The sequence below is a fragment of the Staurois parvus genome, unplaced genomic scaffold, assembly GCF_062004578.1.
Source record: "Staurois parvus isolate SC_StPar_1 unplaced genomic scaffold, SC_StPar_1.0 ptg000292l, whole genome shotgun sequence".
NCBI classification, from domain to species: domain Eukaryota; kingdom Metazoa; phylum Chordata; class Amphibia; order Anura; family Ranidae; genus Staurois; species Staurois parvus.
This window is the reverse complement of record NW_028318088.1, coordinates 1,124,191-1,196,279: the sequence shown is the minus strand read 5'-3', so window position 1 is coordinate 1,196,279 and position 72,089 is coordinate 1,124,191. Positions and strand designations below refer to the sequence as shown.

The following is a 72,089-nucleotide window of genomic DNA, read 5'->3' as shown; positions in this document are numbered from 1 at the left end:
CTATGTAGTCAGTTGGTCTCTGCCTTTGTGCGCCAACGTCCATCCTCAGACACTGTGGGCCCTGTGCGCTCGCGTTCCGCTGCCATGGCAGCAGGGGAGGGGTGGGGTGGTAGGAGCAGTGGCAGCTCCACCAGCAGCAGCTGCCTCAGTCTGCAGTCGATGATGAGTAGCTTTCTTCACCAGCGCAGTGAGGAAACTACTAACCAGCCGCAGCAGCAGCAGCAGCATCAGGTGGACCTGGAGCAGGACCTCAAACAACAGGCTTGGGCCTACTTGGACAGCACCCTGCCAACCGAGGTAGACAATCCCCTTGACTACTGGGCAACGAAACTTGACCTTTGGCCCCAACTAGCTGAATTTGCCCTTGAAAGGCTGTCATGCCCAGCCAGTAGCGTGGCATCGGAGCGCGTGTTTAGTGCGGCAGGAGGTATTGTAACTCCGCGGAGGACACGACTGTCCACCCAAAGTGTGGAGAGACTCACGTTTGTGAAAATGAATCAGGCGTGGATTAGTCTGGATTTCAAACCACCAGTTCCTGACACAACTGACTAAATCCGCCATGAATCATGCCTCAAACATGTGCCACTTTGAGGTCTCCTCACACACTGCTGGTGTGTAGAATTTTTTGACATAGGGTGCTGGCAGATTATGGGCCTCCTATAGCTGCTGCCAGGCCCCTAATCTGCCATAGGCCCCTATATACCGCCTCCTCATGCTGCTGCCAGGTCCAGAGTCTGTCATGGGTCCCTGTACGGCCTCCCATTGCTGCTGTCTCCATCGCCACACTCTGCCATGTGCCACTTTCAGGTCTCCTCACACTGCTGGTGTGTTGAATTTTTTGACATAGGGTGCTGGCAGATTATGGGCCTCCTATAGCTGCTGCCAGGCCCCTAATCTGCCATAGGCCCCTATATACCGCTTCCTCATGCTGCTGCCAGGTCCAGAGTCTCTCATGCCATGTGCCACTTTCAGGTCTCCTCACACTGCTGGTGTGTAGAATTTTTTTGACATAGGGTGCTGGCAGATTAAGGGCCTCCCATAGCTGCTGCCAGGCCCCTAATCTGCCATGGGCCCCTATATACCGCCTCCTCATGCTGCTGCCAGGTCCAGAGTCTGTCATGGGTCCCTGTACGGCCTCCCATTGCTGCTGTCTCCATCGCCACACTCTGCCATGTGCCACTTTCAGGTCTCCTCACACACTGCTGGTGTGTAGAATTTTTTGACATAGGGTGCTGGCAGATTATGGGCCTCCCATTGCTGCTGCCAGGCCCCTAATCTGCCATAGGCCCCTATATACCGCTTCCTCATGCTGCTGCCAGGTCCAGAGTCTCTCATGCCATGTGCCACTTTCAGGTCTCCTCACACTGCTGGTGTGTAGAATTTTTTGACATAGGGTGCTGGCAGATTAAGGGCCTCCCATAGCTGCTGCCAGGCCCCTAATCTGCCATAGGCCCCTATATACCGCCTCCTCATGCTGCTGCCAGGTCCAGAGTCTGTCATGGGTCCCTGTACGGCCTCCCATTGCTGCTGTCTCCATCGCCACACTCTGCCATGTGCCACTTTCAGGTCTCCTCACACTGCTGGTGTGTTGAATTTTTTGACATAGGGTGCTGGCAGATTATGGGCCTCCTATAGCTGCTGCCAGGCCCCTAATCTGCCATAGGCCCCTATATACCGCTTCCTCATGCTGCTGCCAGGTCCAGAGTCTCTCATGCCATGTGCCACTTTCAGGTCTCCTCACACTGCTGGTGTGTAGAATTTTTTTGACATAGGGTGCTGGCAGATTAAGGGCCTCCCATAGCTGCTGCCAGGCCCCTAATCTGCCATGGGCCCCTATATACCGCCTCCTCATGCTGCTGCCAGGTCCAGAGTCTGTCATGGGTCCCTGTACGGCCTCCCATTGCTGCTGTCTCCATCGCCACACTCTGCCATGTGCCACTTTCAGGTCTCCTCACACACTGCTGGTGTGTAGAATTTTTTGACATAGGGTGCTGGCAGATTATGGGCCTCCCATTGCTGCTGCCAGGCCCCTAATCTGCCATAGGCCCCTATATACCGCTTCCTCATGCTGCTGCCAGGTCCAGAGTCTCTCATGCCATGTGCCACTTTCAGGTCTCCTCACACTGCTGGTGTGTAGAATTTTTTGACATAGGGTGCTGGCAGATTAAGGGCCTCCCATAGCTGCTGCCAGGCCCCTAATCTGCCATAGGCCCCTATATACCGCCTCCTCATGCTGCTGCCAGGTCCAGAGTCTGTCATGGGTCCCTGTACGGCCTCCCATTGCTGCTGTCTCCATCGCCACACTCTGCCATGTGCCACTTTCAGGTCTCCTCACACTGCTGGTGTGTTGAATTTTTTGACATAGGGTGCTGGCAGATTATGGGCCTCCTATAGCTGCTGCCAGGCCCCTAATCTGCCATAGGCCCCTATATACCGCTTCCTCATGCTGCTGCCAGGTCCAGAGTCTCTCATGCCATGTGCCACTTTCAGGTCTCCTCACACTGCTGGTGTGTAGAATTTTTTTGACATAGGGTGCTGGCAGATTAAGGGCCTCCCATAGCTGCTGCCAGGCCCCTAATCTGCCATGGGCCCCTATATACCGCCTCCTCATGCTGCTGCCAGGTCCAGAGTCTGTCATGGGTCCCTGTACGGCCTCCCATTGCTGCTGTCTCCATCGCCACACTCTGCCATGTGCCACTTTCAGGTCTCCTCACACACTGCTGGTGTGTAGAATTTTTTGACATAGGGTGCTGGCAGATTATGGGCCTCCCATTGCTGCTGCCAGGCCCCTAATCTGCCATAGGCCCCTATATACCGCTTCCTCATGCTGCTGCCAGGTCCAGAGTCTCTCATGCCATGTGCCACTTTCAGGTCTCCTCACACTGCTGGTGTGTAGAATTTTTTGACATAGGGTGCTGGCAGATTAAGGGCCTCCCATAGCTGCTGCCAGGCCCCTAATCTGCCATAGGCCCCTATATACCGCCTCCTCATGCTGCTGCCAGGTCCAGAGTCTGTCATGGGTCCCTGTACGGCCTCCCATTGCTGCTGTCTCCATCGCCACACTCTGCCATGTGCCACTTTCAGGTCTCCTCACACACTGCTGGTGTGTAGAATTTTTTGACATAGGGTGCTGGCAGATTATGGGCCTCCCATTGCTGCTGCCAGGCCCCTAATCTGCCATAGGCCCCTATATACCGCTTCCTCATGCTGCTGCCAGGTCCAGAGTCTCTCATGCCATGTGCCACTTTCAGGTCTCCTCACACTGCTGGTGTGTAGAATTTTTTGACATAGGGTGCTGGCAGATTAAGGGCCTCCCATAGCTGCTGCCAGGCCCCTAATCTGCCATAGGCCCCTATATACCGCCTCCTCATGCTGCTGCCAGGTCCAGAGTCTGTCATGGGTCCCTGTACGGCCTCCCATTGCTGCTGTCTCCATCGCCACACTCTGCCATGTGCCACTTTCAGGTCTCCTCACACTGCTGGTGTGTTGAATTTTTTGACATAGGGTGCTGGCAGATTATGGGCCTCCTATAGCTGCTGCCAGGCCCCTAATCTGCCATAGGCCCCTATATACCGCTTCCTCATGCTGCTGCCAGGTCCAGAGTCTCTCATGCCATGTGCCACTTTCAGGTCTCCTCACACTGCTGGTGTGTAGAATTTTTTGACATAGGGTGCTGGCAGATTAAGGGCCTCCCATAGCTGCTGCCAGGCCCCTAATCTGCCATAGGCCCCTATATACCGCCTCCTCATGCTGCTGCCAGGTCCAGAGTCTGTCATGGGTCCCTGTACGGCCTCCCATTGCTGCTGTCTCCATCGCCACACTCTGCCATGTGCCACTTTCAGGTCTCCTCACACACTGCTGGTGTGTAGAATTTTTTGACATAGGGTGCTGGCAGATTATGGGCCTCCCATTGCTGCTGCCAGGCCCCTAATCTGCCATAGGCCCCTATATACCGCTTCCTCATGCTGCTGCCAGGTCCAGAGTCTCTCATGCCATGTGCCACTTTCAGGTCTCCTCACACTGCTGGTGTGTAGAATTTTTTGACATAGGGTGCTGGCAGATTAAGGGCCTCCCATAGCTGCTGCCAGGCCCCTAATCTGCCATAGGCCCCTATATACCGCCTCCTCATGCTGCTGCCAGGTCCAGAGTCTGTCATGGGTCCCTGTACGGCCTCCCATTGCTGCTGTCTCCATCGCCACACTCTGCCATGTGCCACTTTCAGGTCTCCTCACACACTGCTGGTGTGTAGAATTTTTTGACATAGGGTGCTGGCAGATTATGGGCCTCCCATTGCTGCTGCCAGGCCCCTAATCTGCCATAGGCCCCTATATACCGCTTCCTCATGCTGCTGCCAGGTCCAGAGTCTCTCATGCCATGTGCCACTTTCAGGTCTCCTCACACTGCTGGTGTGTTGAATTTTTTGACATAGGGTGCTGGCAGATTAAGGGCCTCCCATAGCTGCTGCCAGGCCCCTAATCTGCCATAGGCCCCTATATACCGCCTCCTCATGCTGCTGCCAGGTCCAGAGTCTGTCATGGGTCCCTGTACGGCCTCCCATTGCTGCTGTCTCCATCGCCACACTCTGCCATGTGCCACTTTCAGGTCTCCTCACACTGCTGGTGTGTTGAATTTTTTGACATAGGGTGCTGGCAGATTATGGGCCTCCTATAGCTGCTGCCAGGCCCCTAATCTGCCATGGGCCCCTATATACCGCCTCCTCATGCTGCTGCCAGGTCCAGAGTCTGTCATGGGTCCCTGTACGGCCTCCCATTGCTGCTGTCTCCATCGCCACACTCTGCCATGTGCCACTTTCAGGTCTCCTCACACACTGCTGGTGTGTAGAATTTTTTGACATAGGGTGCTGGCAGATTAAGGGCCTCCCATAGCTGCTGCCAGGCCCCTAATCTGCCATAGGCCCCTATATACCGCCTCCTCATGCTGCTGCCAGGTCCAGAGTCTGTCATGGGTCCCTGTACGGCCTCCCATTGCTGCTGTCTCCATCGCCACACTCTGCCATGTGCCACTTTCAGGTCTCCTCACACACTGCTGGTGTGTAGAATTTTTTGACATAGGGTGCTGGCAGATTATGGGCCTCCCATTGCTGCTGCCAGGCCCCTAATCTGCCATAGGCCCCTATATACCACTTCCTCATGCTGCTGCCAGGTCCAGAGTCTCTCATGCCATGTGCCACTTTCAGGTCTCCTCACACTGCTGGTGTGTAGAATTTTTTGACATAGGGTGCTGGCAGATTAAGGGCCTCCCATAGCTGCTGCCAGGCCCCTAATCTGCCATAGGCCCCTATATACCGCCTCCTCATGCTGCTGCCAGGTCCAGAGTCTGTCATGGGTCCCTGTACGGCCTCCCATTGCTGCTGTCTCCATCGCCACACTCTGCCATGTGCCACTTTCAGGTCTCCTCACACTGCTGGTGTGTTGAATTTTTTGACATAGGGTGCTGGCAGATTATGGGCCTCCTATAGCTGCTGCCAGGCCCCTAATCTGCCATAGGCCCCTATATACCGCTTCCTCATGCTGCTGCCAGGTCCAGAGTCTCTCATGCCATGTGCCACTTTCAGGTCTCCTCACACTGCTGGTGTGTAGAATTTTTTTGACATAGGGTGCTGGCAGATTAAGGGCCTCCCATAGCTGCTGCCAGGCCCCTAATCTGCCATGGGCCCCTATATACCGCCTCCTCATGCTGCTGCCAGGTCCAGAGTCTGTCATGGGTCCCTGTACGGCCTCCCATTGCTGCTGTCTCCATCGCCACACTCTGCCATGTGCCACTTTCAGGTCTCCTCACACACTGCTGGTGTGTAGAATTTTTTGACATAGGGTGCTGGCAGATTATGGGCCTCCCATTGCTGCTGCCAGGCCCCTAATCTGCCATAGGCCCCTATATACCGCTTCCTCATGCTGCTGCCAGGTCCAGAGTCTCTCATGCCATGTGCCACTTTCAGGTCTCCTCACACTGCTGGTGTGTAGAATTTTTTGACATAGGGTGCTGGCAGATTAAGGGCCTCCCATAGCTGCTGCCAGGCCCCTAATCTGCCATAGGCCCCTATATACCGCCTCCTCATGCTGCTGCCAGGTCCAGAGTCTGTCATGGGTCCCTGTACGGCCTCCCATTGCTGCTGTCTCCATCGCCACACTCTGCCATGTGCCACTTTCAGGTCTCCTCACACACTGCTGGTGTGTAGAATTTTTTGACATAGGTTGCTGGCAGATTATGGGCCTCCCATTGCTGCTGCCAGGCCCCTAATCTGCCATAGGCCCCTATATACCCCTTCCTCATGCTGCTGCCAGGTCCAGAGTCTCTCATGCCATGTGCCACTTTCAGGTCTCCTCACACTGCTGGTGTGTAGAATTTTTTGACATAGGGTGCTGGCAGATTAAGGGCCTCCCATAGCTGCTGCCAGGCCCCTAATCTGCCATAGGCCCCTATATACCGCCTCCTCATGCTGCTGCCAGGTCCAGAGTCTGTCATGGGTCCCTGTACGGCCTCCCATTGCTGCTGTCTCCATCGCCACACTCTGCCATGTGCCACTTTCAGGTCTCCTCACACACTGCTGGTGTGTAGAATTTTTTGACATAGGGTGCTGGCAGATTATGGGCCTCCCATTGCTGCTCCCAGGCCCCTAATCTGCCATAGGCCCCTATATACCGCTTCCTCATGCTGCTGCCAGGTCCAGAGTCTCTCATGCCATGTGCCACTTTCAGGTCTCCTCACACTGCTGGTGTGTAGAATTTTTTGACATAGGGTGCTGGCAGATTAAGGGCCTCCCATAGCTGCTGCCAGGCCCCTAATCTGCCATAGGCCCCTATATACCGCCTCCTCATGCTGCTGCCAGGTCCAGAGTCTGTCATGGGTCCCTGTACGGCCTCCCATTGCTGCTGTCTCCATCGCCACACTCTGCCATGTGCCACTTTCAGGTCTCCTCACACTGCTTTTGTGTTGAATTTTTTGACATAGGGTGCTGGCAGATTATGGGCCTCCTATAGCTGCTGCCAGGCCCCTAATCTGCCATGGGCCCCTATATACCGCCTCCTCATGCTGCTGCCAGGTCCAGAGTCTGTCATGGGTCCCTGTACGGCCTCCCATTGCTGCTGTCTCCATCGCCACACTCTGCCATGTGCCACTTTCAGGTCTCCTCACACACTGCTGGTGTGTAGAATTTTTTGACATAGGGTGCTGGCAGATTAAGGGCCTCCCATAGCTGCTGCCAGGCCCCTAATCTGCCATAGGCCCCTATATACCGCCTCCTCATGCTGCTGCCAGGTCCAGAGTCTGTCATGGGTCCCTGTACGGCCTCCCATTGCTGCTGTCTCCATCGCCACACTCTGCCATGTGCCACTTTCAGGTCTCCTCACACACTGCTGGTGTGTTGAATTTTTTGACATAGGGTGCTGGCAGATTATGGGCCTCCTATAGCTGCTGCCAGGCCCCTAATCTGCCATAGGCCCCTATATACCGCTTCCTCATGCTGCTGCCAGGTCCAGAGTCTCTCATGCCATGTGCCACTTTCAGGTCTCCTCACACTGCTGGTGTGTAGAATTTTTTTGACATAGGGTGCTGGCAGATTATGGGCCTCCTATAGCTGCTGCCAGGCCCCTAATCTGCCATAGGCCCCTATATACCGCCTCCTCATGCTGCTGCCAGGTCCAGAGTCTGTCATGGGTCCCTGTACGGCCTCCCATTGCTGCTGTCTCCATCGCCACACTCTGCCATGTGCCACTTTCAGGTCTCCTCACACACTGCTGGTGTGTAGAATTTTTTGACATAGGGTGCTGGCAGATTACGGGCCTCCCATAGCTGCTGCCAGGCCCCTAATCTGCCATGGGCCCCTATACCGACTCCTCATGCTGTGACGTTGCAACAAGGTGGAATTCAACCCTACATATGTTAGACCGCCTTTACGAACAGCAAAAGGCCATCACAGATTTCCTGATGTTAAAAGCGGATAAAGGTATTCCCTGTGTAACTTAGATGTCAGCCATTGGCAGCTCATGCGTGACACCTGCGCTTGCTCAGGCCCTTTGAGGAGGCCACGCTATTCGTGAGTCGGCAGGACTATGGGATGAACGACGTCATTCCTCTGTTGCACGTCCTGGAACAAATGCTGTTAACAATGGCTGGTCAGGGTGCGGTAGACGTGGCGCACAGATCTCAACGCCACATGACCCCTGTGGGGGCAGGACAGGAAGAAGATTAGGAGGTAGAGGAGGACATTGGTGCTCAGGAATTATTGAGTGAAATGGGTGGTTTTTCCACTCAGCGGACAGGAGTGGAGGAGCAGGAGCATCTGGTAGAGGAGGAGGAGGAGGAGGAGACAGAGGACCCAGACGCACCGTGGCAGTATGCTGTGGAGATGGAGGCAGGGAGTCCCTCGCATTCCTTGGCACAAATGGCCCATAGCATGCTCGGTTGCTTGCGTAGCGACAGCCGAATAATAACCATCAGACAGAGGGATGACTTTTGGCTGTCCACCTTGTTGGACCCTCGCTACCGTTCCAAAATGGTGGCCTTTTTCACACCTGCTGAGAGGGAGGCCAAAATAACGTACTATAAAAACCACCTATGTAGTCAGCTGGTCTCTGCCTGTCTGCGCCAACGTCCATCCTCAGACACTGTGGGCCCTGTGCGCTCGCGTTCCGCTGCCATGGCAGCAGGGGAGGGGTGGGGTGGTAGGAGCAGTGGCAGCTCCACCAGCAGCGGCTGCCTCAGTCTGCAGTCGATGATGAGTAGCTTTCTTCACCAGCGCAGTGAGGAAACTACTAACCAGCCGCAGCAGCAGCAGCAGCAGCAGCATCAGGTGGACCTGGAGCAGGACCTCAAACAACAGGCTTAGGCCTACTTGGACAGCACCCTGCCAACCGAGGTAGACAATCCCCTTGACTACTGGTCAACGAAACTTGACCTTTGGCCCCAACTAGCTGAATTTGCCCTTGAAAGGCTGTCATGCCCGGCCAGTAGCGTGGCATCGGAGCGCGTGTTTAGTGCGGCAGGAGGTATTGCAACTCCGCGGAGGACACGACTGTCCACCCAAAGTGTGGAGAGACTGACGTTTGTAAAAATGAATCAGGCGTGGATTAGTCTGGATTTCAAACCACCAGTTCCTGACACAACTGACTAAATCCGCCATGAATCATGCCCCAAACATGTGCCACTTTCAGGTCTCCTCACACTGCTGGTGTGTTCCATTTTTTGTCATAGGGTGCTGGCAGATTACGGGCCTCCCATAGCTGCTGCCAGGCCCCTAATCTGCCATGGGCCCCTATACCGCCTCCTCATGCTGCTGCCAAGTCCAGAGTCTCTCATGGGTCCCTGTACGGCCTCCCATTGCTGCTGTCTCCATCGCCACACTCTGCCATGTGCCACTTTCAGGTCTCCTCACACTGCTGGTGTATTCCATTTTTTGTCATAGGGTGCTGGCAGATTACGGGCCTCCCATAGCTGCTGCCAGGCCCCTAATCTGCCATGGGCCCCTATACCGCCTCCTCATGCTGCTGCCAAGTCCAGAGTCTCTCATGGGTCCCTGTACGGCCTCCCATTGCTGCTGTCTCCATCGCCACACTCTGCCATGTGCCACTTTCAGGTCTCCTCACACTGCTGGTGGTTTCCATTTTTGTCATAGGGTGCTGTATGGCCTCCCATTGCTGCTGCCTCCACCGCCACACTGTGGCTCCACACTCTGGTTTTGGCCCCGTGACTGGCCAAATGAGTGAAGTGTGCGATGATTCTAAGATCGACGGCACTCATCTGCATGTCATACTGCCTGACAGTATTATTTCTCTTCCCCAGCAGACTCCAAGGGCATTTAAATTAAAGGTACAGTGTTCAGCACTAATATTAAGTCTCTCTGAAGCCTAGAAACACCCTTTTTTAAGTTAAATTCACAGCGAATATATTCGACTCGAATCGAATTTTTTCTACGAATTCGCCGAATCAGTCGAATCGAATTTTTGAATACTTCGCTCATCTCTAGTCTAAGCAGTACTAATCACAAAGTTTTAGCAGAATGTTAGAAGAGAAGAAAAAAAAAAAGAGGCTAGAGATAAGTGCAAATGCTTATAAATGCGGTTAACCGCGTTTACAAGAGTTTGGTGTTTGAAACGCCAATAAAATCTACTCCTGAACGCAAGTTTGGTTCGTTCAAAAAAACAACTGTAAACTCAACTGCCTGTAAACGACTGTAAATGACGATGTGTACATGGACACATAGGAAAACATTAGAGAGAGTTCAGGGGCTGCTGAAAAAAAATGCAGAAAAGCTCCTAAACGTGAGTTTATCAGCTGCAGTGTACATGAGCCCTAAAATCTACTCCTAAACGCAAGTTTGGTGCATTCAAAAAAACGACACTAAACTTAACTGGCTGTAAATGACTGTAAACGACATAGTGTGCATGGACACATAAGAAAACATTAGGGAGAGTTCAGGGGCTGCTGAAAAAAATGCAGAAAAACTCCTGAATTTATCAGCTGCAGTGTACATGAACCCTAACAATGCTAATATCAAAAGGGTACAATTGAAAATGGCATTGTAATCTGAAAAATGTTGCATGTATTTTATACTGCATGCACTTACAGGCTAAAGATTAAATGTGATAGTTTACCATTTGCTAAGCAACTGAGATGCAAACAGAATACAAAACTCAACAGAAGATACAAAGGTAATAAGATATCTTGTAAATTAGACGAAGAATGATTCAAAATGAATGTACTCATGTGTTTTCTCTATGTGTATGTATTATTCCCAAGCACTAACTGCTACAAAAATCTGGCGTTAGAAATCTGATCTGTCTCTGTTTTGAATAAAGATAATCTGATTGGAGACTCTATTTTAATGGACATTTTGTAGTAATTATGGTCATATGTTAACAGATGGGCATGTACTTGTGTCATGTTGTTAATTAAAAGGTAGGCAAACAGTACTCAAACTGAACCCATTTGCAGATTTAACGTTGCCTTCAACTAGTAAGTTACACAATATAATGTTTCTGAAAAGTATCTGAGCTTAATCTAAAAAAAAGTAGCTGTGGACTTCATGAATAAAGAGGAATATTGTAAAAAGAGTTGTAAATACCTAATTGTAGTTCAACAAATAAACTTGATTGCATATATTGTGTTCTAATAATAGTTTAATCAATTGTGAGCCCAGTGGTGTATCTAGGTTTTATACTGCCCTAGGCAACACAAAAATCAGCTGTCCCAACCTTTCCCGTGGAGAAAGCCTGACACCGACCAACACGCCCCCCCCCTCTCTGCAGAGAGCATAACACTGGCCAACAACCCCCCAAAGGAGAGAGCTTGACAATGACCAACACCCCCTCAACCGCGGAGAGAGCATAACCCCCAACCAGCAACCCACCCCCCCAAAGCCTGACATCAACCAACACCACCTCTCCCCCCCCCCCCCGGCCGTGAGAGCCTTCCACTACCACCACCTCATCATACACCCGCCGCCACCCCCCTCCCGTCCCTGGCAAGGGAGAGAGAGAAACTCACAGACACTCACCTTCACAGCTCCAGACATCCCTGGGAACGAGAGTCGGGCTCTGCATACACCGTCAAGCATCCCGCAGACTCTTTTGGATCCCACCTGGTCCCCATGCGGCTTGTGTTCCTTCTTCCGGGGGGCAATGCTGCCCCCCTAAAAAAAGGCCGCCCTAGGCAAATGCCATGTTTGTCTTGTGGTAAATACGCACCTGGGTGGGCCTGACCTATACAGAGTAACACTAAGACTCAGTTCACACAGGAATGGAGAAGTGGCATGGTGCTTTACTGCTCCTGCAGCTGTCTGTTGCTGGCTGTGGTAGAGGGCGGTGTGGTGCGCGATTCAATGCATCACAATGCTCCTTTTTTTTGTTTTGTTTAGTACAAACAAACTTTATTCAAAGTGTACAAAATGTATACTTCATTCATGGCACTGTACAGCAGCATGATGCTGTGTGCTGATATACAGTGCCAAGCGATTCTGCACACTGCAGTACAGCTCTAGACTTCAGTGCAGTGTAAATGGGATACATGGGAAATCTGGCTGCGTGCTGCCCCTGGCATCTTTGCTACCTTAGACAGTGGCCTATATTGTCATTTTTCAGAATGTAGGTGAAAAACTGCAAATAAAAGATGAAATGTCAAACTGACAGAAAACAGAGCACCATCATGTTCTATCAACATCTTCTTTCCACTGAAAATAATGGATTATGCCTGGTCTATGTTGGTATATTATTAACAAACTTTTCAGCAAAAAAATAAAATAAATTAATGCCAATAGAGTCTGCATAATTACTTAAAAATATATGTTTTTTTTAGCTTGAAAAATGAAAAAAAGTTTGGAGAAATATGATAAAGTACTTTTGTATATAGGAAACTTAATCAGATACAGTCTTACAGGGGAAATAGCAATTCCACATTTAAAAGGTTCTATAAAACTAACAATATAAATAAAATGGTGGTATCCAATTAATAATAAAATAATAATAATCCACCTATTAACCACTTGATTCCCAGACCAATTGTGACACTTCTCACATAGTTAGAAAATTACTTGGAACCCATAACCATTATATATTTTTTTTAAGCAAAGGCCTAGAGAATAAAATGGGGGGTGTTGCAATTTTTGCATATCACACGGTATTTTCGCAGCCATTTATCAACTTTACACAGGAGGTCTGGAGCAAGAGCACAGGGGATGGTGGGTGTTTTAAAAAAATTTAAAATGATTATTTCTGTTATTTAAAACATTTCTATACAATGTCCCTTTTTTATTTTATTGCTGTCACAAAGGATGAACATCTTTATAGTTTATGTTTATCCTCTATGAAGAGATCTGAGGTCTATTAGACCACAAATGTCTACTCTGGCCTCCAAGATTGGTTTGATAAGATGCTTGAACAAGCCGGTAACGACTCGTAAACAAAGAACTGAAACCAGAAGTGACAAAATCCTTGTCACTTCCAGTTTCTGATCTCACAGAGAGGGAGAAACAACGTAATTTATTTTCTCTATGGCCTAGTTCACACTGGCATTGAAAGTAGGTTTTAAGGGGCATTTTTAACGTTCGTCAAATGCCTATACAAATGATACTATGGACAGCACACAGTGCTATTGGCATTATCAAAACATGAAGCGTTGGCATCGCGTCACTTCAAAATTAAAGCCTCATGTTGAGTCTGGAAGAGTTTGAAGCCTTTCATCGCCTCCCATTCAAGTCTATAGTGACTCTCCATAAATAGGCTGGTAGGCGTTTGCAGTGTGGTTGTGGTGCGTTAATATCATTAGAGTTTATTATAGGCACTTGTGATGCAATTTTAACGCTTGTAAAACACTTATAAAATGCCCCAGACCCCTGCTCAGGGTGTTTGGGGAGCATTTTCAATGCTTGTAAAATGCCAATACTAAAGCTCGTTAATAAAAGAGAACACAAAAGGCGCACTCTCCTCTTGCACGAGGAGAGTGCGCCCTTTGTGTTCTCTTTTATCAGCATCAAGATTCCCCAATCTTTTAGAAGGCTGCACCTTAGTGAGTGTCAGTTATCGTGTTCCTGTGGTGCATGAAGACTTGAGCACTGGTTTTGCTTTTTCTTTACGTAAAGCTCATTAATGCCTGTCTAACGCCCATACAAACACTATAGGGGCGTTTTTGAAGAGTTAGAAATTAATCAAGTGTGAACAAGTCCTATGTGTGTTGCAGCTGATGCCACCAGCTGCAGTGGTCCCAGGCTCCCTGATGGCATAGGAGAGCCCGGGAAAGGCAGCGGGGAGGAGCACCCCATTCAGCTGCCTGTACAAGTGATTGTGTGGCTGTGTAGCCACTTGAATCACTTCTACATGAAGGAGCATCACTGGCTGAACATTTTGATACTGGGACAATGCCTGTAGTTGCAGGCATCATCTCAGCCTAACCTCTTCAATCCAAGTATGTCAAATGATGTCCACCCGAGGAGAATTGGTTAAAAGAGAATATATTGAATGTTATAAATAACCACATAAGAATATAATGAAGTCTTTCTTTAGTAAAAGTAGAATAATTATTCATCAAAATTTGTTGGACTTGAAGATTAAAGTGGAACTAAACCACTCATAAACTACCTCCCCCCACTCCTCTTTCACACAACCAACTTAGAAACCAGCGTGTGCACAGATGTGCTGCTGGTTTTCTTGCAGGCACTTGAGAGCTGGAAGATATCAGTGGTGCAGTGGATTTTCATGCATGCACACAAATGCCGCCAGATTTTGGTGAATGGGCAATATAACACCCAGTGGCATTTGTAGGCATGCACAGAACTCCACAGTGTGTTTGTAGTTGCCCCACTTAGTAGCCAACTGTCTTTAGGGATGGCTGAGACATAAAAATCCCAGGAGGCAAGGGACTGCGGCCCTGGCAGGAAACCCAGAAATGTTGCCTTGCAACATAAAAAGAAGAAAAAAGGTAAAATGTAAAAAAATATTTCCAGCATTTGTGTAAGAGGGAGGGAGGAGGGACAGAACAAGAACATGTTGTTTGAGGTTAGTTCTGCCTTAAGATATCATATAAGTAATATAAAGATAAGCAAAAAATATATAGATATAGTAAGTGACAATCACTTCATTATCATGGTGTAAATAAATACAGTAACAACATAAATTAAAAGCGGTTGTAAAGGTTCTTATAAACATGTTATACTTACATGCTTTTATATTGCAAAGAGTGGCCCAAAGACTACTCTTCTGGGGTATCCTGCTGGTGCTCTGGCTCCTTCTCTTCTGTGTGCGCCACCATAGCAAGCCATTTGCTATGGGACACATGTGTGGACCCACTCCATTGCTGTGTTGTTTGCATCCATAGACACACACACAGTGTGGCTTAGACCCATCCCATTCTCCCTTTGATTTGATTGATAGCAGCAGTAACCAATGGCTGCCTCTGTTGCCTCTGAGTCCTGTGAGGAGGGATAGAGCAATGATGCCGCTCTTAGGCACAGCACTGGATCGAAAGAGAAGCCAGGTAAGTATTTGGGTATTTGGGCGGGGGGGGGGAGTGGAGGTTGCTGGGGTGAGCTGATCATGGAAGGTTTTTTTATCTTATAGTAGAGAATTGATTAAGGTAAAAAAAATGAAGCTTTTACCACCTCTTAGGCTATGTTCACACTAGCCTTGTTAGCAAGTGGCAGACAGGCGTTTGGGAAGCGTTTTTACCGTTTTCCAAATGCCTCGGAAAATTCTGCACATTGCAGCACATAGTGCTGTTCAAACGGGAGCGTTAGCTTTGCGGCAAAACGGACACCTCTGGTTGAGTCAGGAGGAGTTGAAGCCTCCTATTCAAGTCTATGGTGCTGCTCCGCAAACACCCGGTCAGCGTTTGTGATGCGTTTGCGAGGCATTTACGGAGCGTTAACACCATTCAAACTTCATTATAGGCATTTGTGGGGCGTTTTTAAGGCTTGGCAGATGCCTAGCAACTACTGCTAAACCGCGCATGCGGTGTTTTTGGAGCATTTGCGGAGCGTTAAAAACACTCCGCAAACGCCGGACCAACGCTTGTCAAACGCTATAGGGGCGTTTGGCAAGAGTTGGAAAAGTGTGAACAAGCCCTTATAGTCTGCTACTTAGTAAATGTTCTTCAGCCCAGAAGACACATGCTCACAACAAACAACTCTAGCTAAAAGTCTAATAGCAATTATTCACTAATTCAGTTACTTAAATGCAGCATATTTTCCAGCATTAGTAAACTAAGGAATATCCCAGAGTGCATAAAACAGAGAACCTGATAGCAGCAAAGGGGCTTCAACCTGTTATAATATATCAATCATAGTTATTTTCAGCCCAAAGCAATCTGTTTAATTAATTTCATTTGCAGTTAGCAGCAAGCCTTTCTGTTAGGGTTCAGGAAAAATATAGCTGTATAGATGGGGTAGGGGCAGGAAAAACGTTTTTCACACACCTCACAAAAATCCCATAGGGTACCCCCGTGGTTTTTTTTACCACAAGAAATTTCATCCATTTATGAATTGCTTTAAAAGTTAATTTACTAAAAGGGTTTATTAAAATCTCCCACCAGGTGGTGTTCATGGAATACCCAGTGGAAAATATGGAAAGAGAGGGAAAAAAGGCAGAAAAACAGGGAAAATTATATAAATATATTAATATATTTACATTTCAAGATCTTTATTTTGCATAAACTACATATATTGCCATTAAAAAGAATACAATAAAACAAAAAGTAAGAGAATATGTTCTGATTCATTGCAATTCACATACACCAAAAACTTGAATGAGCTTAACCACACCATTCTTAAAAATATTAGTATATGTAGTAAGACTATTAAAATCCCTTAAAACAAAATAGAAAAAAACACTAATTCATCAAAGGTAATAAAATGTTACCGAACACATAGTATCTAAAATGGTACAAAATACCAAAACAAACAAACGAGTAAACAAATAAAAAACAACAAAGGAGAAAGCTAATCATAGCGAGTTGTTAATTTAGATGTTCCTATTTTAATTGTATTGACATTCAAATTTGAATAACATTTAATAGCAGATCTATTGGTTTAAAGCAAGGTGCTCTTGGCAATTTCGTACACTTTGTTCAAATTACTGCAACCCGTGTAGAATGACATTTTCTAAGTAGGATGCTTTATTACTCCCAAAGAAAGCTTGTGAACATTTCCTATCATTCTAAGCAGAATGGAATATCCTGGGGCTGTTGTTAAGAACAAGACACTTACTATTTAATGACGTTTAACCTGCTGCTTTTATTTTCTTAACACTTTGTAGGCATTAATCACATACAATTGCCTTATTCACTTTGCAATGGCTATGACAACACCTTGTATTCCTGTAAACCCAAAACTCACAAAGGAAACAAAGTTCAAAGAGAGCATTGACTCAAAGATGTGTTTTCAATTAATGCATAAAGAGGAGCCAATCTTCTTCTCATAGTTTTTTCATAGGTTTTTTTTCTCACAAAGGTCTTTTTTTAATTGGAGCCCCTCCTTTATGCAGCAGTCTATATATTTTAGGTTAGGTTCACATACTGTATGTGCGGGTGGTGCCGCTGCAAATCTGCACAAAATCCGAGTGGTGCCGTGCAGACCCGCGGGCGGTTGTCATTAATTCTAATGGCATGCCGCCCGCACTGGAAATCGCAACCATACTGGGAACTGAGGTTCCCGTGTGGGCTTCGTTTTCAGAAGTGCAGGGACTTCTTCCCTGCGTGTCCCGGGGCATGGGAGTCCATTCAAATGAATGGGCTCTCGTGCCCGCTCAAAACGTGGACCGCAGATGCGGATATGTGAACCAGGGATTAGAGTGTGGTGTCCAAACAGACTCCAATAGATTCAATGCTAGCTTGAATGAATAGTTTTCCCTGTATTTTATCTAGGGGTCACAAAGAAACCTTATAATTGACTCATTTTACATGTTAATAAATACGATTAAAGGTTAGGTCACTTTTGGAGCATATTTAGTGTGTAACATGTAATATGCTCCAGCACCTCTCCCCGAACCCCCTGTCCCCCTCCCTCATGAGTAAAAGGCAGGAGTTCCTCTCCCCCACACCTGCTGTCACATTCAAGATCAGTGTGTGGGCACAGTCATTCATTCACAGGAATCTGTGAATGAAGAAACTACAAGTGCCCTTTTCAACTGCGGCAGATGACTTGTAGTTCTCAATGGACTATGAGGGTACTTATGAGCACACTCATGACACTTCCCCCAGCTTTCAAACAGAAGGTCCATACAGAGTTAAGGCAAGAAAGCTGGAGGACATGTCTGCAGGAGCCTTACATTACACCCATGATCCACTGCAATGTTTTGTAGGCTCCTTGGGAAAAAAAAAATGTGTAATAAATGCTTATTTCTTTCTGCAAAAATATGTGCATTTAATATTTTACCCCAAAGATGAACTTCTTAAAATGAGACTCCAGTTCCACAACAAATTATTTAAAAAAGTACGGTTTCAACTGCAATATTCACCTTCAATCCAACACTGTCACCTGCAGAAGGTCAACGTCATCCTGCTGGCAATTCCAATATTCAATAGTAATGCCAATAGTAGAACTAAAGGCTAAACTTTTTTCACTTTGAATAGAGTAAGGGCGGGTTATAACCCCTGACACATTTATTTTCGCTTTGTCCCAATGGGGCAGATTTCACTTCCTGTCTATAGCCCCAAAGGAAGTGAGAGAAAATTCCTCCAAAGTGAGGGAATCCCTTGTTGTTACCAGAACTAAGGTCACCTTTGGAAAGATTTCCTCTCTATTACTGTCCTGGGGATAACTCAAAATTTGGGATATTTCTTTTACTTCCACTTATAATAATGATGAACAAGACAAATAGAGAGGGTGATTTTCCCTAACGGACACCGACGACAATAAAAACCCGACAGCATTTCTAATCCCTCTCCACTCTTTCCAAAGCAAAAGAAGAAAAAGTTTGCCTGTAGTTACACTTTAATCATGGCAGGCATCATCCAACTTAATTTCTGTGGGCCCAGACTGCCATGGACCTGCCTGCTGGGACACATCTTCAAACAGCCTGGGCTCACAGTACTCCTAGACAGAGCAGCACTCACACATCATTATTTGAGTGCCGTTCCACACGGAAGAAGGGACCAGCCACCAACGTTGCTTAGGAAAAAAAAAGGGAGGACCTATTATATCACTGGCCTTGTTACATGGTATCAGTAAAGATCTAACACACATTAGATGATCTTAACCACTTTAGGACTGCCTGCCCACATTGTACTGTGGACGGGTGGCTTCTATAGGCACTGCGACGTACCTGTATGTCGCTGCCTTCTTCTGGGTTCAGGGTAAGTATGTGCACCTTCCCCTGTTAACTCCCGCTGTGATTAGACACAGAAGGATTTTGTCAGCTGGTCTCGGCTGATGATTCAAGGCTGGGACCTGCTGATCAACTGTGTCCAATCACAGCACAGAGCCCTGTGTTGGTAAACAACACAGGGCTCTTTACAGAGTGAACAATCTCTTTGTTTCTTCTCTCTGCAAAACAGGCAAAAGGAACAAATAGATTTTTAGTAAAAAGCAGCACATAATACACACATTAACACTTGTTAGCCACATACTTAACCCGTTGATTACCCCAAGATAATAACCCCTTCCCAACCAGTACAGTGACAGTTTATAATATTATTACAGATCACTGTATTAGTGTCACTGGTGATGTCAGCATCAGTTAGTCAGTTCCCACCCAGTGTCAGATAGCCTGCCGCACTATCAGTCCCACCATAAGTCACCAATCACCACCATTACTAGTGTGAAAAAAAAAATTCCAGCATATACTGTATCTAGGGCTTAAAATTTCAAGTCCTGAGCTACTGGCCAGGCCTTAAGAGTTACTCGCCACCAACAAGAGACACCTGTACACACACACACATACATGTACATACACGTACACACATACACACACAGAAACGTACACACGCACAGAGACACATGTACCCACACATGTACTGTATACACACACAGGCACGTGCTTACACACATATACATGTACATACACAGAAATACACACGCACAGACACATGTACATACACACAAACACATGTACATACATACACAGACATATGTACACACAGACACATGTACGTACATACACACAAACACACACACACACACGTACATGCACACACACATACACATGTACACACACACACAAACATGTACATACACGCAGACACATGCACAGATACACACATGTACATAAATACACAAACACACACATGTGCACACACACACATACAGACACATGTATACACACACAAGCACGTACAGACACGCATACACACAGATACATGTACATACACAGAAATACACACGCATAGACACATGTACATACACACAGACACATGTACATACATACACAGACACATGTACGTACGTACATACAAACACACACACATGTACATGCACGTACACACATACATGTACATACACGCAGACACATGTGCAGATACACACATGTACATACACACAGACACATGTACATGCATACACAGACACACACAAACACACACACATGTACACACACACATGCACGCACACACTGTTAAGTGCTCTCTCCTCTCCCCTGAAGCCACCACTGGCTGACATAGAGGATCATGTGACCAGAGTGAGCTGAAATTAGGTAGACACACACACACATCCCTATAAAAAGTTACAGTACTTTGTTGTTCACTCACAGAGCCGGGTACTGCACTCTAGGGGGAGGCAGAGAGCACAGCACACACTCCTTCCTTTGCTTTCACTGCACTCAGCTATTCAGCAGTCTGATGGCTCCCAGTGCGAGTGACAGATCTGGCCCTGAGTTCCGAGCCTGCTCAGCAAGATGGCCCTGGAGGATGCACTCGCCCCCACCATAATTTCCTCTCGCCATTGGCGAGCAAGTGAGTGGAAATTTCAAGGCCTGCTGTATAACATAGTTTGTAGACGCTATAACTTTAATAAAAACCAATCAGTATACACTTATTGTGATTTTCTTTTTACCAAAGACATTTAGCAGAATACATTTTGACCTAAATTTATAAAGAAATTTGATTTTTAAATTTTTTTTATTGGTATGTTTTATTACAGAAAGTTAAAAAAAATATTTTTCAAAAATGTCAGTCTATTGTTTATATAATAAAAAAAAATAGTGGTGATCAATATACATATATAAATAAAAATGTTATTTGGGTACAGCATTGCATGGCCATGCAACTACAATTTAAAGTAGTGCAGTGCTAAGTAGCAAAAAATTGCCTGGTCATAAAAGGGATAAAACCTTCCAGTGATAAAGTGGTTAAATAAAGCTAGGTTGAATGCACACTGGCTTAAAAATCGTTGCTTCGACAGTGAAGGAAATAAGTATTTGATCCCCTGCTGATTTTGAATGTTTGCCCACTCACAAAGAAATGATCAGTCTAAAAATCGAATGGTAGGTGTATTGTAACAGAGACCGAATAGCAACAAAAAATTCAAAAGAAATGCATGTCGAACAAATTATGCACTGATTTGCATGTTCATGGGGGAAATACGTATTTGATCCCCTATCATTCAGCAGGATTTCTGGCTACCAGGTGTCTTTCATACAGGTAACAAGCTGAGATTAGAAGCAGTCTCTTAAACTGAATGCTGCTAATCTCATTTTGTTACCTGTATAAAAGACACCTGTCCACAGGAGCAATCAATCAGATTCCAAACTTTCCACCATGGCAAAGACCAAAGAACTGTCCAAGGATGTCAGGGACAAGATTGTAGACCTACACAAGGCTGCACTGGGATACCAAACTATCGCCAAGCAGCTTGGTGTGAAAGTGACAGCAGTTGGTGCAATCATTCACAAATGGAAGAAACACAAAACAAGCATCAGTCTCCCTAGGTCTGGTGCACCATGCAAGATCTCACCTCGTGGAGTGTCAATGATCATGAGAACAGTGAGGAATCATCCCAGAACTACACATGAGGCTCTTGTCAATGATCTCCAGGCAGCTGGGACCACAGTCACCAAGAAAACAATTGGTAACACACTATGCCGACAAGGATTGAAATCCTGAATTTTATTACAGATTATATATATATATATATATATATGTATATATATATATATATTTTTTTTTTTTGATACTTTGATACTTTGATATAGGTATACCTTTTACAATGGATGGCAAAAGTGTTATACTTCATGGTCCTAATTTACAGAAGTGTGATGTTATAGATTAACTCTATACAGATATAAACCTCTCAAAATAATGCTGCTCTATATTTAGTTATTGCAAGCAGTGTAAGTACCTGCATTTGACCTGGTATCAGCCTCCTGCAGTCCCTGTATAGGAGAGTTCAGAAAGAGGAGACAAAAAAGACAGTACAAGGAGCTAGTCAGTTAATGTTATGACAGGAAGCATTGTAAGAGAAAGAGAAAGCAGCAGGTTGAAAGAGCTGTCCAAAAAAGCTCTGTCCATCACTGTGCAGTGTTCTCCTTTCACTGTCCATAATTGATAAGTGAACTGAACAAAGTTTAGTTTGCTGGGCAATTGCTGAACACTTTAAAGAACTTGAAAAATTTGGAACATAGTATCCAAACCCAACTAAAGACTATTGGAGCTTAATCTTGTAGATTTTTCTGGTCTCTTTCAAGGTCAGTTTCCAAGCTTTTGTGGACAGCTGGGTGCTGCCTTGGTAAAGCCAAAAAAAGTTTTTTTCAACAATACTGCTTTTTAAAATTACACATTTTTTTTAAATAACATGCTTGGGTGATGCCCTAACCTTGAAGTGGCACATACGTAGAATGTACTGAAGCAAAAGTGACATTTAGAAAATATGCTGCTAAATGACAATTCTGATCTTTGGCCTGCTTTTCTTTGTGGGAATCCCCAAATTTAAGTATGACAAACATGACAACTCGCACCAATGATCCTCTCCTGCTCGAATCTTGCCACAAAATGTCAGCTCCCAGGGTGGCAGGTGAGTGGTTATGATCATATTTTGTCAATTATGTCCCCACCGCTGGTTTACAATTTGAAATAGGCTGATGATAGAGCATCTAGAAGCTTCATTTAATGGCAGTAGTAATGCCTCCACCAAATGAATGTTTTCTGGTTGTAGCAGATGGAAATTTAGATGGGCAAATGGGACAACTCTGGCCATTTGGTTCCCCCATTGAACTCCAAACTGCTTGGGTTCAGAATGAGCTCATGGTTGACCCAAACCCAAAGCTCATCCCCACTGTCCAGTCACAGGCTGGGGCGGGTCTAGAACAACCTGGGCTCAGAGCAAGTGAGTCGAATGAATCTGGACATCAGACTGAGGACATCTAGTGGCAGAAGAAAAGTTCTGTGGGGGGTAAATCTCTGGATTTAAAGGGAATGTTGCAGAAAAAAATTGGTTTTGGTATTTTTATTTTTTATTGGGCTATTCACTTTTATCTTGTTATTTTGCTTTAACTAGTTCCAATCTGGGCCAATTCTGAGATTTTTCTTATATGTGTAAAAATCAGCATTTTTTGGCTAGAAAATTAGTTGTAACCACCAAACATTATATATTTTTAGACAGAGACCCTGGAGAATGAAATGGTGGTTGTTGCCATTTTTTATGTAGCACGATATTTGCGCAGCAGTTTATCAAATGCAGTTTTTCAGAAAAACATACACTTCAATGAGTTTTAGTAAACACAAACACAATATAATACCCTTTTTTTTGGTAAAACATAAAGAGTGATGCTATATCAAGTAAATAGATACCTAACATGTCACACTTAAAGCGAGGGGGGAACCCCCTGCTGACGCCTGTAAAAGAGATCTAGTGGCTGTATAGAAACTCAGATCACTTTTACATAAAAGAGAATTGCCAGCTGAAAAGAACAATACCAGGATCATGACTGTAGCTGTAGGGGAATGGACGGGAAGTGGTTAAAAGAACTGAACCTGTGTTCTCTTTAAACATGCTGTAGAAGAAAAAAAAATACTTTTTCATGAAAGACCTTTCTTCTTGATGAAAGACTTTGACTATCAAGGGCCCCAGTGTAAGATAGGTGCTGGTATGCTTGTTCCTGTGACCTGTGAATCTTATTTTTTCCTATTTTGTAACACCTCACCTCCAGTTACACCTTCATCTTACTCTTCCTTATGTGATCCTGTGCTGAAAAACTACATGATGCATAGCTCAGGAGACGTTGGTTCCTATTACCAAAAAATTAACAGTAGGTCCTGCAGTGACATGTATGGTTGTTCCAATTTAGGGAGCCTCTCTATCTGATATTACAACTGTGTGCAGTGCCTGCAGGGTTGCAGGCAGTAAAACCCATTGTACTGATGTGACCAGGTATAGCAGCAATCTTGGCACTATAGTAAACTATCTTATGGGGCAAAAGAATACCACACCGTCCCCAAGGGGCAGGAACCAAGTTTCAGTTGTGATCTCTTTGCTACTGTCCCTGCATAAGTAGTACAACAAGTAATAACATCTGGAATCACACTCAAGACAAAAAATAATAATAACCCTAACTTAGCAAATGTATCCCCAAATAAAAATAGTCTAACCCAGGCATAGACTAGGACGAAAAATAGGCCCGGGCATTTTAGACTGAGCAGCAAATTTTTCCGGGGGAGGAAGGGGAAGGAGGTTGGTGGTGACTGGATATTCACGGAATAGGTCCTTAGGTCCTCTGTACTGTAATGTACAGGGGCTCTGAAATTATTACAGTGTAGTCCCTTTTATATTTACACTGCCCCATGACAGTGCCCCTTGCAGTCATGACCCTGCCTCTTTTCTCTCTAATCACATTCCTGGTGGGGTGGGAGACCCTAGAGAGGACACACAGGCATGGCTACTTAGCACCCCCCTCTCTTGAGCACTCTGTATATCAGATCTATCTAAGTAGATCACTCTCTCTTTATATATGGGATTCCTCTCTATATATCCGATCTCTCTCCCTCTCTCTCTCTCTCTCTCTCTACTTCTCTCTCTCTCTCTCTCTCTCTCTCTCTCTCTCTCTCTCTCTCTCCCCCTTCTCTCTCTCTCCTTTTCACTCTCCTTCTCCCCCCCTCCCCTTCTCCCCCCCTCTCCTTATCTCTCTCCCCCCTTCTCTCTCTCCTTCTCTTTCTCCTCTCTCTTCTTCTTTCTCTCTCCCCTTCTCTCTCTCTCTATTTCGCTCTCCTTCTCTCCCCCTCCCTCTCCCCCCTCTCCTCTCTCCTTCTCTCTCTCCCCTTCTCTCTTCTTCTCTCTCTCTCCTCTTTCTCCTCCCCCTCCTTCTCTCTCTCTCTCTCCTTTTTGCTCTCTCTCTCTCTCTCTCTCTCCCCCTCCTTCTCTCTCTCTCTTCTTCTCTTTCTCTCTCTCCCTATCTATATCTCTCCTTTTCACTCTCCTTCTCTCTCCCCTTCTCTCTCTCCTTCTCTTCCTCTCTCTCCTTCTCTCTCTCTTTCTCCTTCTCTTCCTCTCTCTCCTTCTCTCTCTCTTTCTCCCTCTCCTTTTCACTGCCCCCCCTCTCTCGCTCTCTCTCTCTCGTGACCTCTCTTCTTCTCTCATTCCTTCTCTCTCCTTCTCTCACTCCTTTTCTCTCTCTCTCCTTCTCTTTCTCTCTCTCTCACTCTCTCCTTCTCTCTCTCTCTCCTTCTCTCTCTCCTTCTCTCCTTCTCACCCTCTCATTCTATTTCTCTCCCTCTCCTCTCTCTCTCCTTCTCTCCTTCTCTCCTTCTCTCTCTCACCTTCTATTTCTCGCTCTTCTATCTCTCCCTCTCTCTGGGAACACTATTTCTCTTTGTAGTAGATTTCTCTCTCACACACTTTTGGGGCCACCGGGGCTCTCTCTGTACTTCTACTGCTTCTGGCTCTCCACAGGTCACTTGTCAACTCTCTGCAGCCAATGACCGAGTGTGGTCCCTAAATGCTCCTCCCCGAGTGTCAGTCTGGGTCCCGCCCCCTCCTCACTCCTCTATCTTCTGTATTTGATCTGAGCACTGCTCCAAGGGGATCAGGGCTGAATCTCCAGCACCTCTCGCAGTGGAACAGGCGAATGTTTACTTTACATTTTGTGGGATTTTAAAGGCAACCTTGAAACATACACAAAGAAGTCACTTGTTAAAAAGATCAACATTTTATTGGAGCAAAAAATTGTTTTTGTTTTGACACTTTTAAATATATCAGATAGGTAGTGCATACTTGACCAATATCAGAAGCAATGGTTTATAACAAAGCATTTACTACATACATTTGTGGTTTTTACAATACAGTATGTATCCAGTGGTACCCTTTAAAAGCTGATTCCATCTTGCAACCTCAAGTTTGACTGCAGATATATATTCAGCCTGGGATGAAAAAAAAATAAACAAAAATGGACTATACATGGCCCCATAGTAGATGTTATATAGTCTATAACAGCAGTAAGAAATGTATATTTAGATGTATCGGCTATATATTTGGAAAATATTTTCCCAATGAATGAATATCAAAGTAATTACTAACATTAACTCACCATAAACTATGTGGCAATGTAATAGTGTTCAAGTTGAGCTTGGTTTTGTTGTTCAGACCACAACCTTCCAGGGGGTCAACGCCAGGCACAATAAATGTGATTCCTCCCAGAGTAAGGTTAGATAGCAAGGGCTGTATATAATAGTGCCAAAATTGGTCTTTTATAGGGTCCAAAGTGAGTGTAATGCATGGACTTCCTCCCATATGCGGAGTAAATTCGCTAGAGAAGAAAATGGCACCCATCATGTGGTCCCTGGTGTTCATCTCAACTGAGCAGGCACAAAAGTGCCATGCGCATTGACGTCATATCCGACTCTGGAATTACATATTTCCGGAGACTGGACAAGGCGCCATGTTGGAGACCGCCGCTGACACGGAAAGAATGCAGACTACACAGAAGTGCAAGAGAAACAGGGGAAAGTGTACCTTACCTCACTGCTTTATGTGACCACAAATACAGGTCCCCCAAAAATTTAGGGGACCCTTTCCGTGCTGGGCACATCAGTATAAGACCGCCCTGCCAGGAGAAAAAAGAGCCAACCTTCACAGCGAAAGCATATACATTACATTTGAAAAATTTGATACATAATCTGGCAAATTATGATTAACCTCCCTGGCGGTATTCCCGAGTGTAACTCGGGGTAAAGTTTCAGTACCACAAGCGGTAACCCCGAGCTACACTCAATAATACCCTGCAGCGTTGCTCCGGGATCTCTTCTGCACTTACCTTGTCCTTAGCTCCCGCGATGTCCCCCCTGCAGTGTCCCTGGCAATGTCCTCCAGCCGATGCCGCCACCTGTCTTCCGGGTTCCGTTCCCTGCGACATCGGTACGTACGGGGACGGAACTGGCGGGAAATTTGAACATTTTAAAAGTGACATTCACTAAATTCACTAAAATCACATAGTAAAACATTACTGTATCAAACCATTTCACATACATTTTGTCCCGAGTGCTTTGTCCTGTGCCCTGAATGCATTTTTACTGTTCTTTCTGCCTAGAAACTGAGAAACATCCATGGTGTCCAAAAAGCGTCCCTTTAGGTCAAAAGCGGTTTTAGACCAGCTAGAGAACAGCGATAGTAAATTAGAAACCACTTGCAGAATCGAGTGATAATGATTCGTGGGGAACGTTCGGCATCAGACACTGAAAACAATTTTGTGACTTTGCTCAGTGATGTGCGAACTTGGCACTATATTTCAAATTTCAGTGTTTTTGGTTTGATTATATTATTGAATTAAATTTATTATTATTTTATTATTTTTTATGATTATTTATTAAATTATAATTTATGATTTCGTGTTTCAAATTTTAACACACCCGGGATGTTTACTAGACTCTTGTTCGGACAGATTTCAGTGAGTTATTCCTAAAAATTACAGGCCTACAATAAAAAAACGACATATTTCCATGCAAAAAAAACGCTTTGAGCATAGAAATATGGACATAATCAGACCGCTAGGGAGGCTACCTGTTCTGAATAACTATTATTGGGGCAGCACAGTGGCTAAATGGTTAGCACTTCCGCCTGGCAGTACTGGGGTTGCTGGTTCAAATCCCAACCGTGGCACCACCTGCCTGAAGTTTGCATGTTCTCCCTGTGACTGCGTGGGTTTTCTCCGGGTACTCCGGTTTCCTCCCACACTCCAAAGACATGCTGGTAGGTTAATTGGCTCCTGTCTAAATTGGCGCTAGTATGTATATGTATGAATGTGAGTTAGGGACCTTCGATCGTACGCCCCTTGAGGGTTAGGGACTGATGTGAATGTACAATATATATGTAAAGCACTGTGTAAATTGACAGTGCTATATAAGTACCTGAAATAAATAAATACATTAATAAAATAAATTAACTGATTGCCCTAGCAGTACACATAATCTGGAAGTATAGGCTTTATTTATATGCGTTAAGACCTTATTTATTAAAGTGTAAAGTGATATAAAATGCAGTGAAAAGAACATGTATTAATGTCAAAAACCCAGTAATAGGCAAGATCAGTTGTGTTTTATAAAATTCCCCTGTACATGACTGGATGTTTTTGTCCACTTCATTTCATTGCACTTCCGTTCCTTAAGGTCCATGCACACTAGCAAAAATAAATCCACTTCTGCAGGAGTTTTGCATTTTGCATTTAGAAGCAGCTCATTGTCAATCTATGTGTCCATGCACATTAGAAGGTTCAGAGGCATATTTTAGGCTCAGTGTTTAGAGGCAGAAAAAAAACCTTCCTGGTTTGCATTTTTGAGAGGCGTTTTCTAGAAAAAAAAATGCTAAATATGCCTAGTCACTCCTATATGTGCCTAAACATACAAAAATGCATGAGTGTTTTTTCTGCCAAGGGAGCTGGCGCATTTTTTAAGCCCAGTGTGCATGGACCCATAAGGGTTTATTTACTAAAACCAGAGGGTGCAAAATCTGGTGCAACTCTGCATGGAAACCAATCGGCTTCCAGGTATTATTGCCAAAGCTTATCCAATTAAGCTGGAACTGGAAATTGATGCAGAGCTGCACCAGGTTTTGCACTCTCCAGTTTTGTAAATCAACCCAGCTGTATATTGACCATTTCCTGTCCTCCCTATAGCAGAAGTATTGCTACATGGCGGCACGGGTGTGTAAAATCACGTATATAATTATACGTGATTTTGCATTTGCGGGTAGGGGGCACACGTCCTACCCATGCCACCACAGCTGTCAATCACCGGGTCCCAGCTGGTGATTATTCGCCGGCACCCGGTGATTTCCAAGCATCTCCGACGAGGGGGAGAATTGTTTATAAACAAAACAGTTCTCTCCCCTGTCAGCTCCTGCACACTGCTTTGCATGGTTGTGCAAAGCAGTGTGCTTACAGTGAAGCACAAATACAGCCCATAGTAAAACAGCACACTGTTAACCCTTTGATTGCTGCACATGTTAACCCTGCCTGCCCAGTGCCATTAGCACAGTGTCAGTGCTTTTATTAGCACTGATCACTATATTTGTCAGACACCACCTGACGGGATCTCTAGTGATCCACAGAACGGGATTCCCCAGGACGTGGAGTCTAAGTCCCAGTCTGCCTTTTCACCAGAGCCCCTGATGGTGGGGATGGACTTGATGCAAGACTGAAACCAGATCGCGATCCCTGAGTGCACCCAACTGTGGTAGAGGGGTCCTGCTGAGGGTATGTGCCAGGGGTGAGCCTGATGTGAAGAGGCTGACAAGTCCAGGTCCCGAGCGGGATGGATGGATGACAGTCAGGAGTGAGCGTGGTCAGACTAGCCGGGTCGGTAACGGTGGAGGCGGGTAGGTACCAAGCAGTAGACAGAGAGTAGCCGGGTCTCAAGCCAAGGTTCAGCAACGGGAGGTCCAATAGTAACATTAACGACAGGCAGAGGAATAGTCAGGGACGAGCCGGGGGTCAGAGCAGGAGAAGGTCAACACAATTCAGGACAAGCAGGATCGGCAACAGGTACACACTTCAGAAACACAGGTACAGGAACTAGACCTTGCGGGAACTTGATCACTGCCTGGCCAGTTTAAATAGTGCGCCCTGCACCGTCATTGGCGCCAGGCGCGCGCCCGCGTGCGCGAGTGCGCATGCACGGCCACAACTGCTGCCGTAGATGCTTAGGTCCTAGTGCCTGCACATTGGTGCACCTAGGCAATCTGCGCATTCGCAGACCTGTGCGCCTCGGCGAGACCCGCAGTCCCTGACAGTATTGGTGTCACTGGGGATGTCAGTGACACCAAGTGAGTTCCTCCCAGTGTCAGAATGCCCATTGCAGTCCCACTATATGTCGTTGATCACAGCCATTACTAGTAAAAATAAAAAAAAATCCCAATATCTATACCGCCATTTGTAGACGCTATAACTTTCACGTAAACCAATTAATTTACAAGTATTGGGATTTTTTTTTAGCTGCACTCCAAACATTTAATACACCATGGAACGTGGTTATGTACTTAAAACTAACTGTAAAAGTGAGTACCTTAAATTACTCTTGTAATCCCATCTGTAGCAGTGATCAGTCAGGAAAAGGAAAGAGCAGTGTTAGGTGTGCTGTGTGCATATGTGCTGACAAAGAATGTTCTTACAGGAAGAGAGAGCAGAGGGAGGACATTTCAGTATTCTGCTCCTCCTTCACTTTCCAATCTGAAGCTGGAGGCAGGGAGGGGGCCTAGCTTCTTTAACCTTCCTGGCGGTATTCCCGAGTGTAGCTCGGGGTAAAATTTCTATACCAAAAGCGGTAACCCCGAGCTACACTCGGGCTTACCATGCAGCACTGCATAGGGATTCCCTGCAGCACTTACCTTGTCCTTCGCTCCCACGATGTGTCCCCTGCAGCGTTCCCGGCCATCTCCTCCGTCTGATGTCGGCATCCGGCTCCTGTGTTCCGGTTCCCGTGACGTCGGGACGTACGGGCGCCGCCGGCGGCGGGAAATTTGAAAATTTTAAAAAAATGTCATTTTTTTCAAAATGATTCTAAATAGTAAAACATTGCTGTTTCAACCTATTTCACATACATTTTATCCCTAGTGCTTTGTCCTGTCCCCTGTCTGCATTTTGATTGTTCTTTCTGCCTGGAAACGTAGAAAAGTCCATGGCGTCCAAAAAGCGTCCCTTTAGGTCAAAAGCGGTTTTAGATCAGCTAGAGAACAGCGATAGTAAATCAGGACCACTTGCAGAATTGAGTGATAATGATTCGTGGGGAAATTCGTCATCAGACATTGAAAACAATTTTGCGACTTTGCTCAGTGATGTGCGAACTTGGCACTCTATTTCAAATTTCAGTGTTTTTGGTTTGATTATATTATTGAATTAAATGTATGATTTAGAATCTTGTTCAGACAGATTTCAGTGAGTTATTCCTAAAAATTACAGCCTACAATAAAAAAACTACATATTTCCATGCAAAATAATGGTACCGCTTTCAGCACCAAAAATCGGAAAGAATCATACCGCCAGGGAGGTTAAAAGTTCCCGCCAACCTGGCACATAGATGTGGCCTCCCAGAGGCTTTAACCCACCCACGTCTATTGGTAAACGCTTTACGAGGACCGTAAAGCTCACTATACATATTTGCGATCGTGAGCATTCAAACCATGTGACTGCTGTGACTGCCAATTACAACGGTCATGTGCTTGGAATGTCTGCCTCCACCTCTTGGCATTTAGATCCATTTAAAAGGCCTGAAGGAGGAGCCAGGAAGGAGTTAACAGTGTATTAAAATCAGGTAATCAGGCTGGATATGTCTAGCAGGACTGTGTAAATCTCAGGACTGGACAGGCATAAACCTTTGACAGATAAAGCAGCTCTCCTGTATGCAGGGGCGGACTGACCATTTGGAAACTCGGGCACTGCCCGAGGGTCCGGGGTCAGTAGGGGGCCCCATGAGATGCCCCTGGTACCTTTTTCATAGACTTTTTTGAGTTTGGGCAAGGACACAGGGGCCCCATGATCCCCTATTGCCCAGGGGCCCCATGAGTTGTCAGTCCGCCCCTGCATGTATGTATCTAAGATTTGTGTATATTGGTGTCCTTTTATGAAACAGAGATCAGTGGTGATCCTAAGGACCTTCACTGATCTCCGATCATTAGTGGTTTAGGAAACAGAGATGATCAGCAGAGAACATATCCTCCGCTGATCATCTCAGCACACAGATGGCCAGTATATGAAGGAGTGATGTCAGCCCTTCACTGGCAATCTGTGTTCTCCCTCCAGATTCTCCAGCACAGAGCTGGAGAATCGGGGGAACTGCAAACAAAGCAGCAATAATTTAGCGCTGCTTAGTAAACGGTGTTTGACTGATCTCTTACTGTAATCTCGCGAGATTACAGTAACAGCAGCCGTTTTCTAGCAATCAAAGCGTTTGTAGATCGCTTCTCTCCTCATTAGGAGAAGCAGTCCACACCACTTAATAAAAAGGCATTCAGGGGAAAACTCTCTCCTATGAGAACGCCGGAGAACTGAGCCGCGGTCATTTACCGCTGCATGATAAAAGGACACCATAGCTTTTTACTTTGCATTTAGCTTTGAATTCCTGTCGTCTTTGCCAAATAAGTAGCAGTGGAAAAATCATGTATTTTTTTCTTTAACACTGTTGCAAAAAGGTACATAGAAGCTGCTCTTTTCTTGATTTCCTTTAGTACTTCATAGGTTAAGACTATTTACATTAAAAAAAACAGATCGTAAAGGGGAATTTCTACTTCACTTACAAGATAAATAAACTCTTAGGTCCACACAAAATTTGCTAGTGTTGGTCTGCCTGAATGACAGTGGTAAAGGTATACAGCTGAATGTCCCTTTAGGGATGGATGTGAATACATCATTCTGCTCTGTAAATTAAATTAAAATATGCTGATGCTACAGAAATGCCTAAAAATATTTGTTAGCCTATGTACTGCATGTAAACTTACCATTGCTTTTCTCTACAGTCAGTGACTATGTTTATAGTGTACTTTAGTTAAAAAGGACATGCACAGTATATTAGAGTACTACAAAATAAATTAGACAATATATACCCCATTGTACTTATACTATTATTATTATATTATACAGGATGTATATAGTGCCGACAGTTTGTTCAGTGCTTTACAATATAAAACTACACCTTTATAAAAGTTTTTAGAAATGTTCATTTTTTACATACATTTATGTATTGATTTATTTACATGCATAGGTGTCATATTTTCCAGTTTTACTCCTCTGTCAGCAACTACCTAATACATATGGCACCTCACATTTTATTTTTTTTATTTAAATCAAAATTATTATTATTATTATACAGTATTTATAAAGCGCCAATAGTTCGCTCAGCGCTGTACATTACAAAGGAGGACAGAACATGTGACAGAACAATACCAATACAATGTAAAACATGAGGGGATTGAGGGCCCTGCTCTTTCGAGTTTACAATCTAAATCTTGAAACATTAAGACTTTGATAATCACCTTTAACTTTTTTTTAATTCTATAACTAAAACACTCTTGATCTCCAAAAATATTTGATGTTGACTATGCTGTGGTTTTGTTAAACAATAATTTATTTGTGGGCACTTACTGTGTCATCTATTGTTTATAAAAAATACATTGTTGTTTTTTTTATTATGTTTTTGCATTTTAAATATGTTTGCATTATGAAGCTGGTTAATTGTATGCTCATAGTGTCTTGGAATATTAATTAAAATTAGTGTTAAATTCTAAATGCAATATCTCTTCTCACTAGGGTCTCTGTTCTTCAGTGTTATTTATCTCTTGTGATCATTTTCGTGTAATGAATAGCAAACCCTCTGCAAGAAATGTCTCTGCCTGTGAAATCTCTTTACATGTTGAGCTACGCCTCCATTTAAAGTTTTTTTAATGCCCTCCCCTATTGACAAACCTGAAATCACACTGCACATCTGTTTTTCTAAGGAGGAGACTGAGGGAAGGCTTTTCAGTCACACATATCAGTTTAACAGTGTTTGACACATAGCACAGCTCAGATTATCACAGGGAGGCATCCAAGGCTGAGCTAAAATCTTACTCCAATTGCCAAACAGCAATGGACTGCAACAACTCCGGAGGAAACCTAAGCTCTAGATCCCTGTTGCCTCCTGCTTTGCTTCCTCCAGTGCCTCCTCCACCTCTTTCATGTTCATCAGCCATGCCAGTGCCACCATCAGTACCAATGCCTGCCTCATTCCTTAGACCCCCAACTCTCCTGCTGCGAGCTGCCGCTGCAGCTGCTGCAGCAGCCTGTACTCCCAGGATGACTTTAGACAGAGGAACAGGTGGAGCAGTCATGTACCCAAGAACACCAAAATGCGCACGGTGCCGCAATCATGGAGTGGTATCAGCACTTAAAGGGCACAAACGTTTTTGCCGCTGGAGGGATTGTGCATGTGCCAAATGCACCTTGATTGCAGAACGCCAACGAGTCATGGCTGCACAGGTGGCCCTCAGAAGACAACAAGCCCAAGAAGAATGTGAAGCCCGAGGTGTGCAACATTTCATGTACTCAGGACCAGGAACAAATGGAGGAGAAACCATAGGACACAAAGCACCAGTAGCACAAGTTCCCAGTCAGCTGGAGAATAAAGGTAAGCAAAATATATATTTGCAACAACAACAAAAAAAAAACTTTATTTTTGATCTAGAGAATATCGCTGAGTGTATATTCACTTTAAATTTCTGGTCCAGCAGAGAAAAAAAAATTATATAATTGACGTATTATTTGTAAACATAAATTATATTAATATATAATAAATGGCTTTAGAATGAAAATTAAATTTGATAATATTTACTATATTATAAAGTTATTAAATTCTGTTCAAGATTATTTAAACTTTGGCATAATTATGAAATTCACCACTTTACATTTTTCTATGTTATGTAACAAGAAAATGATAGGCAAGCTAATTAATTAAAATTCACCATTTTTAATTAACATGACAAGTAACAAAATATATATGAACAGAAGTTGTGTATGAAAAAATCTAATACTATTATTATAATACAGGATTTATATAGCGCCAACAGTTTGCGCAGCACTTTACAAAATGAAGGCAGACATTACAGTTACAATACAATTTGGTACAAGAGGAAACAGAGGGACCTGCTTGTTAGAGCTTAATACCAGGGGCGGACTGACAACTCATGGGGCCCACGGGGAATAGGGGATCATGGGGCCCCAGTGTCCTTGCCCAAATTCAAAAAAGCCTATGAAAAAGGTACCAGGGGCATCTCATGGGGCCCCCTACTGACCCCGGGCCCTCGGGCAGTGCCCGAGTTTCCAAATGGTCAGTCCGCCCCTGCGTAATACTATGTATTAAAATCTAATATACCTTACATAGATATATCCAAAATTTGTGAACCTCTCATAGTAAACCAAATGTTACATTATTTTATCTCTGTTACACTTACATTGCACTATTTTATCTCTGTTCAACAATTCAACAAGTCTATATTGTCTTAAACCCGACAGTCAAGTTTTTTTTTGTTCAGATGTCTTAATACCATGCTGAATATTTCATAGCACGCATAACACAGAACACATTCAATAAACTGACAAATTTATAGTAAATCAGCTTCTCAGAATTTCACTCATTTGTATAGTATAATCATTATTATTTATATTGATTATTATATGTATTACTATGCATCATTGTGAAGGTATCTACTTTATAGCAATTTGAAGATCGTATTTGTTAGAAAAAGTTAGTCCCTGTAAGGAAAAATAGTTTTGTGACATTACCAAATACATTCCAGTTGTACCAGATATACTTTTTTATTTTCCTTTTTTATTTTAAATGGCAAAGGATAAAAAAATTTAAACAGTTTTACACAATAATAATACAGCTGTACATTTGTATAACAGTTTATACCTAATTATAAAGTTGTTGATTTTTGAAGTATGTTAATTATCACTATTCTTTGACAATTCTATTTGTTTTATACATTTTAACAAATTTATAATTAGAATTTTACACACACTTTGGAGGGTTACCAAAGCAAATATATCATACCAGTAAATAATGTGTTTGCAATTCAAGGTGAGTGTTTTAAACAAGTTTATACACATCTACATGTTACAAATTTTGCCCCAAAATCACAGTGTGGTCAACACATTTTTCTATTTCTCTTTCAATCAATAAGATATTTGCAGTACTTGCTGTAGTCTAGTGGCAGTATTGAGAAAATAGGAGTTACTAGGGGCAATACATTTTGGCAATCAATGTGTGCACTTTTCAAGGTGTAGGTGTTTTAAACATGTTTAGAAATGTATACAAGTAATAAATGTCACCTAGAAAATCACATCAACCTTACAGCAATAAATAAGACATGCATAAATAAGAGATGCAAAGCACTTGCTTTAGTCTAGTGGAAGATTTTTGCCCCTTAGCAAAGTTCCCACCAAACAAATGATAATAATTTCAAATGTTCTTTGAGCCACATTCTTGTTCTTTAATTTGAATTGCAAAAACAAAAATAGTTATTTTTTCCTACTTCTGATTGTAAAAAGTCTGGAAATGGTAAATAGTAAACACTTTTTAAAAAAGCAATTAAATTTACAGCAATGACATTTACCATATAAATTGCTACAACAATAATTAGCATATGATGCAACCACCTATTAGGACTATATTTTATTATTAATACTACACAATTCTATATAAATTGACTGTTGTAAGTAAGGCTCTAAATAAATGTAGATAATCTGTGACTTCAATTACTAAGCTAAAAAAAGAAATGGCAACCTTAATACAAATGCATATGAACCTAAATAATTCTATTTAAAACAGAGAAATGTATTTACTAAAGCTGGTTCACTCAGAATCTTGTGCACCTGTGCATGGTAGCCAATCAGCTTCTAACCTCAGCTTGTTCAATTAAGCTTTGGCAATAAGGCTAGGTTCACATATGTGCGGGTGGTGCCACTGCGGATCCGCACAAAAATCTGTGCAGCTGCACCATCCACACAAAAGAATGCGGACCCGCGGGCGGGTGTCCCGGGGCACGGGAGACCATTCAAATTAATAGGCTCTTGTGCCTGCGCAAAACACGGCCCGCAGGAACGCAGATATGTGAACCAGGGGTAAAACCTGGAAGCTGATTGATTTCTGTGCACATGATTCTGAGTGAACCAGCTTTAGTAAATAAACCTCATAATATTTATTACACTTTTAAACTAAAAGAAAGTTGCAGAGGGGTTCAGACTTCTCCTGACTTGTAGAAATCATTTCTGCAGAACATCCGGTAAGGAGAACCGTAGAGCTTTTGTTATAAATAGGAACAATATTAAAACAGAATAAATGAAGGAATTAGAATGTTAATGTGTTAATGATATGCATACTATTATTTTTATTTCAGTTCGAAAACACATCTGCACAGGCATTAAAAAGCTACTATGGGATTATTCACACTTGCTTGTTTTCCTGTATAGTTTGAATTTCAAGTAGAATTTGCATTTCTGTTTATTTTAATGCATATGCATCAGGAAAAATCTTTTTACTAGATGCTTCACATTGTGTAATGGCAATGGTACATAAAAAAATACACATAAATTCACAAAAGCATGGATACATTCTTGCAGTTATGGACGTCAAAACCTGTTGTGGTATAGAAGGCCTTATAGCAAATATGGATTATATGTGACAAGCAGGGGCGGACTGAACGCAGCAAAAGTATTGGATGCACTACTTTACAAAATGCACAGCACCCAGATTGCATTGCACTCAGGGGCGGACTGACCATTTGGAAACTCGGGCACTGCCCGAGGGCCTGGGGTCAGTAGGGGGCCCCATGAGATGCCCCTGGTACCTTTTTCATAGGCTTTTTTGAGTTTGGGCAAGGACACTGGGGCCCCATGATCCCCTATTAACCGGGGCCCATGAGTTGTCAGTCCACCCCTGGTGACAAGATCACAGTGTTACAAAGCTGGCTGAAACATTGCAGAAATCCCTTTACCCTTTAAATAATCTATGCCACTGCCAAGTAATCAGCAATCAAGGACCTTTCATTTAAAGGGCACTCTGGCAAACAGTAACTGCTGCATTGAGGATGGCAGACTCTTTCACACTGCTGTTTATGTGTACACTACACATAATTATTTAGAATCACAGTACAAAGTTTCTATTATAATACAATACACAAACTGAACTAAAATGTTACTTGATGTTTAAATAGAAAATCAGTGCATGTCCAGTGGTTTTGTCATGGGCAATAAACTATATAATTGTTAGAAATCGAGATTTACTAAAATTATACTGTATATATATTTACATATGTAACTATGTAAATGTATGTATATATATATAAGGGAAAAAATTATATATATATATATATATATATATATATACTGTATGTGAAGGGAGTGCCAAGACAAACACAGAGCAATTATATGATCTATTTTTTTCATGTATGCAGAGTGCCAGGTATTCTGAATGTTTTAGTGAATGACTCCCATCTTTAAACTCAGCAAAAAAAAGAAGAGTACAGACACACAATCTCCCTATGGGAAACCTGCAGTGAGAGAATATAGAGGCTGCATCTATTGACCTCTTGCCTGGTTGTCATGCTGTTCCAGTGGCTTTGGCACTTTTTAAACCACTGTCCTGGAATGCAAGTGTTGTTAAGAGTTTCTGACTTTACTTGATCATTGAAATATGAATCCTTATTCCAGGCCAGTGAAATCGGAGACAGCCAGGCAACTAGTATTCTTAAGTGTAAGCCTACATATTTCTCTCACGATGGGTTTTCTCTAATGTACTGGCTTTAAAAAAATATTATTTTTAGTTTTTATTCAAACACACATACAAGTCTCCTAATTATATGCATGATGAAGTGTTTCAAACTGAAACATAGCATTAGGCATCTTTATTTTTAAATGTATGTTGCTGTTACTGGCAGTGGTGGCAACACAAAAATTGGCTCCCCTCCCCACGGGGAGACCTGACACTGACCAACACCCCCCTCCCCCACGAAGAAAGCCTGACGTTAGCCAACAACACCCCAGCCCCACCCCTACCCAAGAGAGCCTTCCACTACCACTGCCCCCCATACACTGGCATACACTGGCAACCTCCCCCCACCCCAGCAATAGATAAGACACTCACCTTTACAGCTCTGGACATCCCCAGGAACAAGAGTCAGGCTCTGCATACACCATCAAGCAGCCCACAGCCTCTCTCAGATCCCACCTAGTCTCCATGCTGCCTGTGTCCCTTCTTCCTTTCCTTCTTTTGGGGGGGGCGCTGCCCCCCTGAAAAATGCTGCTGCCCCCCCTGAAAAATGCCACCCTAGGCAAATGCCTTGTTTGCCTTGTGGTAAATACACCCCTGGTTACTGGGTAAGCAGAGGTTTAATGACCTTTTATTTATTTCCCCAACATTTTGCCAGAAAATTGCATTAAATCAGAACAGTTTGTACCTTGCTCTGGGTCTGGACATTGCAGATCATGATTTAACATGTGTGTGTCTAGCAAAAATGTTGTATTATGTTTTTTCTAAATATTGAACTGTTGAATATCTATGTACTCCTTTGATGATGATTTACCTTTAATATTTTTTCCAATTACTTGCTAACTGGTAAAATATATAATAGCAATACTTACTATCATATTAATAAATACTATTGTTCTTATACATTTTCCAAAAGACTATTTTTAAACTAACCAATAGTGGAAATATTAGAGAAACTGTTACATATTAGTAAAATATTCCATACTGAAGGTTAAAACAGACATATCAGAATCAGAAAAAATGTGTGTCACACAAGAATCCAAATGTAAGCCAAAGAGGTATTTTAAAAAATTTTATTTCATTTTTTCTAATATTTTGAAAATATAAATACAATAATGGTATTTTATACCTAAAGTTTACAATGGGGTTGATTTACTAAAGGCAAGTGCACTGCAAGTGCAGTTGCTCTAGATTTCAGGAGAAGCTCTGAAATGAAGGGAAACTCTGCTGATTTCTATCATCCAATCACGTGCAAGCAAAAATGCAGTTTTTTTTTCTTGCATGTAATTGGGTATTCTAAGTGAAGATTTACCTCATTTACTAAGCTCTGGAGCAGGTGCGCTTGCAGTGCACACTACATTTGCCATTAGTAAATCAACCCCAAACTCTATAAATAAACAGTAAATAAACATTGCTCAAATTTTTCACAAATATTATCACTGAATGTTAATGTATAATCAGGGGTAAAACCTCATTTTTTGACGCCTTTCATTTTTGCAGAATGCTCATCCAATAATATTGATCAAAACTAAGCCAAGCAATAGATGAATTTATATGTAGACATCGTTGTCAGAGAGTAGATGTGGTCCTACAGTTAGTATGAAGAATCCCTAGAAAGGCAATACAAGTTATGGGATGGGCACACACAATTGTGCTTCTACTGTTTGTCTTCCATTCCATCTTGATGCAGTGGATACAAATGTAAAGCTTGTTTAGAGATCATTGATCACTATATAATAATATACAGTAGTGAGCCTGTGCAGGGGCATCCCTAGGGTTGGTGCCTCGGGACGCCACTGAGCCTGTGATTGCTTCAGTTTTATTAACAGTATCACTATATTAAAAAAGTAGTATAAAGTAATAATGTCCATTACAAAAAAATCTTCTGTGGATGGGATGGGAACTTCTCGTCCTGCTCCCAAAATAAAATCAAGTTGGGCTGAGTGGCACTCACAAAGGGAGCTTTGTATTCTATGAATGAATGCAAAGCTTTCTCTGATTGGCTGAGATTGAGAAGTTGAGACAACGTCATGATCTCAGACTCCTTTTGGAAACTCCTTTGGAATGGCTGAGCAGTGCCCAGTCTGAGCTGATTTTGTTTCGGAGTGGAGGCGGATGGGAAGTTTACATCCACTGCTGGAACACAGCGCTGTATACTGTATGTATCTGAGACTACATACAGTTCATTCAGTGCACACAGCTGCTACATATGTTAGTGAAGGTAATAGTTCATTTGGACCAACTTGGTGTAAACACATTATTTAAACTTCACTAAAAGCTGGAGATCAGCTTTAAGTGCACTTTCAGGGTACAGCAATCCTGTATAACCAAATAAAAAAAATGTACACAGCTTTGATGCAAACAATTCAGAGTTCTGATATAACTGGTCTGCCAAAGATAGTGTTTAAATACTCTAGCACATTGTTTCTTAATTTAATTGAATTATATGTTCATAATAATCATTGCTCAATTTGTACCACTCCCCCATCTTTCATGATCAGTTTAACACTGAGTTCATTCTTGAGATAGCTGCATTTTGTTTTAACTAGGATGATATAATGGTTTGGTATTTTTTTTAAATTCTTCAGAAGTTACCCACATGGAAGAGAAATATATTTCCAATCAGGGGCGGACTGATCATTTGGAAACTCGGGCACTGCCTAAGGGCCCGGGGTCAGTAGGGGGCCCCATGAGATGCCCCTGGTACCTTTTTCATAGGCTTTTTTGAGTTTGGGCAAGGACACAGGTGCCCCATGATCCCCAACTGCCCGGGGGCCCCATGAGTTGTCAGTCCACCCCTGTTTCCAATATATTTAGAAATTATTTAGCAAAAAAATTATATATGTAACATATATTTACAATATATTGGCCTACGCTAATATATTTTAACATGTATTTTAAAAAATGTAAATTTGAATATATTTTCTAAAGGCATATATTTAAAAATATATTTTTTTTAAATATATTCTTCAGATTTTTTTTTAGCATATAAAAAAAGTCATTTTAACATATATTTGTACATATATTTGTAAATGCAGTCCTCCAAAAATGTAGATTAAATGTATTTTCAAAGACATATATTTGAAAATGTATTTTTAAAAATATTTTTCATATATCTTTTAATGTATAAATGCATTTCAACATACAGTATATATATATATATATATATATATATATATATATATATATTTTTTTTAACTATATTGCATACGGCCAAAATTGTAGTAATTCAAATATATGTCAATATATTTGGGATGAATATTTGTTAAATGTATTTAAAATATATCTTTCTTCCATGTGGGTAAGAAGTTTGTTAATTCTAATGAAACAATAGTTTGGCAAATTACAGATAGAAGGACCTGAGCTGGCCATAGATGTTAGCTTTTTTCATTCAGCCAGTGTTTCTCCATCCACACAAACAAAATGAGAGGGGGATTCCACCACCAGGACGTTGTATTCGCACAACAGAACCCAATGCTGTCAGAATACACTGATGATAGAATGCACTGATTGGTTGCAACATCTGATGGACAATCATTTTCCAGTATGTTACTTCGACAGAAGTTAATCAAACAGTCAACTTCTGTCAAGTGGAGGCAGTCATATTGTTTCCTGCTGAATTGGCCAAACTCCAATCAATGATTAACCAGCGACAGGAAAGAATAATGTTGAGCATGGTTTCCAAAGGTCCCATGTAAGGCTTGGGGCTACTATTCAATGGGCTCCACAGGGAAAAAGGGATTTATTTGAAGATTAATGTGAGTGCTTGCTGTGTCTGCACCTCAGCACTGTTACTACCTTAGAAACATTTAAGTCAGGTCAGGTTATGTTTTTTGATATTTCTGTCTCTGCTCGGTTAGAAAGAAGGGGTGTGGCTCCTTAGGCTCTATTTTTAGCACAAAACCTGCAAGAAAAATAGCACAGAGCTTAAGCCCTCAGCACTGCATGGCCTTTAGAAGTCTGCTATATCTGCCCTTTCTGTTTTACAATTTAGATGGGGTTAGGGGTACAGACTTTTTTTAAATTGCAGTTAGACAGCAATGTCTTTTTCTTTAATTTAACCCCTTTATGCCGATCACACGCAAATATGCGGCCTCTCGGCGTCTGGGCCTTGATGCCGAGCGGCCACATATTTGCGTGCAATTACAAAATACATATGTGCTGAGAGCACGCGTCCTGCACATATGTCCGCAAATCCCGGAAAGGTCCCGATGTCCCCTTTCGATTGGGACCTTTTCCGATCATGCGACCGCTGTGACGGCGAATCACGGTGGTCACATGACCCTAAAACCCCACCCCGTCTCCCAACTTCTGAAACTCTTAAAGGGCTGGGATGCGCCGGCTCCAAGAGGTAAATTTTGCTTTTGCATGTACAGTACATTTTAGAATTGCCATACTGTATGTTAAAAGATAAGTCCACAAAAATAGTATTTCCATCATAGGATAGGATTCACACACCAGTGCTAATGTGAATAGAGATAAACAAATCAGCTAGTATGTTTTGAGTTGTGGGATAAAACCTATACATACAAACTCAATGCGAAAGATCATCAGGAATGCCTACAATTGAGTATAGGACACCAGTACCGCAATAGTCATATGCTTAGTACTTATCCACCATATTGCCATAAATTCTCTGATGCAGGAGCAAGAATTTCACATTTCTTGTTGTGGAAAAAGTAATGTAAATCTATGTAACACTTCTTTGTAATAGCTTCAGCAGGTCAGTGTAACTAGTTTGTGAGTAATAGTGAGTTTGTTTAACTACTTCCCGCCCGGCCTATAGTAAAATTATGGTCGGGCGAACCTTTCGTCCTTTCGGTAGGGCGTCATATGACGTCCTTCCCGGATCGCACCCTATGCGTGCCCGCAGGGCCTCGCTGTGGCGAGAACGGCTGTGTACCTCGGACACGGCCGATGACAGATCTTTGTACCGACCCCGCTGCTAGTACCATGTGACCTGTTGTGACCAATCACAGCAGGTCACATGACAGTTGTATACAATGGATGGCTTCATTCATGCCATCCATTGTATACAAGTGTGTCTAGCTGTGAATGGTCACAGTGATCACATTCACAGGCTGGGCCAGTCACAGCCCATCTGTGTCATGTGATTAGGCATGGCCAATCACAGCTAATCACAACAAAAAAAGCTGAATGAATCAATTTCATTCAGTTCAATGCTTGGTTATAGCAAAGAAATTCTTTACTATAAGCAATCAAATTGTGTAAAAAAAAATACTGATTATTTCCCCAAAGTAGTACAATGTTACTATGGTAACATTATACTACTTTGGTCATAGTGTAATATGAAAAAGAAATCTTAAAAAAAGAGAAATAAAATGTAATAAAAAATAAAAAAAATAATAAAAAATGTAAAAAATTTTTAAACAAAATTATCAATTTTTTTTTTGTACTGTCACCAGTCAGTGTCCCTGATCACCACCACACCAGTTATATGATGACGTTGTACTGCACTGGTGACAGCATGTGATAAAAATGTTTTGAATTTCTTCATTTTCCGAAATATTATGACAAAAAAATTACAACTTCAAAAACTCACTATGTCTCTTATGAAATACATTGGACTGTCTACTTTACAAAAAGGGGTCATTTGGGGGATATCTGTACTGTTCTGACATTTTTGGGGCTCAAGAAATTAGATTGAGTGTCAGTACTTCAGGTTTGATCAATTTTCAGATGTATACCATAGTTTCTGAACTCTATAACTTTCCTACAGACTAATAATAAACACTTATTTGGGTTATTTTCACCAAAGAAATGTAGTAGAATACATCTTGGCCTCAATGTATGAAGAACAATTATTTACTTGCAAACTTTTATAACAGAAACAAATAAACGTGGGTTTTTTTTCCAAATTTTCTGTCTTTTTTGGTTAATTTAGCAAAAAATAAAAACCCCAGTGGTGATTAAATACCACTAAAACAAAGCTGTAGTTGTGTGAAAAAAAATGATAAAATTTTAGTTTGGGTACAGTGTTGCATGACCGTGCAATTGTCATTCAAAGTGTGAGAGCGCTGAAACCTGAAAAATGGCCTGGGCAGGAAGGGGGTAAAAATGCCCGGTATTGAATTGGTTAAACAACAAATTAAATTGTGGCGCCAACAGATGCTTATACACCATCCACATAAGTAAGCCTCTACCCCACTATATTAATGTGAAGATACACTTGTATAGCATAAGTTGTTCATAAGAATTTCACTTAGACCCCATAGGAAGGGTGTTCCATTTCAGTAGGCAGGTCCACCTGAGACAGCAATGAATCACTGAAATTAAAAAAGGAACACGGGTGCGCCAGCTAAGTGCTGCATCAAGGGGTTTATTACAATTAAACAGCAAACGTACAGGAATATAAACTCAAAGAGCGTATCTGCAGCCATTTCACATTGGATGCAAGCAGCGGGTTGCCAGTGAGGAATCCAAGTCCAATGTTCCAGGAAGTGAGGAGAGCCACTGTGGATTGCAGGGCAGGGTGTGATGTCTGGTTGCTATGGTTACTCGTTTCAGATGCGGAGAGAGAGAAAAGGAAAAGACAAACACAAAATCACATCTCCTGCACATAACACCACTGTGGAGCCAAAAGGAGCTCTGAAATGATTTATCATAGCAACCAACCTGCCCGAGTCCAGGCATGACATCACATCTTGCTCTACAATCCACAGTGGCTCTCCTCACTTCCTGGAACATTGGACTTGGTTTCCTCACTGACAACACCCTGTTTACTGTTACAAGCCACTCTTCCGGAGGACGGCTTCCATCCATGGTGACATGGCTGCAGATAAGCTCTTTGATATTATATTTCTGTGAGTTTGTATTTGACTTTTTCTTCATAATAAACCCCTTGGTGATGCACTTAGCTGGCACTCCCTTGTGTTCGTTTTCATAAGGTGAGTTGGTTTACCCACCGATATTTCTCTAAAACTCAATTATTATGTTTAAGTGTATTACCTGGTTTAGCATTCATTAATTTGTGTATATGGAGCTCTCATCATTAAACAATAAACATATTTTTCATTTATTTTTATCTAGGATCGGGTGAATCGAAAGAAAAACATGACCACCTATATGGAAGATTATTAAGCTCATCCATGCTTTCTCAAAGTTTGTCACAAACATCTCTAGCAGAACAAGTGAATGCATGCCAAATGTTGAAGTCTTCAGATATGGAGACTCCAAATAAAGAAAATTCCATTCAATCTCCTTTTTCTGAGGGAAGATCTGAATGTGCTGACAGTCCAAGATCTCTGTCTTCTTCTGATCAAGAATCAGGTAATGAAAATGAGTGGACCAAAGACCATTGTGCCTCTAATATTAGCATCCCTGTTGTGTCTATGAAGCACAGAGATCCCCTGGAGATTCTTAGCAAAGTTTTTCCAAACCATAAACACAGCATATTAGAAAGCATCCTGCACTTCTGCAAAGGAGATGTTGTTCAAGCCATAGAGATGGTTTTAAATGGAAAGGAACAAGTTGTGAAGGAAAATGAAACTCCATCAGGATCAGATGTCAACACCTTTACAAAGGACACAACAATCAATATTACTGGCTTAGGTTTTGGTGCTTTTGGCTCTAAGTCAGCGTTTTCCCCTTTGTATCCTAATCCATCGGCTGCTGGAAGTGATACAAATATCTTTCATTCTAGACTTGGCCTAAATCCATTACACTTTACTTATTCCACAACTAACAGAGGACTTCCTGGGTTTATATCCCCTTACAGCTTTGTTCCATCTTTTCCTTTTCGCCCCGGCATGGATTATGCATTCCCTGGAATGTTAAGGGATGCATCTTATTACCCACGCAAAGATACAATGAATTTCTCTGGACTTTACTCTAGATTGAACCAAGAACATCACTAGTGTTGCTTTTGTTCTAAAAAAACAAGTTGCCTTATCTTAGCAAATACATAGATTTTCTCAGAACTGTGTAGAATGAATGTACATTCATTATGTTTCTATAGTGTTTTTTTAACTAGAAGACTTTATTTCCTAAAGCAACAATATATTATTTTGTACAAAAAAATAAAAGCTGGTACATTTAACATTTTTTGTTTATTTTATCTTTTTTATACTACCTACATTAGAAATGATATATGTTAAGATATTTGAATGTGATTGCCTAAACAAGTAGATAATATTTATTTAGCAATGGAAAACTATGTTCATGTCAATCACCCAACCATGTGCAAAACAAAGTTTTTTTATTGCCCTTGCAAATAATTGGGTATTAAAAACTTTGCTGAGCTAACATCCTCTGCTCCTTTCGTAAATCAATCCAGTGAATTAATTTCTTCGTGCAGGTATACATTTAATATATAATGGTGGTGTAGGTTTGCTAAGTGTACTCACTTCAGTTTCGTTATGGATTAATGGTACACTGTGAAATGCAATCAAAGACACACAACCTTTATTACAAAGGAGTTAGCACATTTCAAGACATGACATATGAAAGACTTCAAAACATTTACCAGGAAAGTGATTCCCTCTTCCCACCTCAAAAAAAAAAAAGACGAAATTTCCAAACTTATAGAAGGTTGACTGGTCTAACCTATGCATTTGTCCTTTAGTTACCTACAGGTGTGTGCCCCAAGATATATATATATATATATATATATAAAAAAGAAAATAATGTTTTTGAATTTTGTAATTTTTGAAAAGGCTCATATTTATACATTTCTGTTTTTGTATAATTTTTTTGGGTAAACAGTTTTTTCTTGCAATTACCTGTGACAGTAGAATAAAATGATGCATTTATGACACTTTTCATTATGTAGTATGTGAGATCTGATATCCTCTGCTTTTCCTTTTGATATTCCAGAGCAGCAGGTGTTTAATGAGCCTGTAGAAATTATGGAATGTTGAATATTTGGCTGACCTAAAGACTTAAATGAAGTGTAGTCATAGACATGATACAAATTAGGATAATCAATAATTGTAAAAAAGAAAAAACAAAACTCCAAAAAACCTATGCATTCCTAACAAAGTAGACTTTCAACACATGAAGCACCTCCAACTCCCATTTCACCAAACTATGTACTGTTATTTTTAGGTCCATCCTCAGGTTTTCAAAATGTATATCTTCCAGCCACATTGCCTGTTTGTGGGTGTTGGAGATTCTCCACTTATTTCTAGAATGAGGGTGGTGGGGTTTTTTTGGGACTGTTACATAAAGTGTATGTAAAGCCAAAACATTTTTCTTTTTTTAGTGTAGGGATAAAGCACCTGTCACTTTATGTTTTCCTTCTGTGGTCCAAATTGAGTGTTCATCTCGTCACTCTACAATGTGTGGGGATTTTCCCTCTAAATCCGGCCATAGACTGTTTGAATCCTGGCTGGTTCAACAGGGACTGGCTGAGATTTGAATCATGTATGGGTAAGCTGAATGTACCCAGGCTGATTGATTGATCGATCAGCTTGGGTACAACCAGCCTGTTTGGATCTGACATGTGATTATCACTAGCAGCTATTATAGCCACTAACAGTAATCACTGTGTTCTCCTGGGAGAGGGGAAGCTGTCACCGCCGGGAGAACGCAGTGGATTCCCCCATCTGACTGTGCTTGCAGGAAAGAAAATTGCTCTATCTATGGTCGGCTTTAGACAGCTGTCATTGTAAAAGGTGCTGCTATTGTCCCAATTGAAAGATTTACCCCCAAGTCTTATTCTGGTGACAACTACAAAATTATGGATTTACCATCTCTGTGTTTGTTACAGTGATAACAATGTTGCTTTCTATCTCAATGGTGACAAAGGTGACATTGTGTGACACAGAAGGCAAAAAAACGTGGCAGGGGTTCGATTCTTTTCCCACTTTATCCAAAACTAAAAAAAAAAGTTTTAGCTTTAGATGTGCTTCAAGGACAAAGAAATAGTGGAATAGATGTGCAAGGTGGGTGATAACATGTTTCAGGAACATTCTTATTTCCCAAAGCCCATACAGCCAACTTCTTTTTTTGAACTTACAGTGCTTGTATTACGCATTACACATTTATCTGTCAGTCCTGCCTTTCATAGTATAACTAGATGTTCTAATGTATTTAGAGTATAATCTCATTATCAAGTACAATAGAATGTTAGTAAAGACTGCTGTTCCTGGAAGGTGTGCACAATAAAATGCATTGATTGTCTTCCAGCAATGTGTCATTCTTTAAATATCTGTAATTCCTAGAATTCTGTGTGGTAATACAAAACATTGTATTATTTGGACAACATATGTGGGGGTTCAGAGAGCTGGAGTAAAAGAAAATCTTAGAAAGTATTAATATAGAATGTCTGATGTTTTGGTCATCATGTGTTCTTTTGAGACAATGGGGTTGATTTACTAAAGGCAAAAAGAATATTCACTTTGCAAGGGAAGTTGCATTTTGTTAGGGAACATTCCCCAGAGCTTAGTGAATGAAGTGAAGCCCTGCTGTCTTCTGTCATCCAATCATGTGCAAGCAAAAATGCAGTTTTCGCTGCTGAAAATTCCCTTGCAATGTGCAACTTCCCTTGCACGTTGAACAGCCTATTTGCCTTTAGTAAACCGACCCCAATGTTTAAAAACAAAAAATGAAAGAAGCAGGAGTGGACCAAATATCATGTCTAAAGCCAAAACTTTTTTTAAAAGTTTGGAGTGGTATGGAATGGTTAAACACCCTTTTTTCAAGCTGTCCGTGTCCCCCATTGATAACATTTTCTTCTCTTCCTGTCCTGAGACACAACAGGAAATAAAAGGAGATCTCTCCAAAGTATAAGAAGTCTTTTCTCAAACAGTCGTCATTGGAGCACATGTACACTGAGATCCTCTTTCCTAGAAGATATCTACTCTAGTGACAATTGACATGACCATGGTAACATTTTAGACTTTCTCTCACTTTTCAGTTTCAGTTGCAAAAGTCACTAGAACAATAAGAGAGCGCTTTAGGCATTAGGTAGGTAGCTAATGTGTAAGGAAACTTCCACAAGACGGGATTTACAGAAGTCCAAATGTAAGTTTTATTAAAACAGATAAATTCCAAGCAAATAGAAAACATGTTTTTGGGGTCATAAGGCATCCCCTTTATCATAGTTTGGGGGAAGGTAGATTTATTTAAAAAAAATGTGAGGTGAAATGAAATGGGCCTGTATTTGCCTCATGCGTCCAACCACATTTAGGAGAAGTTCCTAAAATTTTAATTTCTTGTGTAGATGATTAGATGTTTGGTGTAGACACAGGTTTAGTTCTGTTTAGTAACCCCATTATATGTTTACCATGTTTTATTATTGTACAACCTGTACAGCAGAGCTCTGTGTGGGGGAGGGAGAAGAAGAAAAAGAAGCCAATTGGGCATGCTGCAGTAAAGGAGCATGCTTACAGGAGGAGAAAGCAGAGTAACAGAGAGTGTGCTTCTCCTTTCACTGTCCAATCATAGGGATGGTTTGGAAACAGCTCCTATATATCTGTTTTATCTGTGCTTTTAGCTCCTTGTCTGAAGTTCATCTGTATAGCAGAATTCCACAAAGTATTATGGATTAAATGGCCTCATTACATTATTCCTAAAATTTCAGACAATCTATGGTGACACCATATTGCTGTGGGAGTGAACACAGACAATGGCTGGCTACACTGACATACAGGAGTTTATTTACTAAAGCTGGAGAGTGCAAAACCAGGCTCACTTCTGAAAAGAAACCAATCAGCTTCTAACCTCAGCTTGTTCAATTAAGCTTTGACAATAAAATCTGGGAGCTGATTGGTTTCTATGCAGAAGTGATCCTACCTTTGCACTCTTGAGCTTTAGTAAATAAACCTCACAGTGTCATCAGTACAAGGGCATGTCAATATAACATGGGTTCAAAACAGGAAAAAGGTCAGCTCCCAAAATGCAGTAGGAGTTCTCATTTTTCTTCTTTTACAGAGCTTTCTGTGAGTCAACATGTTGCATGCTAATTTTCAAATTAGTTTCCCTCTTTAACCAGTTGTGAGCACTGAATAGTATACAGGGTCTGTATGACCAGTCCTTCTGCCCCCTTGCACTTTCAGGCAATTTCCAACTGTCAAAACGACAGTCAGGAGTTGCTGTATAAATACTGTAGCTACAAGAGCTGCTACTTTCAAAAATGAATTATTATACAGGATTTATATAGCGCCAACAGTTTGCTCAGCGCTTTACAATATAACGAGAGACAATACAGCAATAATACAGTTCAATACAAGAGGGATATGAGGGCCCTGCTCCTTGGAGCTTACAATCTAGGATTATATGATATAATGTTATAAACACTGTACAGATGCAAGAAGGAGAGATACAAAGTAACATTTTTATTTATTAGGTTTCATTTATCTGTAGATCAAATGGATGAGATTCGATCTGCATATTATGTCAGTTAAAGCAACCTGACAAGTAATAAATAAAAGTTTTCTTTACTTGATTCCTATCTGGCCATGGTGGGTTCATGTACCTGTATGTCAGCTTGCTCATGCTACTCATGCATGTCTAGGGTGCCCATTGGCAGGCTTGGACATAGCTGATCACAGATCCAGGTACAGGGCCAATGGCATCAGGGGTGGACTGACCATTTGGAAACTTGGGCACTGCCCGAGGGCCCGGGTCAGTAGGGGTCCCCATGAGATGCCCCTGGTACCATTTCCATAGGCTTTTTTGAGTTTGGGAAAGGACACAGGGGCCCCATGATCCCCTATTGCCCGGGGGCCCCATGAGTTGTCAGTCCGCCCCTGAATGGCATTATATTGCTATGGCAGTGATCAGAGATCAGAAGCAATAGCTGGGTACACTGGCATACAATGTCATCAGAGCTGCCATTCATTATCCCTGATTACTGATTCCCTGATTATATATATATATAGTATATATATATATATATATATATATATATATATATAATTTTCTTTTTACATACTGTCACTATGGTGACACTGTATTGCTGTGGCAGGGAACATAGACAATGGCTGGCTACACTGACATACAGTGTCATCAGTAGCAGTGCATGTCACCAGACCAGTACAGTTAGTCACAGTGTCACCATAAGGCCTCATTCGTGTGTGGTGCTATCTGATGAGCGATCCTTGTTCAGATCACTCTTTAGAGAGCGTTGACAGCATTTGTATTGCCTGTTCACCACCTTCTTGGACACTGCACAAGTACCCGCATATACTTGGATGAGTTAAGATTGGCCAGCACTAAGCCTGTTGAAAGTGACAGATGGTATAATTCCTGCCATGACTGCAAAGCTTTGCAGCTGTGGCATGTGTACACCTCCAAATGTTGTCTCTGCAGCTAAAGGGGGTAGTGGTTGAGGGTGACAAAAAAGCGACTCAAATGTGAATTGTGAGGTTTTACCCCCCATAAATCATCAAAACCAAAGGGATGTCTCCTCATCCAGCAGCTCCAGACTCACAGGTAAGGATATATTCAAACTCAAAATAAAAATAATAGTGTTCTCTGTATAAAAGGATATATTCTTGCAGTTTTCATAAGCACACTCACAATGACAGTCTTAAATGTATATAGCTTTATAATCCTCCATCCATAGCTCGTGCTATTCCCACTGTGTATGCGGGTAATCAGTGCGATTAATCTGCTCACCTCCCACTGTGGACCCCAATATAATCAAGGTCAAACTGGCATGTTATTCCATCCAGGGCAACATTTCCCCCACTCCACTTAAACACTCCCCTCCTTCAGCCACTTGACATTCACAGGCAAGGTAACATGTGAACACAAAAATGGGACTAATATTATTCGACATATAAAACCATACTTTACTAAAACCACCAATAAAAACACTCACATTCCAAGAGCACCCCCAGTGCTTTGGTAAGCACTTCACAATGTATACAGGGACTCGCCAACAACTCGTACACATACAACCGTCACTTACAGCGTGGCTCCGCTCCTATATGCATTAAGCACCAATAGAAGGGCTTCATCACTGAGGAACTCCAAATGGGCTTTCAGTTGCAAAGCTGTATGAAGTGTTAATGGACTACAAGTGTGCTGATCAAATGCCGAGGTAGAAGATGGGGCTTGTAGTTTATTCAGTCAAAGCTTTCTTTCAGTGTGTTTCTCTCTGACCACACTGCTGGGACTGCTGTGCAGAAACAAAACACATAGGAGATTCTCTGCACCCAGATGGATCGTTTGTTGTGAAGATTATTGTAGCCACATCACATCTCTCTGTGGTCATTTATGGATGCTCTCTCTCTGGGGGGGGGGCATCCAGAGAGAGAGCCTGACACCGACCAACACCCCCATTCCCCCATAGAGAGAGCCTGACATTGACCAACACCAGCCCTGCCCCTCCCCTACCTGAGAGGACCTTCCACTAACATACAACCTCCCCCCTTTCTTGGTGAGAGAGAGAAAGATACTCACCTTCACAGCACCAGGCATCAAGAGCACCTGGGAACAAGAGTTGGGTTCTGCATACACCATCAAGCAGCCTGCAGCCTCTCTCAGACCTCATCTGGTCCCCTGGTCCTCGTGCTTCTTACAGGGGACGGTGCTTCCCCCCTGAAAAATGCCGCCCTAGGCAAATACCTTGTTTGCCTTGTGGTAAATACGCCCCCTAGCTGTTTAATATTGGGATTATGTTAATGTACTTAATTGCATTTATCCTGGCTTTGGTAGCTCTTTGATGCTGGTTAATGTGATTTCATCAGGCTGGATACACCTGTGGTGTAAGAAGGAATGTTTTGGTTTCTTTTTAATGGAGAATAGTTTTCATGTGATTTTGTCATCCTAGATATGCGCGGCAAAAGCACACCAGGGGCCTAAGTGTATAATCAACTAGAACATCCAGATCCTTCTCTACCATTAACTACCCCAGTTGTACTCCTCCTAGTATGTATGATATGTGTACATTTTGAGCCCCCAAGTGCATAACTTTACATTTATCAACATTAAACATCATTTGCTGCATAGTTGCTCAATTACACATTGCACTGAGGTCAGCTTGTAGGTTGGAGTCAGAGACATCCCATAAGGACGTTATTCAGCTTCATAGCCTGGTGTCATCTGCAAACAAAGACATTTTACTTTTAATCTGAAACTTTAAATGAAGAATTTTGGGGAACAATACCAATGTTTGGGATGCTATCCCTTTATCAAAGCTCGGTGTATGTGACAAATGACAACATAAATCATTTCTAATGAATATTGGTTAATACTCTGCTTTTCTACCTATGTTATTATTTGTATCATAAAGAACTGCAGAACTTAAGTGTTCAATTATATTCTTGTAAATAGTAAAATTCATAAGCAATACCTGCAGTCCCTTGCTAAAAAAATAAAAATCAGTTTATAACTGAACATAAGTAAATGTAATTTATACAAAATAAAAACTAGATATATAATAATAAAGAATTTTCCTGGATATTCTCTGTACATTCATCCAACATTCCAAATTCTATGGGCAAAATTTATAAAGCACATTTCCATGTTCATGTATTTAATATTAGCTTAGTAAACAATAAAACATTCTTTGAGATTCAGCGCCATCTGCTGTTCATTAAGAAAAGGTACTTACTGTAGCTGTACCTGACTGATTTTTACTGAAAACATTTGGAAATTAAATTTTCTTGGTTTAGGATTTTGAATTCTGTCATTTTATAATTCACAATGGTTATTTATATAATTTCTATTTGATATTCTACAATTATCAGTAAAACTAAAAATACAGGTAATGAAAAATAACTATTTTACTAGAACTAAGAACTAAGTCTTCTTCTACCATAAACTGGTCACAGTGGTTATAATAGAAAATGCACTCTAATTGAAAAAGAAAATGGTTGGCAGGGTTTATGTCTCTTCATTATTAGTCCTCAGATGATTATAATTACGACACTACAACTAATACTTCTAATACTACTACTACTTCTACTAAAACTATTAATAAGTGTAAAATTGAAATATTGGTATTATTATGCAAATGTAAATAATAACCAAAAACTTTGAGATGACACTCACTTGTAATACAGGTACGACTATAAGACTTTTATTGTTATTATAATGATTACTATTATTATTATACAGTATTTATATAGCGCTAAAAGGTTTGCTCAGCACTGTACATTATAGTGGGGGACAGAACATGAGACAATACAGTAACAAAACAAAACACGAGGGGGTCAAGGGCCCTGCTCTTTCGAGCTTACAATCTAGGAGATTGTGTTACTCTATGTAAACTTGGTTATAGAGCAGATTTCTTTTATACCTGTGCCTAAACTTTGCACAGTAAATATTTACATATTCTGAACAAGGAGATAAAATAATTTGAAACAAGTTCTCATTCACCACTGTATTTATAGGCATTGTGGGGAAATTCATCTTGAAATGTAACACATGCTCAGAAATCTTTTTTTTTTTTTGATAACTTTTTATTGCACCATATTCTTGGTAACTTGTCAGCCTTCTAATATAAATACACAGCAGATGTTTCAAATCTGTTAGAAATCAGCTGAAACCCAATTAGTCTTTGTTGTAACCTTTAAAATGCATGGACTATGGACATAATACAAGCAGTAAAGGAGCTTTAGATGAGCCAATCCCTGGCCTCACCGGCTGATTTTGGGACTCAATCACATGACTGTCCATGGCTATTCACTGCACAGATCAGTGTATTTTTGTGGGAGGTACAGCTAGGTGTTTACATTCAGCTGTGACTGTTTAGTATCCACAGCTGAATGTAAACACCATATGCAGAAATAAACTGATCTGGATGGTGTCTGCTTCATTGATTTCCAGCTTCCAGGGGCATCGGCCAGATATGGTATATACATAGTTAGTCTGGCTGAAAAAATACAAAAGTCCATCCAGTTCAACCATAGAAAAAAAAAAAAGTTATAATCCTATACCCACTAATAGTTATATTGGTCCAAGGTGGACCAATGTAAATATGTTCAAATATAATATGCCTGGAATTCTTCTGAAATTACTCCACAAAACATTTAGCTAGAGATGTCAGGGATGGTTTGTTTTAAAGTTCTTTTACTGCTTCTCAAGTATAATTACATAATTTGATGTCTGTAGTCTGGGTAAAGGTGCACTGTACATTTAACCTGTGGAACAATAAATTCAGTCAGGATGATAAAATCTAGATATCAAAGCAAGGGGAAGGTTACCAGCAAATGGTTCATTATTGTTATTAGTGGGAGGAATAGAGTACCTTTAATGGATAGGTAGGGGGCCCATTGTTGGTATCAGTGGAACAAATAGTAGCCTATTGCTGGTATCAGTAGAATAAATAGTGCCCTATTGTTGGTATCATTAGAAGAAATAGTGCCCTATTGTTGGTGTCAGTGGGAGGAATGGTATCCCATCCTTGGTAATCGTGGGAGCAATGGTGCCCCATCATTGGTATCAGTGGGAGGAAAAGTACTCTGTCATAGATATCAATGCGAGGACTAGTGTCCCACTGTTGGTATCAGCAATAGGAATGGTGTCTCATTGTTGGTGTCAATGGTAGGAATAGCACCTCATATTTGTAAGAGAAATACAGGCCGCATTTGGGAACCATTGCTCTATAGGGTGATAAGAAATCAATTATTTAACACATTTTGCCTGAACAAGAGGTGAATATAAATGTTTTAATAGGGACACCTGTTTTGATGTCACTTGTCATTTTGTAGAGATTTCCTCCCAATACTTGTGGTTTTCAGACAAGAGGTGAAGGGAAATCTCCCCAATGGGACATAGACAGAAAAATATAAACTGATAAAATATAAATCAACACTTTATCATACTATCCCACTCCTAGTTTCAACCATACACATGCTTTAAATATCATACTATCCCACTGCTAATTTACATTTAGCAACTATTTTATTTATTCTTGTAACTCATTTGTAACTCATAGGATTGTTGTGTGTAAGTACTTTATATCATATTTTATTAATTGCATGATAGGTTGCATTTGTACAGAATATATAGATAATCTGTACATTGTGTCTGTTTTTTTTTCTTTGCATTAACATCTAATATTTGTTTTTTCCAATCAACCTTTTGATTTTCCCCTTGATCATAGTGGTAGCGAGAAGACATTTCCATCTATGTAAATGCATTTTGAGTAGTCCTACCTTGATTATTAAACTTGAGAAAACACTTTACATTTCTGTTCATACACCAATGCTATCTTTTGATAACAAAAGAAACAGTTACTCATTCTTTCTAGGTAAAATTAATTGTGAACAGCGCAAGGGTATACCTAGAGGTGGAGGATTAGTACTCTATGGATCAACTACAAAGCAAAGTAAGATACGGCCCATTGCCAGCTTCTGCTCATGCAATACTTTCAATGAAAACAATTAGCTCACTCTAGCATTCAGCATGGATATGCAACCTTCACTTCCCATGGTTTTGTAATTCCTAGCAAAAGTACTTATTATTAGAATTTTATCTTTTATTATTAGAATACTGGTCATGAAAAAGATTTTTTAAAAATCACATAAAAAAATGAAAACAATTAGCTCACTCTAGCATTCAGCATGGATATGCAACCTTCACTTCCCATGGTTTTGTAATTCCTAGCAAAAGTACTTATTATTAGAATTTTATCTTTTATTATTAGAATACTGGTCATGAAAAAGATTTTTAAAAATCACATAAAAAAGTAAAAAAAAAAAAATCACATGCACTCGATGTAATTAATTTGACACTTCCTGAAAAATATCAGTAAAGATAGTCTATGATGTTTAAAAATGTTGGATATACTTTTATATCATAACTAATAAGGCAAAACAGAACTTGTTTAATGAGAAAACATGTACTGATCAATCTGCTTTTTAAAAGCTGTAGAATCTTTCAGTGCATTATTTGATACATGTATGAAGTGATAGAAACACTTACAGGGAAAATATTCTGCTTTTGTATTCATTGCATCAGTACATCTGCCGCATTGAGTTGGAATGTGGAATATTTTATTGCCTGAAACCCTGTACCTGCAGTACGGAATTATTATTTTCTTAAATATTTTTACCTCAAATTGGTGAAAGGAATGGATGTACAGCTTCATGGAAGCTCCTTTTCCTTGCCCTGAAATTGGATAATTTTTTATTCAGAATTTACAGTATAGTACATACATTAGTATATAGTATATAGCATATACTGACCTCTTTCGACACAATGAGGTTTGAAGTATTGCTGATTGCACATTTGTTATTCTAGGTGGAATATGATTGTTTTACACTTTAGATGATTGACACTTATGGGTTGATGTACTAAAGCCAAATAGTCTGTTCACTTTGCAAGGAGAGTTGCACTTTGTAAGGGAATTTTCCACACAGCTTAGTAAACTAGTGAAGCTCTACTGACTTCCATTATCCAAATCTGTGCAAGTGAAAACACTATTTTTTTTTTTGGATGTGACTGGGTACTTGCAAAGTGAAGTTTCCCCACATATACTAAGCTCTGGAAAACTTTCCCTTACAAAGTTAAACTTTCCTTTGAAAGTGAACAGGCTGTTTGTCTTTAGTAACTCAACCCTTTTAGTGTTTATTGACATCTTTTTTATGTTATCAGGTCTAAGCTTCTGGTGGGTGGGTCGTAATACTCTGGGATTAGAAGTGATTGATATATACTTTGTATTGTATATACATGTTATACCATGGAAGATAAAGCTCTGTATCTGCCTTGAAATTTGAATACTGTGAAGTGACTATATACTGTATACTTTGTGTGTACATCAACCCTTTTTTTGGCTGGTACCTATCAATGTTCAAATACAGAATCATGAATGTGCTTTTGGCGCTGCTCAAGACTGACAGAGAATGAAGATCACCCCGCCGGCAAAGAACAAAAGATGGGAGCAGCGTCCCAAATAACTCCAGACACTTACAGTAGCATTATAGATGAGGATGGACGCCGCTCTGTGACCAAGCCCCCTATGGGCAGGGTGAAATGTGTCAGAGGGCATGGCCAGAGTGATGACTGTGGCCATCCTACCATATCCTGTTCTTCTCTGACTCCTAGGGTTCGGTTTGAGTGGCGTCCATCCTCATCTGTACTTCAAATACAGAATAGTGCGGAAAAATCTACTGTCTGGACTTATTAGCTTTTGGAGGCAGTTGAAGCTTTGGATGCAGTTACTGTCAAACATCGCTTGGAAAAACTCTGTGCTGCACCATGCACTCTGTTGACAGAGGCCTTAGAGAACGTACCCAACTGTACTAGTCTAATGAAGCTACAGTAGATGGCGATTTGTAAATCATTTTGGGATTTTTCCAAATCTTTTGTTACCAGTGCTATTTTTGGAATTAAAACAATAAAGAAAGTCCGCAATAATAAAGTATAACAGACTAAATTTCATCAGCTAACATTCAGGATTGATATATACATCCAAACAATAAATAAGTTGCAGTGCTTTCACAATATTAGCATAAATAATCTAAAAAAATTGTAAAAAGAAATTATTTGGACTTCTAAACGTCCAAATAGCTTTAAGTTGTCTAGTGAAGTCCAAGTGTAACACCCATGTGCTTCAACACAATACAGCAGTGATCTCCACATGCAAGTCCATCAATGAAAATTAAGGGGCTTACCAGAGTAAAAACCTCAAACACGGAGGTATACAGCGCTCAGCATGTATTAGCCTAGAGCTGTATCAAAGCACTTCCTCTTTTCCCTTGACAGCCAGGACACAAATGGAGGAACAACATTTGACAGCTAGATCTCACAAACACCAGCAGATCTTGGCTATGCCACCCTAATCAACCAGAAGTGATGTCATCGCACAGCTTACTCTGAATTTCCAGTCTGATATACAAGTTTTATAGGAGCATTTTTACAGTGTGAGTAAAATTTTAAATAAAGAGCTTTCAAATTTAACTGTGCTGCAAAAATTCTTCCTAAGACTTTTGGTGGATTTTGTGCTCTTGTATTTGATTGTGACCTGAGAGACCACTAAAGAAGGGGATTGGTCAATTATATATGGAGAAATCAGTTTCTGACTCACCTTATTGAGGAAGGGAGACAGTTTGGTCTGGTGAGCCTCCTTTGGGTAAGAGTTCACTGATGGCTATTGGTCTTAAAGGGGCACAACACCTTTTTCTTTCCCTTGTGGGAGGACTGACCATTTGGAAACTCGGGCACTGCCCGAAGGCCCGGGGTCAGTAGTGGGCCCCATGAGATGCCCCTGGTACCTTTTTCATTGGCTTTTTTGAGTTTGAGCAAGGACACAGGGGCCCCATGATGTTCTATTGCCTGGGGGCCCCATGAGTTTTCAGCCTGCCCCTGTTACACCCACTTCTCTGAAGGTGTATATATTTGTGGTAAGCAGGGATATTGACATGAGTCCGACTGATATTTTGCTATCTTTGTGAGTAACATGTTTTACATAATTCAGGGTGTATAACAACATACCGTACTACACTATATCATTCTTTTTGTATCATACTAATCCTGGGTAAAGGGTTTATGGTACTGTATGGCCATTAGACTGGAAGAAGGAGGATAATCCTAGTAATGGGTTTTGTTGCTTCCATGTGTGATAGGAGAACATGGCTGTCACTCTTGCTTTAGAGTAATTGATTTCTGGAGAGCCTTTAAGTACAACACTTAATAAAGATTTGATTTTTGATATGATAGTGTCACTAGTCTTCTTAGTGCAATAATTTGAGTTTTTTAAAATTGTTTATTATATTCTACACTATGGAGATGTTTTTCTAACACGTTGCTAAACTGAAGAGCAAATAACTGATTTGATTGTGAGCCCAGCGGATGAAGAACTACGGTATATGTGACGATCTTGCCTACCTCAAAATGCCCGACTGGGAAAAGTGTTTTTTGACTCACTTGTAAAAGGTTAATATATTCTGGTGAGCTTCCATCTATATATTTTATTAATAAAGATCACGAGTGAGAAATCATGGTAATTGGAGAAAAAAAACAGTATATTGGAGAAAACTTATTTATTTATGTTATGGACTTCACTTTTTTATTTATATTTTGTTCATGTTAGCTGTGGTGCCATTCAACATCAATTGTCATATTAAAGTATCATATGTACAGTGGGTATAGAAAAGAATCACCCCCATATAAAATAATCACATGTTGTTACTTTGCAGCCTGAAATGAAAACAGACACAGTTTTTGTTTTATCCAGCTGTATTTACTCAGTGCAACTTATAACATTCAAGTGAAAGATATAACACGAACATGTCAGAATTTTTTTTTTAATCAAAAACAGAATCACTGAGTAGTAAAAAGAATCAGTAGCTAATTTGCTACAGTATTTTGCTGAACTGAATTTTGCTTTAATTACAGCTTGTTGGGATATGTCTCTACTAACTTTGCACATCTAGACTTTGGATAATTTGCCCACTCTTCTTTGCAGAACTGCTCATATTCAGTTAAGTTTGATGGTGTCTGTTTGTGGACTGCAATCTTCAAGTCATTCCACAGATTTTCAATGGGGTTTAAGCCCAGAGGTTCTGACTAGACCATACAAGGGCATTCATAGATTTTAAGGATGTTGATGTTCATACTGACTAATAACAACTTGTTGCATGAAAGCCACCACATTAAGTACAAGGAACATCAATGTGAACTGCACGTGCACCGTCTTATTTTTCTGGTCTGTACCTGAGGTGATGGGAATGACAAACATTTATTAGTACTAATTTAAAGAAATATTTAAATTATATTGTGACTTGGTTGATTTTTTGATGATGCCATACTGTTGTGAACAGGGACAGAGTATTTGTTAAAAGCCTTTATTCAGATATTAACTACAGACAATATGAATTTGGTGGTTACCTTCACCTATAGTCAACAGTTTTTAAATTTATTAATAGAGATTGACAAGAAAGGAAAGAAAGTTGATCACTAGACCTCATCAAAAGGAAACAGCTAATAATATTGTTAAAGTAGATAGCTACCATCCAAAATATACTTTAACTAGATGACCTGTATGCCAATATCTGTAAGTAAGGCATAATTGTACCAAATATGCTGTTTGTGAGAAAGAAGCCAGTAATCTTAAAATAGGATAAAAGAAAAGGGGATATTTGAATAGAGTTTAAAAAAAGCATTTGAGTGAGAAAAATTAAGCAGAATGGAGGATTTGTTAAAACTGAATAAAACATCTAAAAAAATGATGTCAGGATAATTAAGTAGAAGTAATTAGTGATCAAATAGAATTAATTAGTAATCAAGTAGAAGTAATTAGTAAAATATTAGAGAAGCATTAAGAAATCCTACAAACCGACAATAATTTAGGATGAATTTTTGGAGAAGCGTTATTGATTACTTTTAGGAAAGCTAATTCACAGAAAAAAAACATGATTGCAAGAAGTCCCTTTAAGAACGCAAAGAATCCTAGGAGGAGAAGTATTGTTAGGTATAAAAAATATAACTATTGAAAATATAGTAGTAAGGAGGATGGCATTTCTATGGGTGACGTCACTTCCCAAGGCATTTAACAGCCATTGTCAGTTATTTCCAGTACACAGAATGCACCGCTGGAGACTGGACCAGATTGGCTTCTGAAAAACATGTATAGTGATTTCTTCTTTACACAGCTAGATAGATTCTTTTTAGAATGTGGCTTCCAGTAGGTTTAGAGTTATTTAGGTTTTAGGTGAACTTCTACTTTAAGAACCTCAGTATTATATAATGACAAGAAATGTGTGCACCGTAATAGGTAGCTTTAATTTATACTTAAAATAAGATCATGATGGGTCATCAAACACATTTTTTATACAGATTCAAAGAGACTGCAGAGGGGGCGAACACAATGCAAATTTATTGAGGTGTATGAGGAAGTGAATGTATACCTTAAAAGGGATTGTTTTGTAATCATAGAACTATAAACAATTTTAAGCAGGAGTTTAAACTGAAAGAAATGTAGTGCCTTTTAATACTGGGTCTTTAAGAGTAGAAAAAAACAGGACTATTAACAGAAGTTAATGTAATGCTCTAAACTTACATTTCCATTTGTTAAAAAATTTAGTATTTTGACAGTATTGGGTGTTCATTAATCAATTACAATAAATTCAAGAGAACAAATAAAATATGTTATGTAGAAGGGGTTCTCACAATGTTTCATACACCACAGAAACAATCTTATACTACAAAGATACTGAAAGACACCAGAAATATTTTCCATATACAGTTAGGTCCATATATATTTAGACACAGGCACAATTTGCATACATTTGGCTCTGTATGCACAAGAATAAATTAAAATTAAACAATCCAAATGAATTTGAAGTGCAGACTTTCAGCTTTAATTCAAGGGGTTGAATATAAGTATCAAGTACAAATTTTAGGAACTGCAACCATTTTTATACACAGTCCCTCTATTTTCAGGGGCTCAAATATAATTGGACAAATGAATATAATCATAAATAAAATGTTCATTTTTAATAATTTGTTGAGAATCCTTTACTGGAAATGACTGCCTGAAGTCTGGAGCCCATGGAAATGACCAAAGACTGGGTTTCCTCCTTTCTGATGCTTTGCCAGGCTCTAACTGCAGCTGTATTCAGTTCTTTGTTTGTTTCTGACTGCCTTTAGTTTTGCCTTCAACAAGTGAAATGCTTGCTCAATTGGGTTGAGATCGGGTGATTGACTCGGCCATCGCAGAATAGTCCACTTCTTTTCCTTCAAAAGCTCCTGGGTTGCTTTTGCAGTGTGTTTTGGATCATTGTCCATCTGTAATGTGAAGCGCTGTCCAATCAACTTTGCTGAATTTGGCTGAATCTGGGCTGACAGCATATCTCTAAACACTGCAGAATTCATCTGGCTGCTTCTGTCTTCTGTCACATCATCAATAAACACCAATGACCCAGTGCCACTGGAAGCCATGCATGCCCATGCCATCACACTGCCTCTGTCATGTTTTACAGATGACGTTGTGTGCTTTGGATCATGAGCTGTTCCAAGCCTTCTCCATGCTTTTTTCTTCCTGTCATTCTGGTACAGATTAATCTGAGTTTCATCCGTCCAAAGAATGTTTTTGCAGAACTGGTCTGGCTTTTTTAAATGTTTTTGGCAAAGTCTAATCTGGCTTTTCTATTCTTCGGGCTTATGAATGGTTTGCACCTTGTGGTGAACCCTTTGTATTTGCTCTCCTGAAGTCTTCTCTTGATTGTAGACTTTGACAATGATACGCCCACCTCCTGGAGAGTGTCCTTTGCTTGTCTGGATGTTGTGAATGGGTTTTTCTTTTACCATAGAGAGTATCCTGCAATCATCCACCACTGTTGTCTTCCATGGACATCCATGCCTTTTTCTGTTGCTGAACTCACCAGTGTGTTTCTTTCCTCAGAATGTACCAAACTGTTGATTTGGCCACTCCTAATGTCACTGCGATCTCTCTGATGGATCTGTTTAATTTTTGAAGCCTTACAATGGCCTTTTTCACTTGCATGGACAGCTCATTTGAATGCATGATGTAGGTTCACAGCAATAGATTCCAAATGCAAATACCACACTTAGAATCAACTCCAGACCTTTTACCTGCTTAATGGAAGAAATAACAAAAGAGTATCCCATACCTGGCCATGAGACAGCTTATGATTCAATTGTCCAATTACTTTTGGTCCCTTGAAAAAGGGGGGATGGCTAGTCTTAAGAGCTGTAATTCCTAAACCCTTCCTCCAGTTTGGATATATATACCCTTGAGAGTGTGCACTTTCAGCCCATATCCATTATATAACTATAGCTTGAATATGTTTTGGTAAATACCTGAAAAAACTAAAATTGCGCCTGTGTCTAAATGTATATGGACCTAACTTTATGTTTTAATTGATATTGATTACTAGTGATGTGCAAACTGTCCTGTGTTGGGTTGTCAGAAGAATTTGTGAACCTGGCCTGAATTTTTCAAACCCCAAACATAGTGCATGAACACCATTAAAATCTGTAGGAGATAAATCTATTTGATTTTTGGCATTTTTTCAAGATCAATGTTTCAGGTTTTTGGGAGAACTGACATGGGTAGCTGGGCACTGCCAATGGCGACAATACAAATGCCAAATAAAGTTTAAAAAATTACCGTTCAGTGGGCAAGGGGTCTCTTAATCATGGTTTCAGTGCAACATTAAGAAATGCACAATTCTTTTAAATAAAATGCATTGGGGATGCCGTCAACCTACACAAGAAGTGGAGCACCTGTTTGATGTTCTCCAGCACATGTGACATTTAAAAAAAGAAAACAGAAAACTATTGGAGCAAAATGACAGTTCCTTCCCCACCGGCTTATGTTTATAAACAAAGTGGCCTGGGGATTCTGGATGTCAGCCAGCATTACTAGCTTGTTGCCATTCAGCTGCTGGCCAGAGAGCTGTGATTTATGGCAATATTCCAGTAGAAGAGGATTAATGGACTGAGTCCTTGCGTTTGTGTCAATGGGTCTTTGGGGCATCATTTATATAACTGATTGATGATGGATTTACACTGTAGGCATTTTTTGTGATTTTTTTTCTTAAGGAAATTTGTCATAATGTGGGTGTGTTTATTGTAACTTCTTTTTTTGAAAATGAGTAAGAATGGGTATTTAGTACCCTTTACATATTAATGTGGGGGAGACAAGATATTTAGGAGTCCCCAGTTCTTAATGAGGCTTCAAGATTCCATGTCCCACCAAACAGACAGCCACATCCACCAAACCAGGGATGTGGGGATGAGGTCCTTGTCCTCAAAAACATGTCCCCCCCAGTAAGGTACCCTCGCCATTTTGAGGGCATATGGCCTGGTTTGCGGGTAAGGCACACTCTCTGTTCCCCCCTTTCCTGGCCAGCCACCTGATGCTTATCTGTATTGGTTGCAAAGATTCTAACTGGTTGAAAGTTGTATCAATTGGAAGAAATATGAGAACATGGGACCCTTTGAAATACCTTCATTGCAAAGAAAACATTGGTATTGTTTCTCAGTCAAGGCCATGTACTGCAGAATGGTACTTAAAACAATTGCAACTTGATTGTCCAGCACTTTTTTCCACAGCCTTTTTGACTTGACATCTAAGTCCAGCATTTACTGAAATGGCTCTGCAATGTGACTGCTTGATCAAGCACTTATTATACAGTTACTGCAGCTTGATTGCTTGATCCAGTGTATACTATACAGCTACTGCAGCTTGAATACTCTCTGCTACACTGCTGGTATGCAACTGAGAATACTTAGCATGAGTGAAAAGAGAAATGATATGGAGAAGGAGCACATGGTGGAGATGATGAGAACCAGAAGCTGACCAATCAATAGATTCTACCTGCAGCCCATACCACCTTCCCAGGGTATCATGAAACTTTGGCAACACTTAAAACTAAATACATTAAGATAAAGCCTTGCTTGATTAAATTGAACTTTATTACAAAATAATAAATTCATATCTCAGCACTTATATGCAATATTGCTATGTAGATACACATTTTTTCTATATACATAAAGGGTCTAATACAATTAAATGGTGCATTTATACATCTGAAAGAAAGGGGAAACATCTGTGTGGCTTTGTGGATGTGTGTTTATATATATTATTATGTGTAATAGTACTGTTTTTTTTATTTAATCATTGTTTTGTGTGAATGCATGCTGTGAAGTAGTTATTGTTATGGTTTAATAGGGTATATTGTATGAAAAAAATGAATTAGCAACTTTACACTTGAGTGAACATGGGTGGCCTCCATATATGAGGCATATAATGTATGCTGCCTCCTGTAAGTGTAGGGTAATTACAATTTAATTTACGCTTACTGCATGTATATTTTGCATCATTCATTCTGCTTCTTTTAGGTCACAGAAGGATGAATTCACGCCAACATTTGGAGTCAAAATATAGGTAGATGGTCAGTTCTGAGCTCTGTTTTTCTGTGTACAAAGATTTGTTTTAACTGAATTCCACCTTTGTCCTAATACAATGGTTGTATTGGAGTGGAGTTTTTAAATACCCTAAATTGCCTTGTTTTAGGGAATGTGGAGTCAATTTAGAAAGAGATACTGTACATACCATATTCATTTTTGCCCTAAAATAACTCATGCAGTATTTATCTCAGCAGTTGTCAAATAACAAGAAAATGTGCTAATGCATGTGTTGTTTTTTTATTTTATTGCAGCTTTTTAAAATGCACTAAATGTTTTTTTTGTACTAGGCAGAGAACTGGACAAAAACGCAGGCAACAACAGCAGTTTTAGTTTAACACACAACACATTTCCTATATTTAACAAGATTGCAAACATTTTCACAAAATGTTCTCCTAATTATCCTAAAACACAGACCCCATGTATGTATTCACATATACTGTACATCAGGACTGTACTATAAACAAGTGTGTATATTTTAGATTTCTACATACTGGGTATTACAAGTACAATGGCCAAAATGTACTGACTACCGTGGGATGATGTTAAAAAATAGCAGTGCCATTCTCAGTGGGTTTAAATAAAATAATGAGATTTGGTTCATTTAATAAATAGATATACTGTATATAGGCTAAAAACCGGGTTTACTTTTGACTGCAGTTTTTTACACCCTTTCTCTTCCCTGGTGGCAGTAAAAGTATTAACCCTGCAGAGAAATCAAACAGTATTCACCCAGAGTAGTTACTGATCAAGCCTTCCGCACCCCCCTCTGCACTGTTCATCTTGCTTCTGGAAATCAGAGCAATTTCCTGAGGGTTCTGCAGCTGCAAAAAAAAAAAACAACTGTAATTAAACTCCTTCCAGCACAGGGAACATGCTATGGGGATGTTAATTTACAGTGGGTGGGCTTTTAGAGGATTACACTTTATGTTACTTTATGTCATTTAAAGGGTTAAATCTATGACTATAGAGCTGTACAATGTACATGTCATGTATGAATTCTACATTCTACATCTTAACTTTAAAAATACAATTTTAAGGAGTTAAACACTGAGCTATGAAAGAGACTTTCTACTGATGCAATAAAATAGAAGTTCTGAAAACTGTGGCAGAAAAGGGGCTAAAACCTTCTTTAGCACTGTATGTCCCAAGATAAATCCCTATAATTGTGTAAAGCTAGCAGATTAGGCTGGGGATACATAAAAGTGAAGGTTGCTTTGAGTATAACATACAGTATCCAGCTGATTATCTATGAAACATAACTGTATGCTTCATACAGTATTTCTTTATCACCTCCTTATCATCTGATTTAACAGGGGCAGTAAGAGAAGTCTGTCCTGTTTAGTAAAAAAGTAATTCTCTAACTGCACAATGTCTGTACATTTGAGGTGTGCACACATGCACTTTACATCACTTCGGCTCACTTCAACTTACTTTGTTGTTTTGTAATCCAATCAAGGTATCGGTTTTTAATTCAGGTTCATTCTTTACTAATGTGACAGCTGTCAAACTAATTATCATGTAGATGAAATTGCTGTTGAGAGCATTTTATCAGCTGCTGAAACTGATATATATAAATTGTGTACCACGCACACTGAATATTCACTCAACTTAATAGAGCCAAAATATGGGTCTTATCAAGAGCATTTAACATGAAATTCCACTTTTGCTGAGAATAAGAAAATCCACTCCTGCATATATTGTAACGTTTTTAGCAGATGTATTACAGATGCTTACCTCTTTCCGAAAAAAATAAAATAAAAAACGTAGGTATGCTCAACCATGACATTTTTCATATTTACTTAGAATGGGTCTGCCTTCGCTGTTACCATAACAATTTATTATATTGCTAGAGTTTGGCTTTAAAAAAACAAGGGTAACGCCTACCTTTTGTTTTATTTATGTTCTATCCAGCATGTTATTTTCTCTAGGGTTAAAGCAGAAGTATACTCACCTTGAATCCAGTGATGAGCCATCCCTGGAAAGCATGTTTCTTCTGCATTAATATTCTGCCTGTCATTTTGGTGCCTAAAGTTCCACTTTAAGTTTGCTTTTATTAAATTTGTCTTTGACATGACATCTCACTTTACTAGGTTTTCTTCTACACCCAGTTTTTCAAATCCTATGTACTGCAGAAAGGATTTCACTCAGTGGAAATGGTTACACACACCCAACAAAGGATATGTAGCAAACAGCTTTTGTAAGTTCTGCAACACTGGAACACATTCACATTCTGGAACACATTCAACCAGACAGGGTAGAATTAATACATAATTATATGCATTATATATGCCTTGTATGTCCAACCCATTAACTGCTTCCATACAGGGCACTTTTACCCCCTTCCTGCACAGGCCATTTTTCAGGTTTCAGCGCTCTCACATTTTGAATGACAATTGCGCGGTCATACAACACTGTACCCAAACTAAAATTTTATCATTTTCTTCACACAACTAGAGCTTTCTTTTGGTGGTATTTATTCAACACTGGGGTTTTTATTTTTTAACAAACAAACAAAAAAAAAACACGGTTTTCTTTGTTTCTGTTATAAAAGTTTGCAAATAAATAATTGTTCTTCAGAATTTTAGGCCAATATGTATTCTAATATATTTCTTTGGTGAAAATAACCCAAATTTTGATGTATTATTTAGTTTGTAGGAAAGTTATAGAGTTCACAAACTATGATATAGATCTGAAAATTGATCAATCCTGAAGTACTGACGGCCAATCTAATTTCTTGAGGTCCAAGAATGTCAGAACAGTACAGTTTTTTGTAGACAGTCCAACATATTTCATAAGAGACATGGTGAGTTTTTTGAAGTTGTAATTTTTTTGTCATAATTTTTCGTAAAATGAAAAAAATTAAAAAAATAATTTTCACAATTTTTTTTTACATACTGTCACCAGTGCAGCAGCGTCTTCATACAACTAGCATGGCGGTGATCAGGGACACTGACTGGTGACAGTACGAAAAAAAAAAAAGATAATTTTTAAAAAAACTAAATTTATTTTTTTATTAGTTTTAATTTTTTATTACATTTTTTTCTCTTTTTTTGTTTTTTTTTCATATTTCACTATGACCAAAGTAGTATAATGTTACCATAGTAACATTGTATTACTTTGGGGAAGTGATCAGGATTTTTTTTTTACACAATTTGCTTATAGTAAAGAATTACTTTGCTATAAGCAAGCATTTACCTGAATGACATCGATTCATTCAGGGTTTTTTTTTTGTGCTTAGCTGTGATTTGGCCATGGCTAATCACATGACACAGATGGGCTGTGATTGGCCCAGGTTGTGCATGTGATCGCTGTGACCATTCACAGCTAGACACACTTGTATACAATGGATGGCATGAAAGGAATCCATCAATTGTATACAACTGTCATGTGACCTGCTGTCACAGCAGGTCACATGGTACTGGCAACAGGGCCAGTACACAGATCTGTCATCGGCCGTGTCCGAGGTACATGGCTGGTGAGAGATCATGCCGCAGAGCGGCCCTGCGGGCAGGCGCACTGTGCGTGCCTGAAAGTATGCCATATGACGTCCACCCAGAGGGACGAGCTGACCGCCCGGCCGCCATCTGGCTATAGCCCAGGCATCAGCTGGTTTAATATACAACAATGGCAAAGCTGTTCTGTTCTTAACAAGAAACAAGGTTTAAGAACCTTTACCTAGTATAGTATTTCCCCAAGATAGCTGTACACTACACACAATCTAACTTTTCCAGTCCCTGTCAGCATAATTAATATTGGATAATTACGGGGTATCTTCACTATTGCTGACTTATTGAAAACTGCAACACAACTTATAGCTACAGAAAACTCCAGCCAATCCCGCAGTACATCTTCAATTCACCTCTCCAACACAAAGGATCACCCAGCTCCTTGGTGAATAGTGCCTAGCTTCAAATCTTCATTTAAAATGTAATATTCTAAAGTCACTGTAAAGCCTGTTCACAGACAAGTGAATGGGCGTACAAACTGGCCATATTTTGCCAGTTTGCCTGCCTGCCCAGACCTGCAGCTGATGGATCCAAAGATCCATGTGGAGGTAAGTGGGACAAGAAATTTTGTGTAGGGAAACAATGTGGATTGAACGTCTCAATGCAGTAAATCCGCCAGGTCTAAATGAAATCCTATCATACAAACACGTTTTGTGAAACCTGGTTGCAATCCTTTGAGTTGTCACTCCTGAGTCCTGTAATTGGTCTATGGACACAGGAGTGACAATATAAAGGCATGTTTATGATCTCAATATTACTGTGATATGCGTTTATATAATCTTTTGCCTCCCCAATCTATGTATAGGTTTTTGAGCTGTTGTGTAATGCTATCATCATTGATAGCACCTGTATCTTCACCCTGTATCTGATATGTCCTGGATATGATTAGTGGCCAGTGTATCACATATACATTGTGGTTTGTTGTCTTTTTATATACTGACTTGCATTTGTACAAATGTTTCTAACTATTGTAACAGATGTGCACTGTTGCTGTGGTGGACCCTCGGGGAGTGGCAGGCTGTCTGGGCTGTCGCTCCTGGGGGAGAGCCCTATGGTTTTGTGGTCAGGTGTGTGGCCGGGTGGCCATGGTTTAATTCTAGCTGACGCCCCTTCACCCACCTCAATTGTGGATATTATGCCCTTTGGGATTGGTGAGGGTGGCTGGGCCGGGGACCCGCGGATTAGGGGTTGGACCCTTGGATCCTTGCCCCGTATGGACGTGCTTAGCTTTCCCCTGCACGTTGCCCCGCCCCTTATGGGCTCAGCGCGTGCGCAGGTACCGTGCATGCGCTGGCCTTCCCAGCCAGGCCTAGTGACTTCACACGCCGAGCAGCGCTGGCGCACCAGGTCAGGGTGTATTTAATGGCATGGGCATGGGCCCCCGTGACCCCTTCTGCGGTGTAACAGCCCTTGACGGTGGTCCCACAAATTGTGTATATCGCCAATTACTGGTAGGTGATTCCCAATTAGGGGGTGGAAGATTTTGATCCCAATTTAGGAGATAGCTATACTAATGAGAATACTATATTTGTCTCCCTTTTAGGCCTATAGGCCTTTTTACATCACACGCTGTGTGGCGATGACGCACCGGGTTGGGGTGTAATTAAACGGCATGGGCTTGTGTACGGCCCCCTGTGACCCTTTCCGCGGTGTAACGGCCCTTGGCAGTTTTACAAACCGTGTATAGTGCCAATTACCAGTAGGTGATCCCCAATTGGGGGGTGGATGTTTTTGATCCCAATATAGGGGATATCTATACTAACAAGGGTACTATATTTGTCTCCTTTTTAGGCCCACAGGCCTTTCTACGTGTTACTAAGGACAAGTTCTCTGCATTGAATTTTGGGCTGCTCATTTTTCTTTCCCCGGTGAGGGATTATATATATATACTAGCCCCAATGGGCCTATCTACTAACTATATTACAAGATAAAAGATTCCTTAGGAAGCAAGGTTATGCTTCAGTATTTGCCCTGTTCAGAAGGATATTTCTTAGTCAATTTATATGTTTTGGTCTTTTTTCAGGCCCTTTCTGGCCCTTTTTTTGTAGCCTGTAGCCCTGCCATTCAACACATGGAATCCTATTGTGTCTGAGGAATCCCGCGGGTCCTTTGCCTACACTGGGCTGGGTTCTGCATCCCCATACCTGACCTCTAGAGGTTTCTCTCCTTGTGTGTGGCCTGAGGAGACCTGCCCCATTGCATCCTGGGGAGTACATCATTGCCCAGTGCATACACTACACTACCATTTTATATACTTTGTTGTTTTGTAACCCTTATGTGTATCCATATTGTCTAAGTATATTTCTCTTCCCTAATATATTGCTAGCCCCTGAGGAAGCGACGGTAGTCATGAATCATGTCGGGCATTGCCTGCACAGCCTGAATATCCCCTACCCCTTTGAAGGGTTACTTTGTTGGTATTATGTGGTCGGTGGGTTATGGGATATCAGCTGTCAGCGAATTGAACAATGATATCATACAAGATACATTTTAGAGATGATGTGATGTTAATAAAGGAACATTGATTTTATCTTTTTGTGTACCAAGCTTCTTTGCCTAGAAAGTCCATTTCCCCATTCTTCCTCTCAATATTCTGCAGCTGCTGTAGATGGACAGTGACACTACTTCAGCTAAATG

General features: G+C 41.2%; 1 protein-coding gene across 1 annotated transcript; it reads left to right on the top strand.

Annotated features, from left to right (window-relative positions):
• The first annotated feature begins 33,384 nt into the window (after window positions 1-33,384).
• Window positions 33,385-46,212, top strand: DMRTA1 (DMRT like family A1). Its single transcript, XM_089682596.1, has 2 exons — window positions 33,385-34,008; window positions 45,199-46,212. The coding sequence occupies exons 1-2, from the start codon at window positions 33,471-33,473 to the stop codon at window positions 46,023-46,025; spliced, it is 1,365 nt and encodes a 454-aa protein (XP_089538722.1). The 5' UTR covers window positions 33,385-33,470; the 3' UTR covers window positions 46,026-46,212.
• The last annotated feature ends 25,877 nt before the right edge of the window (window positions 46,213-72,089 follow it).

Bases quoted from the DNA above. Each gene is read 5' to 3' on its own strand.
- DMRTA1 (XM_089682596.1), top strand. From the start codon at position 33,471: ATGGACTGCAACAACTCCGGAGGAAACCTAAGCTCTAGATCCCTGTTG. The intron at 34,009-45,198 runs GTAAGCAAAATA...ATTTTTATCTAG, and splicing joins CAGTCAGCTGGAGAATAAAG to GATCGGGTGAATCGAAAGAA.